This window comes from Macrotis lagotis, chromosome 1 (genome assembly GCF_037893015.1).
Source record: "Macrotis lagotis isolate mMagLag1 chromosome 1, bilby.v1.9.chrom.fasta, whole genome shotgun sequence".
Lineage (NCBI taxonomy): Eukaryota > Metazoa > Chordata > Mammalia > Peramelemorphia > Peramelidae > Macrotis > Macrotis lagotis.
Genome location: NC_133658.1, coordinates 841,843,288 through 841,904,235, shown reverse-complemented (window position 1 = coordinate 841,904,235; position 60,948 = coordinate 841,843,288). Strand labels below are relative to the sequence as shown.

The 60,948-nt window shown below is 37.9% G+C and overlaps 4 protein-coding genes across 15 annotated transcripts; 3 read left to right on the top strand and 1 right to left on the bottom strand.

Annotated features, from left to right (window-relative positions):
- Positions 1-2,439: 2,439 nt before the first annotated feature.
- Positions 2,440-18,731, top strand: UBQLN3 (ubiquilin 3). Of its 11 annotated transcripts, none has more exons than XM_074217422.1 (3): positions 2,542-2,613; positions 16,156-16,270; positions 16,944-18,731. In XM_074217422.1, exon 3 carries the CDS (start codon positions 17,009-17,011, stop codon positions 18,545-18,547), a length of 1,539 nt encoding a protein of 512 aa, XP_074073523.1. In that variant the 5' UTR covers positions 2,542-2,613; positions 16,156-16,270; positions 16,944-17,008; the 3' UTR covers positions 18,548-18,731. The 11 variants fall into 11 exon arrangements, with proteins under 11 accessions (XP_074073518.1, XP_074073520.1, XP_074073519.1 ...); XM_074217426.1 differs by lacking the exon at positions 2,542-2,613 and adding an exon at positions 6,028-6,128 and having other exon boundaries at positions 16,947-18,731; XM_074217421.1 differs by lacking the exon at positions 2,542-2,613 and adding an exon at positions 6,028-6,128.
- Positions 18,732-26,453: 7,722 nt separating this feature from the next.
- On the bottom strand, positions 26,454-27,410 carry LOC141507855 (olfactory receptor 52B2-like). Its single transcript, XM_074215912.1, has one exon. It carries the CDS (start codon positions 27,408-27,410, stop codon positions 26,454-26,456), a length of 957 nt encoding a protein of 318 aa, XP_074072013.1.
- Positions 27,411-41,147: 13,737 nt separating this feature from the next.
- Positions 41,148-42,059, top strand: LOC141490151 (olfactory receptor 52D1-like). Its single transcript, XM_074190405.1, has one exon. The coding sequence runs from the start codon at positions 41,148-41,150 to the stop codon at positions 42,057-42,059; it is 912 nt and encodes a 303-aa protein (XP_074046506.1).
- Positions 42,060-53,973: 11,914 nt separating this feature from the next.
- LOC141490133 (olfactory receptor 51I2-like) lies at positions 53,974-57,854 on the top strand. Of its 2 annotated transcripts, XM_074190391.1 has the most exons (2): positions 53,980-54,903; positions 57,816-57,854. In XM_074190391.1, the coding sequence occupies exons 1-2, from the start codon at positions 53,980-53,982 to the stop codon at positions 57,852-57,854; spliced, it is 963 nt and encodes a 320-aa protein (XP_074046492.1). The 2 variants fall into 2 exon arrangements, with proteins under 2 accessions (XP_074046500.1, XP_074046492.1); XM_074190399.1 differs by lacking the exon at positions 57,816-57,854 and having other exon boundaries at positions 53,974-54,927.
- Positions 57,855-60,948: the final 3,094 nt, after the last annotated feature.

The window sequence follows — 60,948 nt, the reverse complement described above, 5'->3', positions numbered from 1 at the left end:
TACTGTACCACCTAGCCGTCCTAGCTAACTTAGTACTTACTAATTGATATAAGGAAAAAAATATAGCCCATTCCAACAAGGAATTTATACTCAAAGGAAAGTGCTATTTGTCCTTTTGAAGCAAGACCAATAGCATCACAAAATGTCTTGATTTAGGAATAAATTGGATGTAAGTGAGGCAGAATTGCACAAGATATTCAGTCTCTCTTCCCAAGTCATTGAAGTCCATGACAAAACAAAAGTCAGGATTATTGGTGATGATCCAGTAATCTTCACTGTTTGCCTAAGCTCCAAGCCTCCACAATGCCTGCTTCAGTTGCCTTCAAGACCATAGGAACAAATTGTTCTCATCTGCCCATTCCACAGGGGGAAGATAACACATGAAAGGAGATAAAAAGGGATTGGGAGAAGCAGAGAAAGATCCAGACCATAAAGAGCAGGTGATGGAAAATGAAAAGTTGGTTAAGGTGGGAGCTCTCTTTAGGGAGGAGTATTCTACTCAGCTTTCAAGCCCTTTTAAAAACTGTTCCCTATTGGACATGTGGACCTGGTTGTTCCACTGAAATTTGAAACTCATTATGTCCCCAAGTTTTACTATGGATATGGGTGTTTTTTACATTTACTGATCATTCCAATTTATACATGTGTATTTTCTGTTTAATCTTCTTTCTCTCTGGACTTCACAGTTTCTGTCCATAGCCTCAAGTTGTCACTTCCTTGCATGATCATAGGCAAATCACTTCTCTTGGTTTCATGTTCTTTCATCTGTACAATGAGTAAGTTGGCTTAGATGACCTTTAAGGTCCATATCTAGCCCCAAATAATATCCTAGTCAGTAAGCATCTAAAAGAATTGTACATATATAAAGAAGGGCAAAAAAAAAAGTTCTGACCCTCAAGAAACATACATTCTAATGGAGGAGGGTGACACCATATAAATATATAAATAAATGCAGTTTATTATTCACTGGTTTTCTGTTTCTCCCCCAATATATTGAATAGTTTGAGTGAACAAATATATTGTAAAATAAAATGTGTAAAATAAAATCTTATGTGGATCCTCATTCTAACAAAAATTTATATTTATTAGCCTAGAATTAAAGGCTACCACCATCAGGCCCAAACCTGACCTTTGCACTTTTCTCATATTATTCTAATCCCCTGAGCCAAACTCTGGTTATAAATATATCCTCTGTATCCCCAACCACCTACCATTCTTTGATTATTTTCCTCTACAAACTCTTAACAATCCTTAAAGGCCCAATTCAGATATTACTTCCCTTGGAAATTCTTGATTCCCCTAATCAGTAACCTTCCTGCTACTATTATGTCTGCCAACAGCTTAATTTACCAATCATATATTATTGTGTATAATAATTTGTGTGTCTTGTACACTTACTGGACTCAATGCTCCATGAGTCCAAGGTTTTTCACTACCACGGATAAGATTCTAGACATATGGTAAGACAGGTATTTGCTGAGTTGAAAAGACTTGAATACTGGACTAAATAATTACATTTTGTGTTTGGGCCTATGGGAAACTATTTAAAGATTTGAGTGGAGACAGGAAATCCAATGTTCTTAGGAGCATAGATTTTAAAAGCAGGAAAGGATTTTAGAGAAAATACTTCGGCCCAGAGAAGTGACTTCAAGGTCACCCAGTCAGTGATTCTCTGAGTCAAAATTCAGACCTAGGTCTTCAAGACTCTTAGTTCAGTACCTCATCCATTTTACCACACTTCTTCGACATGATATACTGATATTAATTTGCTATAAATTATCGGTTATACTGAAAAGTCTCGAGGAAGAAAGAATAGTTGAGAACCTTTCTTTTGCTCAATATTTTATCTCCCTTTTACTTAACAGTACTTTCTTCTCCTTCCTCTTTGCATTTTCAAATCCAGTTCATATTGGCCCAAAAATACAGAATGGAAGTTCAAGAAATATTGAATGGCAGATTTCCAAAATCTCATGGTTAAACACTATGTCAGTTGTCTTCTACTCATACCCATTACTTAATTGGAAATCATTTAGCATCTTTGACATAGAAATAATTGTGACTTTTTTCTTTGTATCTGGAAATGTTTACTAAAGGAGTATGGGCAAAAAAACAGAAGTTGACCAACCTTCTTTCCTCTCCCCACTGCAGGGTAGACTATCTAAGTCTCCTTTCTTCCCTGGGATCTTATTTCTTCATAAGACTTACCCTCCCCCCCTTCCCCATGTGATACTAATCTCAACCCTTAGGAACTAGACTATAGGTGAAGTGAAAGATGGGAGTAAGATGCTCTCTTCTCTAGCTCTGATCATGTCATAGTTCACTGGGGCCCTGGACATCTGGGAGGCTCAGAGGGTTGTAAAGAGTACTGGTACAGGGAAGAGGAACAGTTTGTGGTCTGTTGTGAGGGAAAATAGCCCTGGAAACAGAAGGGTTGAGGGGAACTCCTGGAGTTCTAAGATTTCCTCAAGAAGTCATGTGGCTGTGATGTCAGCACTGAGGTCACAAACAGAGTAAGAGGATGGGTTCCAGCCCAGAAGGCGACTATCCCAGGCTGGGGGAGGATGGGGGTCACCTGGAGGCTTGCCTGAAAGGAGGGACCGCCGTGGCTGACTGGTAAGTATACCAAGGCTGGGGGCTCTGTTTCTTTGTAAGCAGGGTTCTAGGTCTTTCTCATGATAACTCCTTTTCCCATTTTAAGGCAAATCCCATCCCTATACTCTTCTAGCTGTCCCACAACCACCTTAGTCCTTGTTCCAGTCTCCAACCCCCCCCCCTTCTCCCTTATGGCCCCCTCCATGGTCCTATAAAGAATCAACTCCAGGCAGTAAACCTATTAGAAAGGAAAGGAGACTTTCCCAAGGGAAGGCATTCTGTCATTTAGTTGTAAATTCTAGATCCCCTTCCCACTCAGGACAATTCTTGATAAATTTCTCCCACCCCTAGCCCAGACCCTAAGGCCTCATCCCACCCCACCCCCCAGCTGCATCCCCACCGACCCAGCCCCTCTACCCACCATGGCCAAGAGTGGAGAGGTCCCATCCCAGGCCAGCTCTGCTTCCACCATGGACCCTCACATCATCAAGGTAACGGTGAAGACACCCAAGGCCAAGGAGGAGTTTGCAGTACAGGACACTTGTACCATCCAGCAGCTGAAGAAGGAGATCTCTCAGCATTTCAAGGCCCACCCTGACCAGCTGGTCCTTATCTTTGCTGGAAAAATCCTCAAAGACCCAGATTCCCTGGTAGAGTGTGGCATTCGTGATGGGCTCACTGTCCACCTAGTCATCAAGATGCAGAGGAGGGGTATTGGGCCAGAGTGTCTGGCCCCCTGCCAGCCAGCCCCATCCCCTCCACCTCCTCCACCCCAATCACCCCAATCACCAGTCCCAGTCCACCCTGATGGAGTATACCCTTTTAGCCTGGGTGTCCTCACAGAGCAAAATGGACTGGGTCAAACATCTGGCAGCTTTCCTAACCTGCAGAGCCAGCTCTTGTGGCAACACATATCCATACCTGAGCTGGTGGCCCAGGTCATCGATGACCCCTTCATCCAGGGCCTTCTCTCCAATACGGGCCTGGTCCGTCACCTGGTCCTTGATAATTCCTACATGCAGCAACTGATCCAACATAACCCAGAAATTGGTCACATCCTCAACAACCCAGAGATCATGCACCAAACCCTAGAATTCCTACGTAACCCAGCTATGATGCAAGAAATGATGCGGAGCCAGGACAGAGCACTCAGTAACCTAGAGAGCATTCCTGGTGGTTACAATGCCTTACGGACTATGTACACGGATGTCTTGGACCCCATGCTAAATGCAGTGCAGGAGCACTTTGGTGGGAACCCCTTTGCAGCTGCCACCTCCAGTACTACAAGTTCGGGATGTAGTCAGCCCTCTAGGATTGAGAACTGTGATCCCCTCCCCAATCCCTGGGCCAGTCAGTATGGGATCACAGTTGGAAGATGGGAGAGGCGGCATGGGGGCCACAACTCCAGGCATGTCCCACTTAGTTTAAACTCCCAAGAAGGGTCTCCAGGCTTCCCAAGAATAGGGTTAGCAGGCTACCTACAGCAGGTCCCTGATCCCCCACAAGGCCTGGGTGCTTACTTGCAGGGGCCAGCATCCCCTCTGGGTCTATGTCAACAGCCTGGTCCAATGCCTCTGTCAGGGAGCCATGTACCCCCCACAGTACCCCCAGCCCAGCAGCCTGGGATCAGACAGTCCTTACCCAAAGAGCCTCTTGCAGTCAAAGCCAAGACCACCTGCCCTGCATTTCTGAGACCCCATACAACTAACAGCTCTAGTAGGGGTAGTGAGAAGGCAGAAGATGACAGTGTAGGCCCCAAGAGCCATACCACCAACATGCCCAATCTGGTGTCAGGTCTGACAGCCACCAGAGGAGATAACTTTATGACCTCATCCCCATCCCCAATAACTGGAGCTCCCCAGGCACCAGAGTCTGCATGGTTCACCACTCCAGCCTCTGTGAGGTCCCCAAGACCGGTCACCCTGAGCATCTCCTCTCAGGGTGGCCCACAATTTCAGGAGGAGATGCAAGGGCAGTTGCCATTGCTCATCCACCTACAAACAGCCATGGCAAATCCTCGTGCCTTACAGGCCCTGTTGCAAATTGAGCATGGTCTACAAACCCTGGCCACTGAGGCACCCCGTCTCCTCCTCTGGTTCACACCTTCCCTGGGGACCCAAGGAAACCCTTCAGTCACTGCTGAGGTTGAGACAGGCACCTATCCCCTAAACAATCGAACATCAGTGGCAATACCAGAGGAGCCCTCAGCCCCAGTTGCCCAAACTGGTCAAGGCTTGACTGGGGTAGGACCTCGGTCCTTTTCCTTCCTCCAGATATTGCAGATCCTGAATGACACCAGTCCCCAGCTGCTGTCATCACCATTGGAACAGCCTCAGATTCAGTTCCAGCCCCAGCTGGAACAGCTGCGAGCCATGGGTTTCCTCAACCCAGAGGCAAACCTCCAGGCACTCATTGCCACAGAGGGTGATGTGGGCAGGGCTGTGGAGAAGCTGAGGGGGTCAAAGACATCCTAACAGGATTGACCTCCCCTTTCCCCTGCCCCTGCCCCCCCAGACCTGCCCCACTCCCTGCTACAACCCCCTGGAATGCAGCCACACTATGAACTAAATTTACCGAGATACCCTTTATGTGGAAAAAAAAATGTTCCAGATGATTGAGGAAGAGAGGGAGAGAGAAAAAGAGGGTGGGTTAGTGTACAACCAGATGATTCCCAGATCTTGGGGGTCTGCTCTACTCAGTGCCCCCTGTGCCTGCCTCGAGGATGAAATTACATCCACCTTCCAGTGTCAAAGTCTCTGTCTTAATGTTTGGTGTGACTGGGGAGGTGGGCAGAGGGAAGTCGGTTGGGAAGGGGAAGTCTTCAGAAAGGAGGATGGAAGGAATTGGAAGGGAGGCAACTGGGTGGAATAGAAAAGGAAATGTGGGAATCATATGGCAGGAGTGGGTTTAAGAAAAACAGAAACATAGGGTAATAGCTATGGAACTGTAATCACAGAAAATGGGTCCAAATCCTGACGCATTTATTAGGTATTTGACCTAAAGCAAGTCAATTCCCCTTTCTGGGATTCAAATTTGTCACCTGACAAGACCTGAGATCTAAGTTCTTATATCCCTCTAAATTCTCTGGGAAGAGAAATGGGGGAGGTTGTTTTAGGGTGAGGGGGAACTGATTGAGGCATGGGAAATAAGAGTAAGGTTTACATTAAAACAGTCACCTGTCCTGGGTGTCTTAATTTTTTTTCTTAAGTCTAATATCTCTATTTGAATTAAGGTTAATCTCCCTTCAGATCCATTCTTAATGTGCTCTGTTTGTCATTGGATAGGAGTAGGGATTGGATTTGTGATTAATTGGCATAATGAACTCTTGATTTTGGACACTCCCTATTTAAATTAGAGATGAGATCATCAATGCAGTTCAGAGTCTTGGGGATGCCTATAATGGTGGTCTATGACTTGTCTTGGGTCATAATCAATATGAGTCAGAGGCAGGACTTAGGTTCCGGTCTTGCTAGTTGCAAGGCCAGCTCTTGAATTACAACTGTAACAGGGCACACTGTCAATGACCTTCTTAAAAGGTAATGTATTCCAGATGGGTTCTGACTAGGGCAGAGTAAGGTAAGACTAATATCTCTCCTCTTCAGGATTGGGGATGAATATTAGGAAGGGAACAACAAGGACTAAGCACCTAGGGTTATGAGCCAGGTCTTTAGCTAAATGCTTTAAAAATATCTCATTTGATACTTAATCAAATTATAGGCACAATATTTCTATTAATACCCAAATTAAAATCCTGTAGATAGGGGCGGCTAGGTGGCATAGTGGATAAAGCACCCGCCTTGGAGTCGGGAGTACCTGGGTTCAAATCCAGTCTCAGACAATAATTACCTAGCTGTGTGGCCTTGGGTAAGCCACTTAACACCATTTGCCTTGCAAAAACCTAAAAAAAAAATCCTGTGGATGCCTCTTCTCATGGTTTTGTTTCTATCAAAATCATCCAAGATAAAATTAGCTTTTCTGGCTACCACTTCACATACAGTTGACTACTGCTATTTTGCAGACCTTAAAATCTCTGGGCCATTTCTAATATTTCTAATGGCCCATCTAGTCATGTCTCTATCTTTCTATACTTTTACAGTTAATTATTTGAATCTCAGTGGAAAGCTTTTAAACATAATACATTTCAAACAATCTTTATATCCCATCTTTTCCTACTAGATTGTGTCCTTGGTTCTAGTATTTTCAGGTCTTTTGCCATCTTGCTTCTATCATTAACATGTTACCTATTTCTCCTGATTTTTTACCATGTGCAATTTTGACAAGCATCTGATGCTTTAACTAGGACCATTGATAAAAATGTTAAGCAGTCAATATGTGGAGTGATCTTCACAGTAATGGCACACAGAAGATGCTGAATAAATGTTATTGACCTATTTTTTTTCCAAAATAGCAATCCCAAGTTAATATTAACTAATCTTTGGATCCAGTAATTTATCTGGCTTCACTGACATTTATCAAATAATTTGCTGAAATCTGATATGCCTCTCACATCCCCGACTTACTAACTAGGAAAGAAAATAAGGTTTTTTGGTAGGACCCATTCTTAAGGAAGTCATATAAGTTTTTTTTTAATTTAGTATTTGATTTTTCCTAATTACATGTAAAAACTATTTTTAACATTTTTAAAGTTTTGAGTTCCAAATTCTCACCCGCCTTCCCCATCTTGTCCCCCATTGAGAAAGCAAGCAATTAGATATAGATAATAAATGTGTGGTCATGTATATTTACATATTAGTCATTGTAAAAGAAAAAACTCAAGAAAAATAAGAGTAAAAAGTACGTTTCAAACAATTATCAGTGGTTTCTCTGCAGATAGCATTTTTAAGTATTTCAGAATTATCTTGCATCATTGTATTGCTGAAAATAATTGTCATTAATAGTTGATCATCTCACAATATTATTACGGTGTACAATGTTATCCTGGTTCTAACTCATTTCCTATAGTATCAGTTCATATATGTCTTTCCAGGTTTTTTTGAGAAAATTCTGCTCATTTCTTAGAGCACAATTCATGATTGTTGATCGAAAAGTGGACCTCTAGTTCTATCTATATTCTTGGAAGATAAACATTCATCCAGACCTGGTGGGATTAGCTCACAAAAATAAACATGATCTATCACTGGTTTACTTAACTACCCTTACCTAGTGATATTTCTTCCTAATTAAATCATTCCACTTGGCAGATAAAAATAAACCATTTGGTTATCTTCAATTCATATATTCTAACAAACCTATTTAAAGTCAAATTCTTCTTTGATCTTTTGTCCTTAAAATGTCATTCAAAATGCCCATTTATTAGCCTGAGATTTCTACATCTTAGACTAATTCTTATCTTTACACTCACTAAAGCTATTTTTTATAGGACATACCATGTTTTTATATCCAACTTGGCATTCTGTAATTTTGTTTTCCTCTTAAAATTGGATAATCTTTTTAAATATCAGAGTTGATGAGATTTTTTTTTCTATCTTCAAAGTTGCATTCTTGAGAGCATCCTCTCTGCCTCTGATAGACTAATATTTCCTAACAGAGAGAGAGATGATAAATATCTGGAAAACTGAAGATCTTCCCCCCCTCTTTATTTCCCCCCATTATATAACATCTTTTTTTCTATTTATCCCTGATATTTTCATTTATTTCCCCTCTGTAAGAGTGTGGTTTTTAGCACATACCCATCTAGTAGTGTAGGTTTAACAGTTCAAAGTACTTAGAACACTTTTACATAGAAGAATTAATATTTTCTCCATGTCTCTTAAATCTAGATGATAAAACATTAAATCAAGTCCCTATTTTAGTTGACTAATTTCCAAGGTCTAAAGTTATTCATACTAAAAATTTAAGAGCCTGTTCAAACTAGTTACAACATATCCCTGCTCCTGCTACATTAGTTTCTTCCCTTTATCATGATTTTTATCTCTGACATATGGAGTATCTTTTTTATACGCAATGCTACCCACTCCTTAAACAGAAAGGAAAAAGACTTGTGTACAAAAATACTATAGCAGCTATTTATAGCAAATTATTTGAAATTGAGGGGATGCCCATTGATTGGGGAAAGACTGAACAAATTGTGATAGATAATTATGATGGAATACTATTCTGCTGAAAGAAATGAATGGAATGCTCTCAGAAAAATTTGGAAAGACATGAGGTGATGCAAAGTGAAATATATTACATACAAAGTAACAGCAAAATTGTAAGATCATAAGCTTGAATGACTTGGATCCAAGACAACTCTGAAAGATTTATAATTAAGGATGATGTCCATTTCCAGAGAAAGAATGGATGGTGTCTGAGTATAGAGTGAAGAATATTTTTTTCTTTAGATTTTTTTTAGAACATGTGGATATGTTGTTTTACAACATGAATAATGGAGATTTTTTAAATGTTATTTTATATTTTCAATTAAATGCAAAGATAGTTTCTAGCATTCATGTTTTTGTAAGCTTTTGAGTTCATTTTTCTATCTCTCTCCCTTTCTCAGTAATCTGACAGGTTATACAAGTACAATCATTTTTAACTTATTTCCATATTTTTGTTGTAAAAGAAGAAATCAGAACTTAAAAGAAAAAAATGAGTAAAAAACAAATTTTTAAAAAAGGAAAATAATGTGTTTTCATCTGCATTCAGAATCCATAGTTTTTCCTCTGGATTATGGAGATGTTTTGCCTGACTACACATGCGTAACCTATATCATATTGCTTGTTTTCTCAATGAGGGAGAAAATTTGCTTTTAAAGACAAAGATTAAAAATTGTTTTCACATGAAACTAGGGAAAATACTATAATTTTTTAAAATTCTACATCCTTTACATATATATTTATACATATATATATATATATATATATATACATATACACATAGTAATCTTGATTTTGATTACTGGCTAAGATGTATAAATTATTAAATTTGATTAGTGAACATCTACAAAAGCTAATGGTCATTCTGAAAAAGCAACTTAAAAAAGTCATCAAGCCATACTAACATTTTTTCCCTCTTGACCATATTAATAAAAATTCTATTTTAGTGAGGAAAAATAGAGATATGGTTTAGGTGATAATATAGTTAACTTTAAAACTGGTTGAATAATGCGATGAAGTCATCAACAGTTCAAATAAGCTTGAAAGAAGACTTTGTAGATAATAGCTCCAGAGATCAGTGCTTCATTCTGTATGATTCTTAGCAGTAATTTGGACAGAAACATAGATACCAAGATTATAACATTGTAAGAAGACACAAAGATGGGAGAGATCACTAACATTTTACTTTTACAAGGTCTTTCCTCTAGTTCTACTTAATGATATTTCCAATTTATCAAATATATAGATTCATAATATATATATATTTATGTATATAATATAATAAATTATAATATAATATATAATATAATAATATAAATAATATAATATATATACATAAGTGCATCTTATTTACCCATAGTTTATATATCAGCTCCCAATTAGTATTTCCTTGAGAATAGAGATTTTTGCTCTTTTGTTGATATTTTCAGTACTCAATGCAGTGCAGGATATCTAGTAGACATTTAATAAATGTTTATTAATGATTGAACATACCAATTGAGTCAGTATTCAAGCACAAGAGTACTGGGCCTAATCTAATTGAGATGCAATCAAAAGGTTTTACACTTAGATCCAAAAATTCAACTTTATTAATCTTAGATTACAGAAGTTTAGGTACAAGTCCATCTAGAGATTTTCTGGAAATAATTTTGGAATGCAAACCCAACACAATTCAACACTGTATAATAGGTATTACAGTACTTAGCACAGTGCCCATCAAAACTTTTTGACTATCAAGGAAAGCAAATAGTCTTAGGCTGCATTGAGAGACTTGGGGTGCAGATCTAGTAGGGGAGGTCATAGTCAAATTAGATTCTCATCTAGAATTAGTTTGGTTATGGCTGTCACTGTTATGACCTCAATTCCTTGGGATCCTTATTGATTACATGACCACAAAGCAACAAAGGTAAGAATGTGTAAAAAAAAGACAGAATTTATGTGAGGATGCCTAGAAGAGATGAGGGGAGGTTATTCTTTTCTAATTCATTTACAGGATAACTAAAGGGATCTTGAGAGACCCAGATTACACCTAAAACATTTCTGAAGGAGTGACTATAGAATGTCAGAAATTAAGGAGTTTCAGGAATTTTCAGTTTCTGAATTAGAAGCTTGGGATAGAAATCTTGCCCCTCATTTAGAAGAGGGGTAAGGATGGAGATAAGTTTTGCATCTACCCTTTAGCTGGAACACTAGGAATGTTCTGTGTCTTAAAAGATAGTCAGATATAATGTAGAAGCTATAGTTGCTCAATAAAGGGCTGAACCACATGGTCTCTGAGGGTTCTGTCCAACTAAGAAATTTGTAATTTAATGTCCAAGTAGAGGCTACCTATGCACTCTACCTTTTCCTGCCTCAGCATAATTTCCCATGCTTTTCCTTGTCACTGGAATAGCAACCCTTCCCCACCAATCTATCCCCTCATGTTGAATCTTGCTCATTCTAACAATGAAAGTGTGTACATACTTACTCTAGAAACTTCTCTATGATAATTGAGGTAGCACTCATCTTCCAATCAGGAAATATATTTCCTTCAATCTCAAATAACACCTTAAAGGTGTTATGTAGCAGACCAGAGATGGGATCCTACCTAACTATTTAGCCCCTCAGAATCACAGAATATATATAGGAATTGGGATCCCTGCAGCTGTCTAGTTTAACCTGGACATGAAGGGAATGTCCCATTATAATCTACATGACAGGTGATCATCTAGCCTCTGAGGAAGGGAAACCCACAACCTCTAGGGGCATGTCCTTTGAACAGTTCTATTAGGCAGCGGATAGAAAGCTAGTCCTGAAGTCAGAAGGAACTAAGTTCAAATCTGATTTCAGATATTCACTAGTTATCTGACCATGGGCAAACCATTCAACTCTTGCTTCAGTTACCTCATTTGTAAAATAAGCTGGAAGGCAAAATGGCAAAACACTCCAATATCTTTGCCAAGAAAAACCCAAATGGAATCACAAAGAGGTAGGCATGACTAAAATAAATGAACATTATTAAACAGTTGTTCCTGACATCAAGTTTGAATTTAGTCTTCCTGTAGAAATGGGGAAATGATGGTACCAACTTGATAGAAGTCTGTCAAGAAGATCAACTCTGATGAAAGATATTCAGATCTTTAAGACACCACACAAATACCAATCAATGAAATGTGGTAGACTAGGTAGGCATCAGAGTCAGGATTGTACTATATGAACCTAATCTGAGGTAGCACAGATGTATACATAGTGTACACAAATTTAACCCAGTTTGTGAGGGATTATGCAATCTGAGCTGAGGCACAATTCTACCTTCTCTGCCTCCCTTGACTACAGGTCCTTGGTATCAATTATTGTTCTTTCTTCTTTTAGTATATGCCTATTCTTTCCTATATTGTATTCCAGTTATCTGTGTGGTGTCCCTTCCAACCATGAGATTGTGTGATGATTTAAGAGTAATCTATTTCACTGTTTAGATAGTGTCAATTTTTAAGAGTTCTATCAAAGGATAGGCTAAATCTGCATCTCTGCAACTTCCACCCTATTTGCAGTTCTATTCCTAACTGGGGGCAAAGCAGAATAAGTCTAAGCCCCTCTTCTAATATGATAATCCTTTAAAAGCTTGGAAAATTGGGTGCGGAGGCAAGATGGCAACAAGAGAGGATCCTGTCTTAGGTGCTCTCTCATAAAACTTATAAACTAAGGACTCTAATTTTTGAGAGACAGAACCCACAGAGGGACCCAGGGAGGCAATTCTCCTACTCAAGGTAACCTGGAAAAGAGCAGAAAGACACTGCTCCCCCGGGGTTGGAGGGGTGGCCGCCAGAGCGAAAGAACTTCAGCCTCCCAGAGGAAGTCCCAGGGTGCTGGGAGCCACAGCTCACAGCAGCAGGGGAGTTTCCTGACTTGCGCCCCAGGGAGCATCAGGCACAATTTGGGGGAACAGTGGGGGGGGACCTCTGCGAGAGTGAGCACATTGAAGCCCAGCCCTCAGGGCACACAGCAAGCATCATGGCCAAGGAAGTCCAGATCCAGGAAACAGAAGCAGGCGGAGCTGGTAAACAGGAGCCCCCAGGGCATGAGCCCATTGAACCTAGGGAGGGGAGTGAAGAGAGAGACTGCCAAGCTCTGCCTGTGGAACAGGACTCTGGAGTTCTGACCACATTCAGATCCTGATCGCAGTCTAGGCCCCCCCGCCACACAGAACAGTAGGACTCCCCTCCACCTCAGCCCTGTGGCAGAGGGTGATGCTTATGGTCATTCACAGACCAGGAGGAAGGACAGAGCCTCACACACTGAGACCTTTGTGGGAGTGTCCCAAAAGCTCAGGAAGCACCCCCAAAACAGGCTAAGACTGGGAAAATGAGCAGAGAAACAAAAGGAACACCATTGAGAAATATTTTGCCTGTGACCCCAAGAAGGATCAAAACACTCAGTCTGAAGATGAGGAAGCACAAGCTCCTGTGTCTAAAGACTCCAAGAAAAACACAAATTGGACTCAGGCCATGACAGAGCTCAAAAAATACTTTGAAAATCAAATGAGGGAGTTAGAAGAAAAACTGGGAAAAGAAAGGAGAGAGATGCAGGAAAAATATGAAAATGAAGCCAGCAGCTTAGTCAAGGAAATCCAAAAAAATGCTGAAGAAAATAACATGCTAAAAAACAGCTTAGGTCAAATGGATAAAACAGTTCAAAAAGTTATTGAGAAGAATGCTTTAAAAAGCAGAATTGGCCAGATGGAAAAAGAGATAAGAAAGCTCTCTGAGGAAAACAAATCCTTCAGATAAAGAACAGAACTCAGGGAGATTGCTGAATTTATGAGAAATCAGAACTCAATACTTCAAAACCAAAAGAATGAAAAATTAGAAGAAAATGTGAAACATCTCATTGAAAAAACAACTGATATGGAAAACAGATTTAGGAAAGATAATTTAAAAATTATTGGAATACCTGAAAGTCATGATCAGGAAAAGAGACTTGACATCATTTTCAAAGAATTACTACAGGAAAATTGCCCTGATATCCTAGAAGCAGAGGGAAAAATAGAAATGGAGTGAATCCACAGATTCCCCCCGAGAAAGAGATCCCAAAAAAACAACGCTCAGGAAGATTATAGCCAAGTTCCAGAACTCCCAAGTCAAAGAGAAAATATTACAAGCAGCTATAAGGACACAATTCAAATACCATGTAGCTGCAATCAGGATCTCACAGGATTTAGCAGCAACCATTAAAAGCTCATAGGACTTGGAATATAACATACCGGAAGGCAAAAGAGATTAGAATGCAACCGAGAATTAACTACCCAGCAAAACTGAATGTCCTTTTCTAGGGAAAAAGATGGACTTTCAATGAACCAGGGGAATTTCAAATGTTCCTGTTGGAATGGCCAGAGCTGAACAGAAGGTTTGATCTACAAATACAGGACTCAGGTGAAGCATAAAGATGGGAGGAGAAGGGGAAAATATGAGGGACTTAATGATGATGAACTGCATGTATTCCTGTACAGAAAGATGACACTGATAATACTCATATGAACATTCTCAATTAACAGAGCAGGTAGAAGGAGCTTTTATAGATGAAGCACAGGAGAAAGCTGAATTTGAAGATAAAATATGGTATAGAAATGGAGTCAATAGAAAAAAGGGAAATGGAATGGGAGAAAGAAAAAGGAGAGGGGGAATAGGCCAAGATATTTCATAGAATAAGATTTTTCTTTATTAGAATGAGCTATTGCAATGATATGGAAGGGGGGAAGGCAAGGGGGAATGAGGGAATCTTTGCTCTCGTAAGAGGTGGCTAGGAGAGGAAACAGCATATATACTCAATGGGGTATAGACATCTGGAGTAAGAAGTTGGGGCAGGGGTAAGGGGGGTGATGTGAGTGATGGAGGAGAGGATGGACCATGGGGGAGAGTGGTCAGATATGACACATTTTCTTTTTTACTTCTTGCAAGGGGCTGGGATTGGAAGGCCGCTCCAGGACCATAGGGCCAGGTGGATGCTGGGCCTAAGGGGTGGTATGGGCACTCAGGGCCTCTTGGTCCCACGACCAGGGATCTGTCTGCTGTGCCACGCAGCTACCCTACATCAGAGTCAGTGAAAGGAGAGAGAAAATATAGTACATGGTAGTGGAGAAATACGAAAGGAAGGAGTTGCGATCAACAATGGCAATGGTGGAAAAATATGGAAGTAACTTTTGTGATGGACTTACCATAAAAATGTGATCCACCCGCAACAGAGTTGGTGGTGTTGGAACACAGACTGAAGCACATTTTTATTATTAATATTTGGGGGGGGCAGGGCAAATGGGGCTGGGTTGCCTGCCTGGGGCTGCATAGTGTGGTGATCATTGGGTGTCTGAGACCGGATTTAGACTTGGGTGCTCCTGGCTCAATGGCCAGTGCTCTGTCTGCCACCCAGCCACCCCTATTATTATTACTATTTTATTTTATTTTATTTTAGGTCTTTTTTTCTCTTTTTTTTTTTTTTTGGTTTATGCAGGGCAGTGGGGTTGGGGTGGCTTGCATGTCACACAGCTGGGTGATTGTTGGGTGTATGGGGCTGGATATGGGCTTGGGTGCTCCTGGTTCCAGGGCTGTTGCTCCGTACACTGCACCACTTGGCCATACCTACAATTATTACTATTTTTTTTAATTTAAATTTAAATTTTTTTCTTTCCCCTTTACTTTATCGCTCAAGTGAGTCTATTTTTTGGGAGAAGGGGGTATTTTGTTTACTCTTAAACAAGAATATTTTATTAATGTATAAAAATTTTGTACAAAATGAGAATAAATAAATATTAAATAAATTTTAAAAAGCTTGGAACATTGAGAATGCAGTATGGAAGAGGCAAGTTCAAAAGTAGCCTCAGATACTTATTGGACACATGACCATAGGCAAATCACAACTTTGACTTGCCTCAGTGTCCTCAAATGTCAAATGGAGATAATCATTGCCCCCTACTTCCCAGGATTATTGTGAGGATGAAATGAGATATTTGTAAAGTACTTATTTAGCATGGTATCTGGTACATCATAAGCACTCAACAAATCCTCTAAAGTTTTTATTTTCCCTTAGACTAAATATGGTCTGTTTGCTAAACTAATTGTCAATCTGTCAAGGTCTCCAGGTCCCACATTATTTTGGTTGTCCTCAAAATGTAGTCCAGTTTGTCAAGGTACTCATTAAAATGTAGTACTACAAACTGAAAATGATTTAAATGGGGGCTGACCAAAATCAATAGAAAAGTTACTCTTATTTTAGCTATGGTAACAATCTTCATACATTCTGTGCTTGCATTATTAGCTTTTATGATTTTATTTGCAAATTAAGTTAATTTGCAAAATTAAGCTTGGTTCCACTAACATTCCTATATATATCAAGAGCTATTTCATTTAGTTATATCTTCCCTAAACTATGCAGAAGCACCTGATTTTTAAACCCAAGTATGGGGTTTTTATATTTATTTATCCCATATTATTTTCAGCCTATGCCAAGATCTTTTTGGATCAATTCAGAAAACAACAGTCAATTCTTTTTGGAGCATGAATGGGATGGTATTGGTCTAATGTGTTCTTCCTTCCATAAGGGATTTAGAAAAGGTAATGCATAATAGGAAGATTATTCTAATGATAGAATTTCAGGAAATGTGATAGGTGGGTGGTCATGAAGAGTCCATCATAATCATCAGAATAGGTCCCTTACTCTACCTATGGTTAATTGTGGTCCTACTTCCCCCTCCATATCTTTTTTAGAACAGGGACAGGGAAACATCTGGCTGAGGTCTACAAAATCAGTTGGTCTGGCACTGCCATTGCAACAGCAGGCAAGACTTGAAATTCAATAAATCTAGCACCTTTTTTTAGGGATGAATTGACCAAATATAGCAAACTAATTTTTAAGTTGATGATTCTGTATGACCTATGAGTAACGATATAAATATCCAAATGAACTTTGGTGGAAAAAAGATTCCCCATTCCTGTTCTAGAAGCTTGTGCCTAACCCTAATCTTCATGGCTACAGCTCCTCATTGTGACCTCATTCCTGAGGTCACATTCCCTGAGACTTTCCTAAGGGTGTGCGGGAAGGTCCAGGGCAAAGGTTCCACCTCTGCCTTGGTCCAGATGCTAATGGGGAGCAGCCCTGGGTGCAGGGGGAGTGAGGAAACTGAAGAGTTATACAGCCACAGGGGTGAGCTCCAAACTGGGTGGTGGGATATACATAGAGCAGAGTGCAGGGGTAGCTCTCCAAGGTCAACCTTGCTCCCCACTCCAGCAGGCACAGCGCCCCTCATCCCAAGGACTTGGGCAGACAGACTAGCCCTGGCACATCACTGAAGCATGGCAGGCTCCCGGGAAGAAGCGGGGGACAGTAGGCTGGTGGCAGGCAGGGAGCCACCACCACATCTCATCACAGTAACAGCAAAGACACCACAAGAGCACCAGGAGTTCACCCTGGCAGAAAACTGCAGTGTTAGGGAGTTCAAAGAGCAGATCTCAAAGCGTCTTCATTGTGATGTGAACTGTCTGGTGCTCATCTTCACAGGGAAGATCCTGCATGACCAGGACACACTGAACCAGAGGGGAGTCCTGGATGGCACCACTGTCCATCTGGTGGTGCGCAATCGCTTCCCTGGATTCACCCGCTCATGCAACCCAACTACCATACCTACCACCTCACACCAACCCCTCCCAGCCACCAATAGCCATGGGTCTTCATCCAGCGCAGGAGCTTCTGGGCTCTTGGCCAGGCTGGGCCGCATAGATCTGACAGACTTCCTTGGCCATCTGGTTCAGCTCCTCATGGCAGTCCCTGAAGCTGTGGTGCAATTTCTGGATGATCCCTCCATACAAGGTTTGCTGGGTGAAGCTGCATCTAGCACCAACCCTTCTCCTGGTACTGGGCGGCTAATGGCTCATCCACAGACCACTTCACCACCACCAGCTGCTGAGGCAGTTCCTGAGACCCTAAGGAGCTCTGCTCTGCTGAGAGAATTGTTGATGCTAAGAGCAGATGAGAGAGGCCTGGGAGCTTTGAAGGCTGTTCCTGGGGGTGACAATGCCCTGAGACAGGTCTATGCTGATATCCAACAGCTGATACTCACAGTCCCAGCCTCAGTACCCCGTTCCAAGGGTCCAGCTCCCTTGTCTGGGCCTACTAGCTCTTCCCCTTCAGCTGGGCCTCTTCGTCTGGGCAATGTGTGGCCTGGGGCCCAGGGCCGGGTTCTGGGAGCTGCAACACAGTCTACCTCACCCTATAACTCTGCCATGCCCAATCTGTGCATGGGTTTGGGACCTGGCTCACAGGATGTGTCCCCAACTATAGGCAAAGGTTCCCTGCCAGGCCCTTCCATACCCTCTGCCTCTGCCCTGCGGGATGCCCTGCATGCTCTACATCAGAACCCAGCCCTACTGCACCAGCTCACTACAGGCAGCCCTCTGAGGCCCCGTCTACCCCTGCTACCTATTCTTACTAATCCTCGGGCTCTACAGGCTTGGCTACAGATTGAACAGGGCTTGCAGACACTGTCCATGGAGATTCCAGGGCTGGGAACCTGCCTACGGGCTTCTGGAAGGCACCGTGGAAGTCATGTGGGAGGAGTGAGTGGGGGGACAAACACCCGAATGTCCTCCCATCAGTCTACACTAGCTGTACTGCAACTCCTCCAGGCCTTGGTCCATGCGAGCCCCAATACCCTTCAGACCCCACCACCACCACCACTGCCCCCACCTCCAGCAGAGGGTCGCTTCCAGCAGGAGCTGGACCAACTGAAAGCAATGGGCTTCTCCAACCGTGATGCCAACCTGCAAGCACTGATTGCCACTGGCGGAGACATCTATGCTGCTATTGAGAGGCTACTGGGGGCTCCCCAGGTCTAGCACCCTGATCATAACCTTGGGGAGCCTAGGCAGGGAGAGGGGGAGAGAGAGGGAGAGGAAGAAGAAATATCTCATTTTCGGATAATCTCCTATGCAAATCGGAGATCACTGTGGACAGTACCACTGTGGTAGCTGTCTCATTCTCCACTAAATAGCCACTGCTTGGCCAGATGTGTCTTGTGTCACTTTGTTTGAAGGGCTGAATTACTGGGGAAGGTCTGGGGTTTATAATTCCCTTCATCACAGGCCCACAAACTCCCCTTGTCTCTCATTCTGTTTCATAGGAAGAGATATTTATCTTTAGTAGAGTGAACAAATAACCTAATGAAAGTGATTTTATTCCCATTTTGTGAGGCAGAGATGATGGTGCCTTTAGATAGAACAATCCATCCTAAGTAACAAAGTACAGATTTAGAGTATGATCTAAAGTAAGGACCTCCTGGTTCTCTCCATCTCCTCTTCCTCTGATTTTCAGGTCTAGTCATCTTCCCTAAGTCTATGCCCAGGAATTCTCAACAAAATATATAACTCCCTTTTGATCCCTAATCTCCCTTTTAAGTGAGACACATGAAGAACCTCTACCCAAGCTTCGATACTCTTAAGTCTGTATCTAAACAATAGTATGTGAAGCTCCTAATATAACATGATACACATAGGTGTGTATTTTTCCTCTAATTCTGAGCAAAAGATGCAACTGCAAAGACATTGAATGAAATAACATTCTAAGAGTTATATTTTCTCATAAAGACATATGTCAACAGAGGGAATAAGCTCATGTATGCAGAGCAATAGATGTTTTCAGGGACACCTCCCACCTCTTATCATTACAGGAACCCCATTGAGTGGCTTATGATGATGGCATGGAGTTGATTTCACTGGACCTGCCCCTCTCTAGTTCCAGTGTTCTTGAATTACTTCCCGAGTGTCTGCTGGCTTCACCATCTATTATCCAGAGTCTCATGGTGACTCTTGTACCTGGTCTCTGATACTCTCGGTCCAATGGTCCTTAAAGATAATGCTAGTCTCAAATTCTCTGCTATGGATGCTACCTAGATACATCTTTTCAGGGTCTCAGCTTTGGTGCAGGATTTTTTTTTGGGGGGGGGAATTCATTTTGCCTACATAAAGTCTCTACTTGTATAATCTCTTTTGTCATTTTCTCTAGCTTCAAGCAATTAATTTTTTCTTTCTCCTAGCATGCTGGGCTAAACTTCTCCTCTGGATTCCTATAATTTGATCTTCAAAGTGAAGCAGCAGATTATTACAACCCAAAGTGGTGCATTGTGTATCAGAAGTGCAAAGATAGATTACATTTCACCCTTTCCTATTGCACACTTGTCTCAACACAATCACACCATACCACCCTTCCCTACAACTTTGCAAACTCCTTATTTGCCTTTCAGCCTCTCATGGCATTTTCACCTAACCCAACTGTGATCCCTGCACTAACAATTTCACCAGAACCATACAAAAAATATAGCCCACTCCCAAGTATATCCACATGCTGCATCATATTAACTCCAGACATCCCTCAGCTGGAATATTTGTCGGGGCAATGAACAGTAAGAGCTGCACCATACACTTTTTCAATTGAAATGTAAGAGTGAGTCTCAAGGGAAATGCAGTTATTCTTGTATTAAGGCAATAGATCTCCCCATTCTACTTCAAGAAATATGTCCTGGAAATACTGTAGGGATGCTTTCAGAATGCCATCCTGCTCTCCCCTCCCTATCCCAAACCTCAAGTCTCTTGGAAAAATAAATTCAAATACTGGAGTCATTGCCACTTTGAAAGTCAGAATGATTTCTTAAAATTCAGTTTCATTAGAAAACACTCAACCTCAAGTAAATAACCTGTCTTATCTACTTTGTTCAGGAAGGATTAGGCAGTACATCCAGTTTTATATCAAATGATCAAAGTTCAGGGACCCTGAATCTTGAAAGGATCACAGAATTCCAGACTTTATAGGAATGTTTTAGAAAGCATATCCTTTACTTCTCTTCTTTGATTCTGACTCTTGTGTGTATATCTCTGTCTCTGTCTTTAACTCTGTCTCCATCTTTATCTCTGTCCCTGGTCCCTGTCTTTTTGTCTCAGTCTCTCTGTGTCTGTGCTCCTCTCTCCTATCATCTATTTGTCCATCCAAAATTTAACATAATACTACTGCTGTGATATGATCAGACCAGATGTTAGGAAAAATTACTTAGAGGCCTAATTATATCACTTATCATAAGTGCCTCTCTTTTCTGCTCTGTTCTCCTTCTGCATGGCATCTCCTTCCCTGGGTCTTCTGCTGACCCATCCCCTTATCTTTTATGTCCTCTTTGTAAAACCACTTGCAACATGTTAGTAAATTTTCTCATCTACAAAATGAAGGGGCTGGACTAGCAATTATCTAAAGGTCCATACAGCTCTTAAGTCCTAGTATTCTAAACTCACACTAATTCTTTATTACTTCAGTACAGTGGTTCTAAAAGTGTGACTCAAGGATGACTGGGGGTCCCTGACCCCCCCTTTAAGGTCATCTACAAAGTCAAAAGTATGTGAGTATGTTATTTGTGTATTAAAATACTCTGAACTACATATCTGAATGAGACCAGATTTTCAACATTTTATCTAAAACAATAGTTAACAATAGATTGAATGGAGAAGTAGATATGAAAAATTGATTGTATTCTATTAAGCCAGACTTCAAAGAAATTTGCAGAAACATTTTTACAATGCCATTCTTTCAAATATTTTGAAAAATAAAATTGTCATCAAAATTTTTTGTTAATAGATAATGGGTTTATTATAATAATTTTATTGAATATTTTAAAATGTTTTCAAATTGTCTTTGTGTGGTGAAATGTCCATCAGTTGGAGAATTATTAAGTTGTGGCATATGCTTATAAGAAAATACTACTGTGCTATAAGAAACGATGAGCAGGATGATTTGAAAAAAATTTAGAGTATACAAACTTATACAAAGTGAACTGAGTAGAACCAGGGAGAACATTGTACACAGAAATGGCAATATTGTATGATAATTGTGAAAAACAACTTCTTAGCAATACAATGATCCAAGATTTCAGAAGTCATGATAAGAGAACTGATGGAGTCTAATTGAAGATCAAAGCTTACTATTTTTTTTGTTTTTTTTAAAGCTTACTATTTTTCACTTCTTGTTTTAATGTTTCTTTTTTCTTTTGGTCTGTGCTTTTTTAAAAAAAAACTAAGAAAAAAAATAATATATATATGCATATATATTTATATTCTTTTCTAATATGGTAAATATAGACAACTGAGTATGCTGGAGTCAGCTACAACTTAGTAAAGTCCAAATATTTAGTGTGTACACTTACATATTAGGGTTTGATTCATTGCTTTGATAATTGTCTATACTGAAAAAATGAAGAAAATATTAATACAGATTGAACTTAAAATATGCCAAGTAGTTTTTTGAGTGAGTTGTGAAACATTTAGCAACAGACCTCTGGTTATAACCCACATAAACAAGAGCTTTTTGGAGTTCTGATTCACTTTTCAGCATAAAGAATCCTAAGACCATAAAGTTTGAGAAACTTTGTTCCAGGTTTGGGAAATCTACTAGGTATGAGACACCCCTCCATCTATGCCTTCTCATATAATGAGACTTCTCCATGCCCTGGCATAAATTCTTCAGAGTTGACAAACCATTCTGATGTATTTTCTCTAGTTCTTCTAATAATAAAATCATTTAATTATAATATCTTGAGTTTACTTACTTTAAACTTAACAAAGCCCTTTGATCACAATAACTTTGGGATGGTGATACCAAAAGTATAGACCTACAAAGAAGATGAGCTGAGTGTGATGGCATGTTAAAGGGCTGGTTTCCACTGGCCCTTCCCCTGGACTCTGACTTTACTATGAACACAAACATGTCTTTAAAATCTCTGGGCAAAAAGCAATTCATTTGAGAAAAATCTGGGTGTTTTAGGGAACTGTGAGCTCTACATGAGTCAACAACATGATAGAGGAAATTTCAAATATCAGAACTATCTGAAAATGGAAAAGACATCTTGGTAGGTATTGAGTTCCAAACCATCAGTTTAGAGACTTTTAATCAGACTTTGAATGATTCCTTGAAGACAAGAGAATGTGTGTTTGGGGGGGTGGGGTTGTGCCCTACTAGAAGGAAAATTAGAATTAATAAATCTTGAAGTCCCTTCTGATTGATTTTCTAAGTGTTTATGATTGAACCTTTGTGTATTTGTGTATGTTGCTGATTTGTACCAGTAAATATTTAGGAGACTAGATGATAAAATAGAGTACAAAGTCTGGAATCAGGAAGACTCATCTGGTCTAAGTCACTTACTAGCTGTCACTTGGCCTCCATTTCTTCATCTGTCAAATGAACTGGTGAAGGAAATGTAAAACCATTCTAGCATCTTTATCAAGAAAACCCCAAATGGGGTCACAGAAAGACATGATTTTAATGACTGAACAGCAATAACAACATGTTCGGGGGAAGGGAAGAGGGTGAAAGTAACAGTTAAGGAATGAAAGAGTAGGAGCAGCCCAGTGGAAGTTGCAGAGAAACACATTTTGATTTGGTGCAAAAAAGAAGTTTATAATTGTAGCAATCTAAGCATAGAATAGTTTACCTTGCTAGCCAGTGGAGTCTCCTTCACTGGAGGTCCTTAAGCAATAACCAAATAGTTACTTATTAGGAGCACTGAAGAACATAGAATAAGTTTAAGATTCTGTCATTGTGTGATTTTTGTGTATAACTGCATATGAAACTGAAAGTCATTTTATGGGAGTACATGTATTGTTTTGTTGTTTTTCAGTCATGCTCTTCTCTTCATTGTTCCATTAAGAGTTTTCTTGGCAAAGATATGAGGGGTTGCCATTTCCTTCTCCATTTCCTCTTACAGGTGAGGAAACTGAGGCAAAAAGGGTTAAATGACTTGCCCAGGGTCACACAGCTAATCAGTGTCCCAGGCCAACTCAGGACTGTGAGTCTTCCTGACTCCAGGTCAGACACTCTATCCACAGCACCATCTAACTGCCCAAGTACTGGTACATAGGTAACTGAATGCAGATGAACTTTATAATGGATGAATGTAGATGAGCCATTATAATAGCCACCTCATTGCTCTCCCTGCTTTGTTTCTCAAAATCTTTCTAATTATCAGTCCCAACCATGTTGATTTCTTGCTCAGAAACCTTCTGTGGCTCCTCGTTACTGATAAAATCATAAATTCTGAAACTTTGTTTGTAGAACACCTTTGGTTTTCCTCAAGTGTATGGGGCCTGCCAGACATCAGGTAGGCTGCCACTAGGCAGTCCCCACGGTTTGGTAGTTGGTAATTCCAGTGTCTTCTGCATAGACAAAACTCACTACTTCATTGTTCATTGATTGACACAGAGGAGATATAAACATTTCTATTCAATCTTATGATCATAAGTAAAAATTTTTTCTTCAAAGCTGAGAACGTAACAAATCAATCTGATTTCAAGTCTTATTTTCATCCTTGCAAGATCTCTTACACATTTGTCCTTTCTCTCCACTCACTCAGCCACCACCCAAACCTTAGTACCTCAAGCCTTGGACTGTTGCAAGAACCTGGGTTTCCCTGCCTCAAGTCTCTCCTCTCCAGTCCATCTTCCCCTCAGCTATCAAAAGTGGTCTTTCTAAAGATCTATCTCCATCAGCTCCTTCAAGAAACTCCAATTCCTTACTATATTATCTAAGATAAAATACAGACTCCTCGGCCTTTTAAAGTCCTTTGCAATCTAGTACTCCTTAACTTTCCAGAATTTTTCATTCCTCTCCTGGTACTTTATCAGTTGACCAGCTTGTAGATTCTCAGATAGAATACTCTGTGTCCAACCAACAGAAAACTTTTCATTGTCTGTCTTCCTTGCCTACAAATTTCTCCTCATTTCCTTCTTCTCCCTTTCTTTAAATCTCAGTTCAATTCCTACCTACTATCTCTCTCATCTCCACTGATATCCCTTTTCTCTGAAATTATTTCAACTTTACCCTGTATATCTGTATATACATTCTGTATACTTGTCTCCCTTGTCTCCCTTATTAAAATATGAGCTCTTTAAATAAGAGATAAATGTTTATGTTTTTATGTCTCCAACAATTAGCAGGGTGCCTGGTATTGTTGACCAACTATAAAAATTATTTACTTCTAATTATTATATTTGAATCCAGAATACAATTTGAATAAAATCTAAGGAAATACAAATATAACATAGCATCTTTCTCTCTGAATTTAAACTTTTCTCAATACCTTTGTGGTCTTCTCTATGTTGTGGAGTATGTGTGTGTGTGTGTGTGTATGTGTGTGTTAAATAAGTTTTATGGGGTATATGTATGTGTGTTTTAAATAAGTTTAATATTATTCAGTCATGTCTAACTCTTTGTTTTCCATTGAAAAGATATTAGAGTGATTTACTATCTTCATCTCCAGCTCATTTTACAGATGAAGAAACTGAGGCAAACAGAATGAAGTGACTTTCCCAAGGTCCTACAACTCTGAATTCCCAAAGATGAGTGTTTCTAATTCCAAGTTAGCACAATATCTCATTGTGTCACCTAGTTACCCTTTAAATCAATTTGAATATTTCAACTCACTGTGAGTCCTTAGTGGTTCATGAACATATTTTTGCCTACCATTTCTGTCTGAATCTTTCCCTCTGGTTCTTTGGAGTGTCGGATTAATTTGATAAAACCATCACTGAAGGTTACTTTTCTTCTTTTCTGTCCAATAAGAAATCTCCCTTCTAAGGAACCCCAAGTGTTCAACTCTCTCCAGCTCTAATATATTCAACAACCACTTTAACACTTATTTATCATTGACAATGGGCTGGGTACTGCCTGTACACAGAGACAAGAATCTTAGACAAGATTATTATTCTGCTCTTATAGTCAAATAAATTAGCTAATACATATATAAGATAAAAACATGTAATGTGCAATATTAAGAACCCTCAGGAAGTCCCCCAGCACATTTGGAAAAGGAGATACTAAAGCCAGAAAGGATGAAAAATTCTGTACTGGTAAAAGACATACAATAAGATCACTGATACATTTAAATATCAAGGAAACATCCATATACAATAAAAATACATTAATACATCTAACTCCCACAAGGCAAAGTGGAGAAAAAGAAACATATTTGCCATTATTTCTGTACATTCAAAGTAGGAACACTAGGGAGTGAATTGATTTTTCCACCCAAAAAGGAGTTTCCCTGAGGGTTTGCTAGCTTGGTTAAGTGGTATTTACCTTAGATTTAAAATAAAAAGATAAAATGGCCTTCATAATCATAACCCTATGAGGCTTACACCTTGCTGTAAAAATCACCTGATTTTTTAAAAGTAAAAATTTTTTAACATTTTATGTGTCATCGAACCTTTTTGGAAGTCTGATGATGCCTATAGACCCCTTCTTAGAATATTTTTGAATGCACAAAATGAAATAACCTAAAATTATGCAAGAAACAACATTGAAATAAAGTTATAAAAAACAAGTTCACAAACACAGGATTAAGAATTCCTGTTAAAGAAATTCTATTTCTGAAGATTTATTTAGACAGAATATATGTTCTACAAGAAGAAATTTGAACCACAAAAAGTTTAAATGATAAAACCTTGGCTTGAATCCAGGCTTTGTTGTCTTCCACCTTTGAGATATTGGGAAAAAATAATTTCTCTTCTCTGGGATTTCCCCATATTTAGGGGAGAGGGCTGGGTTTCCATGCCTGTTGTCTTAGAAATGCATGAACTCTTTAGAGGAAAATTAGAAGATCTCTAGTTTTCAATTGTTGGATTCCAGAATCCAGTGATTGAAAGATGAAGAGACTTTATCTGTTCTTTGTTCATATGATAGGAGGATTTCCTTTCTGCTACTTACCCCTCCCTCTCAGTGACCTCCTTTCCCCATCCAAGTAAAACTCTGAATAACCTTATCCCGAATTTGCTTCATTCTGACTGCATAGACAATGGGGTTGAGCATGGGTGGTATCACCACATACAAGTTGGCTAAAAGGATGTGAACATGGCGGGGGATTGTACCCCTCCCAAAGCGGTGAGTGAGGAAGGAGAAAAAGGCAGGAGTATAAAACATGAGGATCACACAAACATGGGCACCACAGGTGCCTAAAGCTTTATGTCGTGCACCTTGGGATGGTAGGCGAAAGACAGCACGGAGGATGAGAACATATGAGATGACAATGAGAATTGCATCAATGCCCAAGGTTGAAAGGGCTGCACAGAGACCATAGATGATGTTAACACGGATGTCCCCACATGCTAACCGGGCCACACCCATGTGTTCACAATATGTGTGGGGTACAGTACGATGACCACAGTAGGGAAGTCGGTGGAGGAGAAAGACAAGGGTCGCCACAGTAGAGAAAGCTCTAGCAAAACCAGCCAGTCCCATCTTGCCAAGGACCTTATAGGTGAGGATCGATGTATAGTGCAGAGGATCACAGATGGCCACGTAACGATCAAATGCCATAGAAAGCAATGTGGCTGACTCCAGTGCTGAGACAAAATGAATGAAAAAGACCTGGGTGAGGCAGGCAGGGAAGGGGATATCATGAGCTTGGAACCAGAATATGGCCAGGGCCTTAGGCACAGTTGTGGTGGAGAGGATGAGGTCTGTGACAGCAAGGAGAGAGAGGAGAATATACATGGGTTCATGGAGACTCCGCTCTGAGATGATGACCCAGAGAAGAAGGAAATTGCCACCCATGGCTGTGGTGTACATCATAATGAAGGGAAATGAAAGCCAGAGGTGATTAGCCTCAAGACCAGGAATTCCTAGTAGAATGAAGGAGGCTGGGTGGAATTTGGTGTGGTTGGCTGGCAACATGTTAGGAATCAGATCCTACTCTGCAACTTTTAGACTTTCGTTTTGGTCACCACCTGAACACAGAGTAATAGTGAAGAATTCTAATTAGATTCAATTGAACATGCGCCTACCAAGAATTATGTCTTGGGCATTGTGCTGAGTGGTGGGGAATACAATGATAAAAATGAAACAAATCCTCTAGAAATAAATATGGGTGATGTTGTCACATGAACCTCTAAGAGGGCAGTTAAGTAGTTCACTGGAGAGATAAGAGGGCAGAGAGCACTGGGTTTGGAATCAGGAAGATTTCTTCATGAATTTAAATATAGACTCTGACACAGATTAGCTGTGTGATTCTGAGCAAGTCACTTAACCTTGTTTACAGCCTCAGTTTCTTATGTTTTAAATAAACTGGAGAAGGAAGTGATCAACAATTACAGTAATATTTGCCAAGAAAACTCCCAATATGGGGTCACAAGGTTGAAATAACTAATCAGTAACATAGAGATAAGAATATACAAAAGAAACACAGTAAGTGTAAAGGATTTTTTTTTTGTTTCTTTGTAAAATAAGGAGGGAGAAGGGACCATTGACAACTATAGAGATTGGGGAAAATCTCCCATAGCAAATCTGTACTTTGAAAAAAATCTAAGAATTTGAAACAGAGGTAAGAAGGAGATGCAAGTGAAAAGATCTGATGATAGGACTAGAAAACATACCACATGACCAAAAAACTGAAGGGACTGGAGAGATAAGAGATAAATTTTCAAGAAGACAAAGCTAATTTCTAGTATTTAAGGCTCTGACATATGGAAAAGGATTAGACTTGGTTTTGTTTGATCCTAAGTTTTTTCACTTCTCAGGTCTTTTTTTGCTCATCTGTAAAATAGGTACTATGGGTTAGACCCAAGGGTCCCAAAATGTAGTTGATGCTCCAGAGTCTTTCACAGGGTTCTTAAGGCTAAAACTATTTGCATAGTAATACTAAAATGTTATTTGCCTATTGAATTGCTCTTCCCTTTTCCAGTTGCATATCTATGTGAAGCTGGATTTTTTCTATCTACTTTAACCAAAACAACATATTGCAATAGATTGAATCTTGAAGTAGATATTAAAGCAAATTTATTAAAGTGATTTGCAAAAATAGGTAAGACAATGCCACTCATGTTATTTTGTTTTAGAAAATATACATTTTCATTGAAATGTCTTTATATTAATATGTAATGGTTTTGTTGTTTTAAAATGGATTAATAAAAACTTGAAAATATTATTTTAATTTTGGAAACTAAATATTTATAGATATAATCCACATCCACTGAAGCTCTTTGGAGTCCTCAATAATTTTTAAGAATGGTATCTGCACAAATCTTGGAATAGCATTATTGGGCATAATTGGTATTCTTTATTTTTTTTCTCATTGTTAAGTCAATTTTCTTTTCAGAAGTAAAGACTACTTCTGGAAGCTTCTGGTATTGTCAACGTTAATGTTTATTGCCTAGTCAGAATGAACTTTCAAGTCATAATTTTTGTCAGTTTATTAAATCTGTTGTAAACTTACTTCCTTAGTCATAATTTTGACCCATTGAGTTACATCTGTTAAAAGTCTCCTAACCTTTTCAGGAACCAGTACCCACAATCCTCCTAACTTTTTGGAGAAAAGAGAAAGAGAAAATTTTAAAAGTCACTTAGGATATTTATGAATGTAGACTTTCTCTGTGACGTTAGAAACAGCCTTCTTTAGCATAGTCCTCTGGTGTCCCATGGTGGCATGAAAGCAACTTGGAGCTCTTAAAAGCTGTTTATCCAACTGAAAGTTCCAAAATTCTTTCAATATAGAGCAAGATTGTGAAACTAATGACCCAGAATGAGCCTAGCTAAATTGGAAGACATTCTAATAATTGGTTGTCCACCATTACCAGAAAGCTGGCCACCAGGAATTCTTTGTTAGGGTCAAAACAGCTCAGGACATCATCCAATAAGCAGAGGGCAGGCCCACACTTACAAAATCAAAGATCTTTTGACGTGTTAGAACTGCAGACTGGTAGAACTGGAAGGAACTTTGTAGATCTGCCAGTCTAATGAATCATATCTGTAACTTATCTGAGAAATGGTTATCCAGTCTCCACTAGATCCCCACAGTGATAAGAAACCTATCTTTTCATGAGACACTTCTAATCACTCCTCTAGAAACAGACTGGGAGACTCTAGAGTCAATATTTTGGTGACCAACTCTCCTAGTGTGAACTATGAGCCCAGTACCTTTCCTATAACAGGAGACAAGGAGAGAGAGAGAGTTGAGACTTCAGGTCTCAGGAATCCCTTTTCTCCCCACTACAATTTTTCTTCCTTTCCAGTAGATTAAGAGCAAAGATCTGCCTCAGAAGGAATAAGTTTGATGGAAGAAGGGAAAAAAGACTATCTTTCTTTCTCTGGAAATCTTTAGGTCAATGGACACAATTGTCTAGTCTCTTAACAGGGTAACATCAAACATGCTTAGACCTTGAAACATTCCTTCTCTTCTTAGTCATCCCTTAAGTGCCTGGGCCTTGTATCTCTCCCTGGAAATTTTTCTAGAGGTCTAACCTAAATCACTTCTTTTCCTAAGCCTATCTAAACAATATCTGTCTGGAGTTCTGATTCCTGAATGAGGATATGGATTAATGAAAATAATAGTATAGATACAATGAAGGTCTTTATTTTCAAAAACTTGATCTAGGAAAGGTATGAACTCACCTAATCTTGTCCTTAGTGTGAAGTTAGAACTAATATGGAGACCCCAAGACCCAGCCACAAATAGACAAATGTATTTTTAAACATACACAGGTGCATGATTAGAGACATCCCTGAGAAGGGAGCAGTATTTATCTTGCTCCTTCCCAGGAGGACTGGGACTGTGTGGCAGAGAATTAGACCTTGCTGTTGTTCAGGTCAAATAGACCTCAATTTTCCTGGTCTTTTCAATTCTACTCCTGAGAATTAGTAATGGGAAACAGGAAAGACTCAAACCCTTACCCGCTCACCCATTTCTTCCTCCACATAAACAGACTAGTTTCACTCATATACACATTCCCACACAAACTCATATACACTCAAACTTGTGCCTGATTTCACACATACATATCACCTGAGTCTCTCATTTGTATATGCAGTCAATTATATACCCATCTGTTGTTATACAGGCATACTTCAAGTTTCCTATATACACTTGTGTCAAGTTCTTTCTCATACACAAATATCCTGAGTTTTTCTTACATTCAGTATAACATCACACACACACACACACACACACACACCCTGCACCCTTAGTGATTTAAGCCATCTGTGAAAGAGAATCTCTTTACTGAACAACTAACAACTGGTCATTCAGTCTTTCTTTGAAGGAAGAACTGCTCTAGAGAGCTAACTAGACTTCAGAAAGTAATAGAGAAAATGTTAATGGTGCTTAAATTTATTGGTGGGAACTTTTGTTTGTGGTTTTTTGTTTGTCTTTTTTTTTTAACTGGAGAATTAAACATTTATTAACATACCAGTATTTTAAAATGTCCAATTAAGGAAGAGCCCACTGTCACCAAAGGAAACATTAGACTTGTAGAGACTGAATTATTAGGAATTACTTTTTTCCATGACATCAAAACCAAGGGATCTTTTTTCCCTATATCTCATGACTCATGATTCTATTTTCTAAGGCCAAAGAAAATCAAATCCCTTTTTCATATGATTGCTTTTCAAGCACTCTAAGATAGTAATCATTTCCCGGCCTGTCCCTTCCTAAGTCTCTTCATTTCTGGACTTTTTACATATCCATAATTTTAAAAGACCTTCATATGGCATGATCTCTAGATGCTTCTTTATTCCATTTACTCTCCTCCGCAAGTTCTCCAGTTCATCAGTTTTTAGTTAAAAACAGTGTCCAGAACTACACATAATTCCCAGTAGTTAATTGGGGAAAAAAAGATAGTGTATTGACCCTAGGATATGAAAAACCTGACTTCAAATTCAGCCTCAGACTATTTCTTGCTGTTTGACCTTGGACAAGACACTGAACAATCTCTGTCTGCTTCAGTTTTCTTATCTGTCAAATTGTAATAATAACTTCTACTTCCCATGGTGGTTATGAGGATTAAATGAGGCATTATATGTAAAGTACTTTGTAAGCATTAAAATACTATATAAATACAAATTATTATTGCTATTTCAGATATCTTCTCATGGGGACAAAGAATATCATTTCCTTATTCCTAGTATTCCCATCTGTTGTTATACAGGCACACTTCGAGTTTCCTATATATTATTCCTTATTCCTCTCAATGCATCCCAAGATCGCATTATCTACTTTTTTTTGTTGCCATAGCACAATGGACCTATATTGTACTTGCTGTCCATGGAAATCCACTAAAGCTAATCTTTTTCATACCAACTACTTTCTGACCATATCTTCTCCATTTTATTGTTGTTCAGTCATTTTTCAGATATTTCCCATTAGAAATTTTTTAGTATAGATTCTTCTTCATTTCACTTTATAAATGAGAAACTGAGGCAGAGTGAAGTGACTTGTCCAGGGTCATATAGTGCATGTGTCTGAGGTCAGATTTGCACTTAGAAAGATGAATTTTCCAGACCCCAGGCCAAGCATTCTATCCATTTAGACACCTATCTGCCTAGTCCATCTTGTACTACAGATACAAAATTGTGTTGTCAGTCTTATATATGTATAAGCTCAAAAAATTGACTAGACTCAGGTTGGATGAGGCTGGGAAATGTTTTCCTGGCTGCATAGGTTAGAGGGGAAAGATGAAGAAGTTGTTTGTTCCTGATCATAATGTCATTTAACTGAAGGAATAGCATAAACTTTTGAATAATAGGGGCAGCTAGGTGGCATAGTGGCCCTGAAGTCAAGAGGACCTGAGTTCAAATTTGACCTCAGACACTTAATAATTACCTAGTTGTATGACCTTTGGCAAGTCGCTTAACCCCATTGCCTTGACAAAGAAAGGAAGGAAGGAAGGAAGGAAGGAAGGAAGGAAGGAAGGAAGGAAGGAAGGAAGGAAGGAAGGAAGAGAGAGAGAGGGAGAGAGAAAGAAAGAAAGAAAGAAAGAAAGAAAGAAAGGAAGGAAGAAAGGAAGAAAGAAAGAAAGAAAGAAAGAAAGAGAATGCTGAACAAAGGTCAACAGTTCCCTATTCCATATTGTATAGCATTTATGAATATCTGACTCCAACCACATTGGTACAGTCTAAAGTCTCTTACATATACCTGTTGTATATCAGACTGAAGTTAAAGTGATTTCAGATCAACCAACAAAGAGATCTAGCAAGGGCAGAAACTAAAAGTGGTATTTGTTCAGGTGAAAAATTTGTGCCACAAGCAGTCAGATTTCAAAGCCTATGGTTCTTCAAGAGACAGAATTAGAAAAAAATAGAAGTAACCTGAGTTCTTAGAGTCACTCCACCAACTTGTCACTGATTTTCCAAGAGGTATTCTTAAGATTAAGAAAGATCCAGAGTTCATGTCTTGTTAACTTCTTTGAGATCAACTGGAAGAAGGAAAAAACTTCTAAGTCTGGGATCTTATCTATTACAAATGGAGAAGTTGCCTTATGTCAAGAGAATCATGACAGGGTTAAAGAGAGATGCCTGCCCTGGATGCATTAAGGTTGTCTTTTGAATTAATTTAGAATACTCTGATTAAAATTTTACATCATATAATGAATCATAAGCAAATAAATTCAGTACATAGTGACTCAATGAAGGAAATAAGCAAGCGAGTAGGAACATAATGAACCAGAATACAAGTGGAAAAATCCATGGTAGGCTAAAGAAAGGCAAGTGTTCCATCACACAGTGGGGAGATAAGTATATAGTTTTCTCAAAGTCTGCAAGTAACCTCAAGGTTCTCTTTGAAATTGAATGGAACGACTCCCTTTTTGGCCTATCCAGCCATAATGGTTGAACGGAATCTTGGCTATCATCTCATCATCATGTCCTCCCATAAGACTTTTAGAATAAAGAATTTTTTTGACAAGAAGCAGAAGAAAAATTATTCCATTCCTCAAATAAAGACTACCAATGATATCATATACAACTCAAAGAGTAGGCATCAGAAAAGAACTAAGTTGAAAACCCCTTCCCATGCCATTTGTCCATTCATACATTCATACATCTATCAATTCTGATAAGAAGTAAATGGTACTGCCCTCCCATTTTGGAAGTTCTTTAGTAAGGTACAGGTATCGTTTTAATTACTGTTTTAGAGTTCTCTTTCCCTTATGTTTTCATGGATTGGATTGCTATATAAAAAATAAGTTAGAAAGAGCACCTACTTAATAAAATTATTGTGATAATCAAATGAGACAGTGTTTTTTTTTTTCCCCCAGCCTTCAGGGCTACATCATCAGGAGCTATTCCAAAGTAGGTAACAAATGCTGAATATGGATTTGAAGATTTATTAAAAGGAGCTAGAAGTAATTCCAAAATTGAATCTCTAAAAGTTCAACTTTGTAATTGCTGGGGTAATAGAGGGAACAGGAAGAAATTTCTTCAGGGTTAGTAATGAGAGATGGGAATTTCTTGACTCACCACAGGTAATAATTCTCCCTTTTGGGACTCTAGTGGCCCTAATCCTGAGTGGGCTTAGAGAAAAAAAATAATAACTGGGTTTCCTTTTCTCTCAGGGAACTCAGTCCTGATATTTCAGGATCCTCCTGACTTCCCTATCTATTGAACTTTCTGATTCAGAATTTATTAAAAATGGCAGAAAGAGTGTGCTAGCTGTGTATGAAAAAGGCTAAAAGTGTTCCTTTTCTAGAAAGACAGAATTATTCTTCTTGCCCTGTGGCAGGAATCTAGGTTTAGGATAATTAAGGAAATCAGTAGAACTGAAGAATTCCTGGCCCATATAAAGAAATCCACATATATGCAATCACACAAACATACATACAATTTCACATAGACAAGTATAAAACATAAGTATATAGGTACAAACAGACCCATTCAGATATACATACATATTCACATATGTACACAGGCTCTAACAACTACCTGATCATAGTCCCAAGTAATTAGCTTACAGGTAAGCAACAAAGGTGACTGGAAAAAAAAAGAAGCTATCAACCTTAGAAAAAAACAAGAACACAGCCTAAACTAAGCAAGAAGATATACAGACCGGAGGAAATCCAGGCAGTTCACATGTAAGTATTAGATGAGGTAGATGCAACTAAACAATATTCCATGTGTAAAAGACTGAGGATTCTAAGAGATTATAGGCTAATATAAAACAATGCAGGATACCATAACAACTTTCTCTGTCTTTAGTTGCACTTACAGTCACAGGGTTAAGAACAGTGAGAGCAAAAGTTCCATTGTCTCCTCAGATGCAAATTTGATTTGGATAATGGTGTTGGGGTCTAAGAACTTAGCTAAAGAATGACCAGAGATAAGTGTCTAGGATTAGTAGGCATTGTAGACCTTGTAAAGATTGGCTAAATGAACTGGGAATTATATACTGCAAAATCAAGGTGTTTGAGGACATGGTTCCCAAAGTCACTTCCAGTTCTAGGACTATGATCTCATGATCAGGCTTACTGAACATATATATGTCATCAAATTTTTAAAGAAAGAATTATTACATATGAAAGAAATATTAGATTTATTGTCCTTTATCAAGAGTGGAAAAATTGGTACTGTATAAAGGAAATCAGTCCTCAGGCTTCTCAGGGAGTCTGATTTCAGCTCAACAAAATGAAACACATTCTGATTATATTCAATTTAAAAGATTATTACTAAGTTTGTACTATGTAGATGATAAGATAACTCATAGTGTTAAAAGAGCCACCTTAGGCAGAAGTTGTTTCAGTTGTTTCAGGTGAATCTGACTCCCCGTGACCTCATTTGAGGTTTTCTTGGGAAAAAAAATATTGCAGTGATTTGCTATTTTCTACTCTAGTTCATTTGACAGATGGGGAAATTGAGGTAAAGATTGAATGGCTTGCCCAGGGTCATAGAGCTAGTATCTGTAGACAGATCTGAACTCAGGTAAAGGAGTCTTCATGACTCCAGGCCTGACATTCCACCCACTGTGTCACCTAGTTGAAACCAGGAAGACTTGCATTCAAAGACACAGATTCTTACACACCCCAACATAACTGAGAAAGATGTAAGGAAGAAATAGGCACAGAATAATAAATCTATTTTTCCAATTTGGAAAAAAACTTTTTTAAAGTAATATTTGCTAATGAACTCTCTTTAGAGGATACATGTTTAAATGCAAAAAAAAAAATGTTGCTTAAATGCAGTGGAAAACTCCATAGTAATTAAAACTGTCAGAAACTGAATGAGCTGACTATGGAAGCCAACTGTTCTCCATCGCAAGACATTTTCAAGCACTCTTGTTAACAGAGATGACAATTTGTGGAAGAAAGAATGACTTTACAGAGATTGGAATGATGACTTCTGAAATACCTTCCAACCCTGAAATTTGGTGAAATCTATGAAATCTATGATTACATTTATATAGCTATTTAAGACATGATCTAATCAAAGCATTGATTGAATTTGTACTAAAGATCAAGCACTGACATAGGCACCAAGGAATAGAAAGACATAAAAAGAAACAACCTCTGCCCTAGAACTTATATTCTTATAGAAGTGAATACCATCAAAAGGTAACATATATATATATATATATATATATATATATATATATATATATATACACACACACACACACACACACACACACACACACACACACACACAAACAAAATAAATGGCAAGGTGATGAGAGAGAAATGCTATTGGGGAGGGTCAAAAAAGGAATCACAGAGAAGATAGCACTTTAAATGAGTTTAGCAAAATGAGGGGTTTTAAAAAGTGGAGGTAAAAGGGAAGTGCATTCCAGGCATGGGGAAGATGTATATATGTACAATAGATAGGAGATGGAATGCCATCTGTTGGGAATGATGAGGTCAGTTTGGATAGACCAAAGAGTATTTGAATGGCAAAATATCAAGCTATCCCAAGAATCATATTTAAGCTTTAATAATTTATCAGTGCTACAACCTTACAAAAACTTTTAAAGTTTAATTATTTAAATTTTTACATTGATCTAATTTTGACTAATAAATCTTTTATTTTAATATTAATAAGATGAGGAATCATGCATTATGATATGTGCATACAACAGTTTCTGGATGAAACTTTTTCAGTCTTCTCTTGCTGATGAATTGTTAGATAAGGTCTTTTGATACTGTCACCTCAGTCATCATTAGATATTTTTTGTAGGGTTTTATCAAAACTGTAACATATGTATCATCCCTCATTGTTAGGATGATATTAAGACTAGGATAACAAATGCAATTCTTTTTTTCACTGAGCAGCAGCAGATGATGAATTTTTTTTTAAATTATTATTTTGTCAAGGCAATGAGGTTAAGTGCCTTGTCCAAGGTCACTCAGCTAAGTAAGTATTAAGTGTTTGAGGTCGTATTTAAGCTCAGAATCTCCTGACTCCAGAGCCAGTGCTCTATCTACTGTACCATCTAGATGTCCCATTGATGAAAAATGCTTTTACAAAATTTCAAAATCAAAAAGCAATGTTTAACACAAGATGATAGCTATATCAAATTTTAATATCTTAACATTTTTAAATAGGAAATATTTAACTTTTTAAAATTTTATGTAATTTCCCAGCATTTATATATGCTTTAAACCTATATGAAGCTTAAAATTGTGCTAAGACTTTTGGGATACCCTGTATAATAAGCTGAAAAAGGGGAGATAATGTCAGGTTATGAAGGACTTTATATTCTGTGTCTGATTGCAGAGCTAGTAGGGTAAGGATGGACCAGGTCACATTTATATCTTACTTCAGCAGATATGTGGAGAACTGAATTGGAGAGGAGATTCTAGAGACAGGGAGATAAAATTTAAAAAATAAGGTTCTTTCAGTTGACTGGAAAAGTGGTGAAGACCTATATTAGGGATGTGGCTATGAGTGAATGGAGAGAAGGGAAAAGGTGACAGGTGCTGTGAAGATCCTTGTCACAAGCCTTTGAAACTACTGGAACATTTGGAATGAGAGAGAGTGAGTAGCTGAGAACAAGGCTTTAAACCTGGTTGACTAGAAAAATGCTGGTATCCTCAACTGAGATAAGGAAATTCAGTAGAAGAGGTTGATTGGAAAGAAAAATAATGCTACACTTTGAACTTACTGGGTGAAAAAGTACTTTGCTTACATCATCCCTAAGTGGTTAATGAATCAATCAACTATTATTTATAGAATACTCAATTAATTTAATATTTATTAAGCACTTTAGATACTGCTAAACATTAGAACTACAAAGCAAAGCAAAAGATTGTCTCTTCTCAAAGACAGTGTAGTGGGGAGACAATGTGCAAACAACCTATGCAAAAAAATCATAGACAGGATAAATTGGAAATAGCAGAGAAGAGGCACTATTATAGGTATCTATATAGAAACTTATGCTATTATATATATATACAATATATACATTGAAAGCATTAATATTTATATGTCATAATTTAAAGTTTGCGAAGTACTTTATGAATATTATCTAACATGATCTTCATAACCACCCTGCAAAGATATGTGCTTTAATTATCACCATTTTACAGTCAAGGAAATGAGGTGGGTAGAGATTGAGTGCCTTGCCCATAGTAACATAGCTAGTAAGTGTCTGAGACCAAATTTGAACTCAGTTCCTACCTAATTGCCTCTAGGAAAGACTTTCTGTAGAAGTTAGGTTTCTGGATAAGTAGTACCAATGCAATCATGATCCTCATTTTATAGACAAGGAAACTGTGGTTCAGAGATAATTAAGTGACTGCCTCCAGCCTAGGCTTTCAGTTTTACACATTATTTCTGAAGCAAATATAGCACTAACCATACTTGGAGTGGAGAAGATCTGCATTTGAATTCTGCCTCAGTCACTAATCAGGTGTGTGATCCTAGGTAAATCATTTAACCTGTATTTGTCTCAATTTCCTCATCGACCAAATTAAGGTCTTTGAGTAGGTGGTCCCTAAAGTCACTTTCAGTTCTAGGTCTGAAATCTCATGATTGACTTATTGATGGAGTTAACCCATCTGCAAAATTTAAAATCTGAATTCAAACTCTATAGTATCTAAGACCTTTCAATCTAAGACCAGCATTTTTCCCTCTATATTTAATCATTTTACATAGAGAAAGATACTGGATATTTTTGACCATTTGACAAGCTGTATAAAAAGCAGATATGATTCTTCTGGAACTTGTGGAGGTATCCTTTGGAATCTATATTCACTTTGTCATTCAAAGTCAGTCATTCATAAGCTAGTCCCCTTTTGCCTTTTCAGTCTTCTTATACCTTACTCCCTTACCTGTAGTCTTCAATCCAATAACATTGGCCTCCTAGCTGTTCAACAACAACAACAACAAAAAAAAAAATACTGCATCTTTTGTCAGGGACTTAGAAAACTGCCCTCCCTCTGTTCTGACTACTGATCACCCTGGCTTCAAGACCTAAACCTTCACCTTTTACAAGAAATCTTATCCAATCTCTTTTAATGCCAGTGTCTTTCTTCTTCATTATCTCCTTTTTATTCTGTATAAAGCTTTTATATATTTGTGTGTGTGTTTGTTTATTATTCTTCTCCAATTGTAGAGCTCCTTGAAGGCAGAGACATTTTTGCTTCTTTTCATATCTCCAAGTACTTAGCACATGATAGACATTTAATAAATGCTGATTGGTTACTCAATTGATAGCAACATAAAACTAAAAAAACCTAATCTTCTTTCAGCTTATGTAACCCCTTCTTCATAAAAGTTTCTCTGATCCCTTTAGTGGAAAATAATCTTTCCTGCCTTTTAGTAGAATTCTTTGGGCAGAGAAGTTCATTGCCCTTTTCATTCTCTGCCTGAAAGGATTTCATTCCTATAGGGAAGGAGTGATGTTGTTTTTCTACCTTGGTGTGCAAGTCTGGAATATAGCAGATAAATTATAAATTTAATAATTGTTAGTAATAAAACACAAGAGGAAAGATGAGGAAAATATGCTTTGTCTTTTTTCTTTCTCTGGGAGCTGTATAGAGCCTCTATTCTTAGAAAATTGGACACTTAATAATAACATCTGAAAGAAGAGCTAGATTGGTCCCATACTTAGACTGGGTGGGAAAGAGGAAGATAAGAGTTGCTTCCTGAGCAAGTCAAGAGCATTCATGAAGATAACTTTTGAAACATGGTGATTTCCCCTAGTGAAAAAAAAATTGTGTTTTTTTCTTGATTTAAAATTCATTTAAAACATTTTTTCTTTTAAAATTTTGAATTTCATATTCTCTCCCCCACTCCCTCCCTGTTGTCTACACAGAAGATGAGGATGGAAATAATATATAAATTGTACATGTCTAATCATAAAACACATTTCTATATTACTTATTTTTAATGCAAGAAAATTAGACTTCAATCTAAGTTATAAGGACAGTTTTTCTTGATAACTTCTTAGACTATCATATATAGGCTTTTTTTCTTTGATAATTACTTTCTGGTGCTCCAACAACTGTTAAATTAACTCTCCTTTATTTTCCAGGTCAATTATTTTTTCAATGAGCTATTTCACATTTTCTTCTTTTTTCATTATTTTGACATTATTTATTGTTTAAAGTCTCATGGAGACTTTAACTTCCACTTGCCCAAATCTAATTTTTTGAAATAATTTTCTTCATTGAGATTTTGTATCTTTTTTTCTGTTTTTAAGAAATTCATTACTTCAGTGAAATTTTAACTTCTTTTCTATTTGACCTAGTCTACTTTTTAAGTTCTTTTCTTCTGTGAATTTTTTATACCTCTCTAACCACTAGACCAATTCTATTTCTAAGCAATTATTTTCTTCAATATTTTTATGCCTCTTTTTACCAAGATGTAACTTTTCTTTTCATATTTTTCTCTCTATTATTTTCATTTCTTTTTTCCTGTGTTTACTCTACCACTCATCAATTTCTTTAGCTCTTTCAGGAATTCTTCTTTTGCTTAGGTCCAGTTAATATTTTTCTTTATAGCTTTGTAGCTATATCTACACTGTTTTCTTTTGAGTTTGTCTTGGTCTTTTTTGCCAACCTGGTAGCTTTATGTGGCCAGATTCTTTTGTTAATCTTGTTTATTCCTTTTTCCAACCTAGGAAGAAATGACTTTGAATTTTATGTTAAAGTTGGGTTCTGCTTGCTTAGGGAGGTACTAACACCAAGTTATAGGCTTTTTCATGCTGCTGTTTTCAGAGAAAGTCCTCGTGACTGACCTCTAGTGTTCCTCTCTTCCCTAGAACTATGACCTAGAACTGAATATGGGCAATAGGGTTGTCAATCAGTGCCAACTGTATGCAGTGCCAGCAAAGGGTCCTTTGTAATCTTCTTCTGACTCTGTTACTTTCTCTTTGCTGAGAGCTTTCAAAACTACTGCTGCTATAGCTACTGCTGCTACTCTGCTATGTGGGCTCTGGATAGGATTTTATACCAAGTTCATAAATTTCTCCTGCTGAGGTCTTCAGTTTTATGAGGGGAAAAATGTCTTACCCTGACCTTTGGTTGGTTCTGCTACTCCAAATTTTATATGGGGCATTATTTTAAAGTTCTTGGAGGTAAATGTTCTGAGAGAGTTAGCTGAGTTGCTTCTAATCCACAATTTTGGCTCTACTTAAATATTTCTTTCTTTCTTTTTTCTTCCTTAGGGACAGTAACACAAGCAACAATCTCTATTGAGTAAGAGCTAATGACTATGTCTGTTTCCAACAGCAGCAACTTCCTCCCAACTATCATATTCTTGACAGGTATTCCAGGGCTAGAGTCTGCCTACATGTGGATATCCATTCCCTTCTGTGCCATGTATATGGTGGCTCTGACTGGAAATTTGATTCTTATATTGGTTATATCAACTGATCATAGTCTTCACACACCAATGTACCTTTTCCTCTGTCTACTTTCATTTACAGACTTAGCCCTCAGCTCCACTACAGTGCCCAAAATGTTGGCAATTTTGTGGCTTCATGCTGGTCAGATCACTTTTGGAGGCTGTCTGGCCCAAATGTTCTTTGTTCACTCAATATTTGCTCTAGAGTCCTCTGTCCTCCTAGCTATGGCATTTGACCGCTATGTGGCAATCTGCAACCCACTGAGATACACAACCATCCTCAATCATGGTGTCATTGTCAAAATTGGTCTTGCTGGATTAATTAGGAGTGTGGCTATTGTCTCTCCATTCATCTTTCTGCTGCGGAGACTCCCATATTGTGGACACCACATCATGGCACACACATACTGTGAACACATGGGCATTGCTCGATTAGCCTGTGCTGATATCACAGTAAATATTGTCTATGGTCTCACTGTGGCCCTGTTAGCCATGGGTCTGGATTCTATGCTAATAGCCATATCTTATACTATCATTCTCCATGCTGTATTCCGTCTCCCATCCCGCGATGCACGACGTAAGGCTCTAGGAACATGTGGATCCCACATTGGGGTCATCCTTGTTTTCTATATACCTGCTTTTTTCTCTTTTCTCACTCATCGCTTTGGCCGCCGTCATGTTCCCAAGCATGTTCATATCTTTCTGGCCAACCTATATGTGCTGGTGCCACCTGTGCTCAACCCCATTATCTATGGGGCCAAGACCAAAGAGATCCAGTGAAGGATTTTGAGGCTAATGTCTCCAGGTCAAGAATTTGTTTGAGTTTCTGACCTATAATGGAAATGGTTATTAGATAGATGAATAAATAAATGAATATCCTTCAGGACTATAGAAAGGTAAGAGAGAGCAAATGTATGGAATTAGAAGAACTGGATTAATTCCTAACTTTGACACTTATGAGGTATGTTATCCCAAATAAACCATTTAACCTTTTTCCTCTTTTGTGATGGGGGTATCAATATATGCCTTGATTACCTCATAAGAAATACTGAAAAGAATCATTTTGTAAACCTTAAAATGGTTATAGAAATATGAATTATCACTGATTTTGTAAAGTATAAGGGAGGCAAGTATAAATAGATGAGATTTTATCTGAAAAAGATCTAGAAGTTTTAGTGCTACAAAATTAATATGAGACAATGGTGTGATAATGGCAACCAAAATATAAACAAAAAAAAGTTAAATAATCTTGACCTACTTAGCATACTTTCCAGAAATAAGAAGATGATAAGCATGCCATTCTCTTACCAGTTTATATTTAGATTGCCTGAGTCAGGGAAAAACATATTGATAAACCAGAGAACATTCATAGGAATTTGATGTAGATGTGAAGAATCTCAAGTGCATGTCATCTAAGCATCACTGGAAGAAGTGATGTATAGCTTACACAAGATGTATAGCCTATACAAGAAAAGACTTGGGGGAAACTGGATAGCTGTGTTCAAGAATTTGAAGGCTTTTATATGGAAGATGGATAAGATTTGTTTTTTGTCCTGCTTCAGAAGGGAAAAAAAAACAGAAAAATAAATGGAAGTTACAAAGAATCCAAGTTAATTATGATGTCACAGGAAAAATAAATCAAAATAATTTGGAGTCATTCCAAAGTGCACAGCACAACACATGACAGAGGGTAGGCACTTAATGAATATTTAATTAATTGAATTACATTATTGAAGTGGATCAGGCTACCTATCTCCAGCAGGAGTGGGATCCTACCCATTGGAAGGCTTCAGGCAAAGACTGAATGGTTATTCATTGGGTGTGGTAAGATACAGACACTGGTTTACAGATCAGGTTGTTTACTTGCACCAGGCCCTTGTTTATGTTCTCATCTCTGCTCTGGATGAGAGGTGTCAAAAAGAGGTGCCACATACAGCTCCCAACACTCCAAGTGAGGCTCAAACCAGATGAGAATATATTTGGCAAACATACAATAAAATAAATCAAAATACAATCAAATGTAAATAACATTGCATTTTAAAACTAAGCAGGGATCCTTATGTACAGATTAATGTTCCCTATTTCTATTTGAGTTAGAAGTACCCATATAAATTATTTCAATAACCTCCTAAATGGTTTCCATAGATCCAGTCTATCTTCTCTAATTCATCTTCCAAACACCTGCCTAACTGACATTTTCAAAGTAAAGGTCTGACCTCTGCTCAGGAGCTTACAATGATTATCTATTGACTTCAAGAAAAAATAAAAATTACAATGTCAATTAAATCCCTTCAGAATCAAGTTTTCTTTAGACTGATCACCCATGTACACCACACACCTCCTTTCCTTTCCTTTCCCTATATTCTAAATTCTAGGCAAATACTGACCAATGAAGTGTTTCCCATACTCAGCATTTCTGAATGTTCTTTTTCTCCTCCTTTCCAGTAATTTGAAAACTAACTCTCTTCAAAACTCAGCTCAAGTACCAGACCTTACAAGAAGCCTTCCTCCTACCTTTACTCAGAAAATTTGCTTTGTATTTATTTTGCCTTCATATATCTGTTGTGTTTTTCAAGTCTTTTCCAGCAGAATATAAACTCTTTGAGGATAGAGTCTATTTTTTGTATCTTCAGCACCTAGTATAGTTCTTGACTCATAGAAATGCTAAATAAATGGATGTTTTGTTGAATTAAATCTAATATGTAATAGCAAACCAAACCAAAGGGAGGCATGGAGAACCTCTTTCTGGAAATGTACAATGATGTGTCATGGAAAAGATGGGTCATAGAGAAGACCCATTGCCTACTTTAGAACATGTTCAAGTACCCCATGACTATTTTCTGTTGGTTTATTGTATGGTAATAGATAACCTTTTAGTTGACTATAGAGCTGAGACTGAAGATGCATACATTTGGCATAGACAGATGAGAACTCTCTCTTCCCTGGTGCTAATCAAAGCAGGAACTGCTTTAAGTCTAGGTAGAGAGAGGGTAGAGGGAGTATCAGTTGCCTACTCTCTCCATTCTTACTGACATGGGGTCATAAATATATGGTTCTACAGTCCCTATTATGCTAATTATTTCCTGGTTTTAGAACAAAGAATGACCCTGTAAGCTTCAAAAGGTCAGAGAAGTTACTAGTGGTTCAAGAACTAGAGTCAAAAACAGACTCTACCTAAAGAATTAGCACTTGGTATTGTTCAGTTTAATCTAACTCTTCATGATCCCATTTAGTGTTTTCTTGGCAAAGCTACTAGAATAGTTTTGCCATTTCCTTTTCTAGCTTATTTACATATGAGGATATTAAGGCAAATAGGCTTAAGTGACTCACCCAAGGTCTGAATTCAGTTATTCCTTATTTAAGGGCCAGCACTTTCTATCCATTGTACCATTAGCTTCCCCTAGCAGGCAGTCACCTACATGAAGCAGCCAAGTAGTGATTAAGTCTGACAATGTAAATAATATATTCTTCAAGTGTGTTTGTGGCTAAATCACACCTAGAAGAAAATCTGATGATAGGAATATTTTAAACTTGAACCCATTCTTCCTAGGGAATGAGGTGGTATAGGAGAATATGCACCTGATTTTAGATATTTTTGTACATCGGCTGATTTTTGTACCAGTTTTTTTTTCTGACTGTGTCTTCTCAGTAAATGTCATTTTAAAAAACTAATTGGGGGGTGGCTAGGTGGCACAGTGGATAGAGCACCGGCCTTGGAGTCAGGAGTACCTGGATTCAAATCTGACCTCAGACACTTAATAATTACCTAGCCATGTGGCTTGGGCAAGCCACTTAACCCAATTGCCTTGAAAAATCTAAAAAAAAAAACAAAAGCTAATTGGTGTTTATGGTTATCAGGGATAAGAAAAAAGTAATTGGTCAAATTTATGTGGGGAGGTATCAAGTGGCAATTGTTATTAGGGAGATGGCAACTGATGAAAATATTGGTGGAATGTATTAAGTAGAAAGTCTGTGAGGGATGGCAATAGAAGAATCATGCCAATACCACAAGGTTACCCCTAGAACTCTAAAGGGGACCACTAGTCTTGATTTGGGGATCTGATTTGCAAGGCAAGGTGTGGGATTAAGCCCACATCCTATGCATGTGATTCAAAAATAATCCCTTCATTTCAAATATGAAGAAATGAGGTTGCAAAGATCAAGTTACTTTTTCAGGGTTACTCAGTCTATAAGGATTAGAAGACAGGTTCCAAGTCTCATGCTCTGTCTTTTACCACATGATGATTCTCTGAGGATTCAAATTTATTTTGGATATAGGATCAAGTCCAAAATATTTTTAAATCATATTTTTTCAGTTCTGAGAAACACATAGACAAATGCATATATACACATACAAACACATATAGATACAAAATCAAAATCAGATGATATATTTTTGAGGGATATTATTTCCAACTGGAGACACAGATGACATTAAAAGGAATTTGAAGACTCCACTGGAATTGTTCAAAACAGAAGCCACATGAGCAAAGGACAAAGAGTGCTGTTTGAGGGAAATCAGAATCACATTACTTCTTACATTGGCATAAAAGACCTCTATTTCTATGGATATATCTCACAGAAGTCAAGGATCAGAAGGGAGGAATGAGGACAGTACTCATGGTTAACCCCTAATATTTAAACTACTTTAGTGGATGATTGGAGTAGAGATCAGAAGACCTACAAAGTGGTGTTATATCAGCCTTGGCAAAAGACTGAGGATGAGAACAAACGTATCTAACCAGCATCAGCTTCCACTCCTCACTGAGTGAAAATATGAACTTTTTCTTTGGGGGAGGTGGGTCTTTGAAGACCTAAAGGAAGAGATAAGTTTCCCAGGTCCATGAGGCCTATAAAGATGTGTTCCATATTGTAAATGTTCCCTCCTTCACACACACACACACACACACACACACACACACACATACATGCACACGCACACACACACACACACACACACACAAAACAAAAGGGAAGACCACTTGAACATGAATCTGTTCAGCCTTGGTTTAGTTGTCAAGATAAGCTACTATTCCCATTGGATGACCTGGTCCTTTGACACTTTTTGCCTTAGGTGGAGCCCCATCATCAGCACAAAGAGGAAGGGAGTAATGCCTTCAGGTATTCCTTTATGTAGACAAGTATGATGGTGGGGGTTAAAGATTTCAAATCTCTACTTCTTCCATAACTGTCATCCTGGACCAGCCACACAAGTCCCAAGTATCACCTAGTTAGCAAGAAATTATTTGTTATAATCTTTTCTTTTAATTATCAAACTTTTTGAAAAAGTTCTCTATACTTTTTGCTTTTGTTTCCTCTCAATCAACTCATTTCTTGGTCCCTTACAATCTAGTCTGTGATTTTTACCATTTAGTTGAATCTCTAACATTACCAAGGATGTCTTAGTTTCAAACTTGAATCATCTTAATCTTCATCCTTCTTGACCTTTCAAGCAGTTCATTAATTTGACACTATTGACTATCACCTTCTTTGGATACTTTCTTCTTCCTTAATTTTCATTACACTGTTTTCTTCCATCTGTCTTCTACCTCTCTGGCCATTTAATCTTCTTTACTGAACAACATCCATGCTCTTCCTCTGTTCAGTGTTCCCCATGTCCTTATTTTATTCAAGGCCTTCTTTTCTTTCTCTAGTCTTTCAGTAATCCCATTCATCCAATTGCTGTCTTTTTATTGATGACTTCAAGATCTATTTGTCTAGGTCTTACCTTTTTCTTGGGTTCTAATTTAAATAACCAATATACTTATCAAAAAATCTGCAAGTGGATAATTGTCATCACAAATTCAACATGTTCAAAATGGAATTCATTTTTATTCCCATTAAACCCACATTTTCTCCAAATTTCCCTTCATCTCTTGAATCTATGACTATTCTTCCATTGTCTCCTGACTTCATTCTCAACTCTTTACCATTGTTCTTCCTCATATCAAATCAGTTGCCAAGTCTCTTCAATTCCACTTCTGTGAAATCTCAACCATTTAAGACAATGTCCTTCAATGAGGTTTTGAACCCTTTTTCTGTTACGTCTTCCCTATGAGACCTTGAATTAGGTGCTTAACTTCAGTTTCATAATCTGTAAAAATAAAGAGGTAGGAGGATTACATTGTCTCTGAAGTTTTTTTCTAACTACAAATCTATGTTCCTCTGATGTCTTTTTCAATTTACATATTTACCACCCTAGTTTAGGGCCTTATCTTCTTTTACCAGTGCTATTGCCATAACCTCCATATTAGACTGATGGCTTCTATTCTCTCCTCTCTAATCCATCCTCCTCATGATTGCCAAAATATAAATAAACAAAGACAGCTTTTCAATCCCGATTCTCACAATTCTTCGAGGCTCAGTTCATGCAGTTCCCTCTAGTTATTAATTCTTTCATCTTTCAAATTATCAAGCATATACTTGTATATAAGTTGTGCCCATTTTAAATAGAATTTTAGTTCCTTGAAGTCAGAAACCCCCTTTGCTTTTGTTTTTGTTTGTTCTTCCCTACATAGAACCTAGCAAAAACCTTGCATGTTTTAAGCATGGGCTTGGAAGTTATGAGATGATCCACAAGTATATTTCTAACCTCAAACCATCTTGCATAAAGTGTCTGGATTGACTCCTTGTCTTCCTCTAAAGGTACCATTTCTGCTTCTTGCTTCATGTACAAAAATTCCTAGTTATATCTCTGTCCATTGGATCAGTTGAGTTGCTTCAGAGTTCAAAGTACAGGTACAAAACTAGCAGAAGATATTCATTGAGCATCTCCACTGTGCTAAATGATAATAGAAAAATAGGAACCCAAATGCTTGCTTTTAGAGTTTGGACATTATTCTAAGTAGTACAAAAAATTGATGGAAAAATCCTCTCCATTTTTTCTGTTTTTCTTTTATTAATTTTTTCCAACTAGAAGCAAAAATAGTTTTCAATACTCATTTTCATAAGATTGAGTTCTACATTTCATTCCTCCCTCCCCTTGACAGCAAGTAATTTGATATATATTATATATGTATAACTATATTATCCCCATTTCCATATTAGTCATGTTGTGAAAGAAGAAACAAAAGCCATGAGAGGGGAAAAAAATACAGAAAACAGAAAACAAATAAAATAGTATGGTTTGGTCTGCATTCAAACTCCATATTGTCTTTGATCATAGTTCTGCTGAGAAGAGTTAAATCTATCATAGTTGTCCATCACAGAATATTGATGTTATGTGTACCATCTCTGCTTTCTGTTCCCTTCACTTATTATCAATTCATATAAGTCTCTCTAAGCTTTTATGATGTACAGTCACTCATGAATTCTTATAAAACAATAATAGTACTCCATCACGTTAATATACCACAGTTTGTTCATCCATTCCCCAATTTATAGGCATATTCTCAAATTCCAATTCTTTGCCACTACAAAAAGGACTACTTTAAATATTTTTGTACATGTAGATCTTTTTTCCCCTTTTTATGATCACTTGAGGATACAGACCTCACAGTGAAAACCCCTCCATTTTCAGGAAAATACTCAGACCAGCTTCTTCTTCACTATTCTTCCACACTTTATTCCTGATCCTCTAGACTTTCTCTAGATGTCACAGAAGCCAAAAAGTTTAATGAATTTCTTACACTTAGAGTATATATACTCTGTGTAGGGATGTGTTGGAATTTAATGAGCGTACATTCTTTTGTCCCTAGGTCAATGCTTAGGAAAGATACTGAGTCCTAACCTATCTCACAGTGGGAAGAAGAGGGCTTCTGTTGCCTAATAATACCAGGCTATGTATTTGACACAAATAATGAATGCAATTTATAGAGTAATCATCATAGGTAACGTTCATAGGATTTAGATCTGAAGTTAGTAGGGACCTTAGAAATTATCTAATCTAAAATTCAGTTTTACCAAGAACCGCAGATGTCAAATGTCTTAACCCATAGGATACATCTATCGAATAGCAGAAACAATATTTCAATCCAGAATCTTTAAGGGGGAGTGTGCTTTAGCAGAAAGAGCACTGTTTATGAAGTCAAAGGAGCCATTCAAATACTCCATATGATACCTATAAACTTTGATCAAGTTGTTTAATTTTTCTGTGACTCTATTTATTCAATTATAAAATGAGAGCATTTGAGTAGATGATTACTGAAGTCCCTTCCATCTGAAGCTCTATGATTGCATGCCTCAAAAAAAAATAATAGCTAACATTTATCTAGACCTTTGATGTTGTCAAACTATTTTACTATATTGATAGAAATGATTATTAAATAACTAATTTGGGAGAGCCAGAGTATTTTTACTTCCTTTTCCTTATTCTCTGCTAGGTCAACACAGTATCTGAAAGACATTTGCTGATATTAGAGTTGAAGTAATATTCTCCTCAATCTCTTCAAAAGAAACCCATGTGGGGCAAGACCATTATGTTTTACTCAGGCTTGGGTGGGATGAGAGAGTTTGTCTATCTTACCATGCTGGAGGTGGTCTGGGAGCAAGAATCATCAGTCATGTCCCCCATACATTCATTACGATAGACCCATCTTTCATTATAACATTCATTCTTCTCATTAATTGTTAATCAATCTTATCTTATTGTCCATTCTTCCAAAGGCATCTAAGCAATGAGAAGGGTCTAAGAATGGTTTTTGGCATATGAGACTGCACTGACCCGTTTAATTAAGTATCTGCTACTATCATTAATAAAATAATTATCCAGGAACTGTCTCTTCAATTTTTTATATGTCAAAATATTTTGCTTCATTATGATCCTTACAATAATTCTGAAAAATAAGTACTATTATCATTCCACTTTTACAGTTGAAGAAATGGAAGGAGAGGTAAAGTGATTTTTCCTAGGACCATGCAGTAATTAAGTGTGAGACCAGAAACCATGTTTTTTTCTGACTCTGATTCTGATACTAAATCTACCACTAATAGCTAACATTTACATAATGTTTATTATGGTTCATGCACTGTATGCTTTACAAATATTATCTCATGCTATCCTTATAATGACTCTAGGTACCTGGTAGGTTAGACTTCATTATTACCCTAATTTTTTATAGGTGAGGAGACAGAAAAAATAGAGCTTTAATTACTAGAACAGGAACACATACCTAAGTAAGTATCCGAGGCCAGATTTGGACTTAGGTTATTCTGCTCCAGGATCTCTATATACTGCGCCACCTAAATGTCCTAGAATGGCTAAGAAGCCCTAGGATGTTACCTTATTAGATAAGAATATCTATGTATGCATATATACATATACAAATGTATATGTATATAGGTTCATTGGTACTCAAATGTATCTACACACATATGTATATATATATATATAAACCCATTTTATTCATATATATCCAAATATAATACATACATATATAATTAAATAATTTTAGATTCTTGTTGGATAACGTAATCATCAACCTCCTAAGACCACTGTAAGAAAAGTGATTTATAAATCATACAGCACCTTATAAATATAAGTTCATTCAATATTTCTCTTTTGCATAATCTCAGATAATTTGCATAATCTCAGATATTAGAACTTTTACTCTAATCTTTTGACTTTTACAGTAACACCATGTCCATTGCATCCTCTCCCAATTCAGGGAGGCCTAACAGAATCTCTGGGGTTAAACATCAGGCTTGATCAGGTCTCAGCCTTGCTAAGTGCTACTGGGATCTCAAAGTGATTAGACTATCCCCAGAGGTTCATCCTTTGAGGAAGGAGCTTCTAAGCCTTCCTTTTTGAGCAAAGAGCTGAAGATTCAGCTTCCAAACAGTGCATCATCCCCCCCTCCTGCCACCCTGACACTGAGAGTGCAATGTCTGGGGTCCATTGTGAGTTCTTCAGCCCCAAACCTGTGGGGTCAGTTCCCATTCCCTCTCAACCCTGCTCAAGTTGTTTTGTGTCACCTTTTTATTTTGTTTTTGTTTTTCTCTCTTTCCACTTCCTTTTTGCATTCTCTTTTCTACTCCATTTTTCTTCCATCTCTTTCTTTTTTCCCCCTTCTTCATCTCCTCTCCTCTTCTGCCTTCTCACTGTAATGAACTTACTCACTTTTAACATATCTCTCCTCTCCTGTTTCCTTGTCTCTCTCTTTGACAGGGGCCCTCCTCTCTTGGTATTCTCCCTCTTTCTCTCTCTCTCTCCCTTCCTGCCTATAATTATGGATTCAGTTCTCCTTTCCTCTAGATCAGAACACAAAGTGGCTTCAGAGCTGAAAGAACTCTACACAGCTGCTTTTCTGGTTTAGCTTTGATAAAGACAGGAGGGTAGTCAGCTATGACCTAGAACCAGAAATACTAGGATTAAATTCCAGTTGCAACTTCATGATGGTGTGAGGTATTAGACCCCAGAACAATTCAGAAAATTATGAAGAATGGGTGAATTAATTTGGGGGTATCTTAAAAACAATGAAAAATTATCAACCTGTTAAGATAGGGTCTCCTCTGGAAGAGAGTGGGGTTAGATGAGATTATTCTAGATTCCTGATTATGTCTAGAAACAAAAATAATCAGGGAGAAAAGATATCTCACTTGATTTTAGATTGGGGGATGAGCATAAAAACCCTTTATATTGGCCCAGGAGGAAAGGTAGGAAGAAAAAAGCCCAGGAAGTTTGTAAGGGTAAGTGTGGGGAAGTTTGAGGCTCAGTTACCCTAAGATTGTTGAAACACAGCACATAGAGAAGTGTGCTTTAGCCCTTTAAGAATCAAATTATGATCCTTTTCTGTACCCCCAAAATACTTTTCTCTTGACCATATAATGAGCCCCCCTCCTCTCCTATCACTCCCTTTAAACCTTGGACTTGCTCTTGGACTTGAGCTGTTTAGTATTTAAAGGCAGCTGTAATTGCAGAAGAAAACATTGACTTTGAAATCCCAACAGTAAGTTCACATTCCAACTGTGTTACTTTATTTTTGTGACTTCAGACAAATAACTTAAGCCTTTTCTGGAATTTATGTATAAATTGAGGAAGTTGAGCTAGATGACCTCAAAAGGCTCTTCCAGTTTTAAATCCTTAATGATGGTCTGGATAATAATAATAATAATAATGGTGATTTGTTTATTCTTATTTATCAAATTTATAGATGACCCAGAGCTAAGAAGGATGATTAATTCATTAGGCAAGAAAGGAAGTTTATTGTCTTTAGTCTTCACTGATTAAAAACTAACAGAGCTGTCTTGCTAAAAGTATGGGTATAGCATTTTAGGATAAAGACTGTAAGCTAGAAATTATCCTGAAGATAGTAAAGATGGTAAAGAACCTCAAGATCATTCCATGTGCCTTTATTTACTTTTATTTCTAGCTTATCTTCTAGGATCCAAAAACTCTTTCACATGTTTGAATGATAGTCTCATTCTAACTTGATTAAATCTAATGGGGATAAACATAAAGTTTTATGTTTGATTTCAAGACATCAAATGCACAAATACGTAAAGATAGTAAAAATTAAATAATCGCTTGATAGCTTATGTTTGGGTTAAGTGACCAGCAGGGTGCCTCCCAATTCTAAAAGTATAAGTATTATCTTCTCTAGATTTAATATCACCAGTTCCTCATAGAAAATCTTCTCAAGGCTCTTCATCTTGGTTATTTTCCTCAAGATGATCTCCAGTTTATCAGTAATCTTCCTAATATATTGTTGCCATTCTTTAAGTATAATGACCTAGGGAGATGGAATTTCTTAGTCAAGGAACAGCCAGGAAGTCTTTATCATTGAATCTCAGAGCATAGAGAAGCAGGTAGTGTAAGGAGTAAAAAGACTAGAAAGATGAGAGAAATAGGTTATGAAGACTGTGAATGTTTGAATGATAAATACAGAATTTTATATATGATCCCATGGGACTTATGGAAATGCAAACACTTGTGTAGATATGGAAGTGAGAGGTCTTGGTTCTAGTCCTGGCTTTGCCATGTGAGACTACCAGAATAAATCGATACATCTTTCCAGTCTTTATCAAATTGATATAATAAGAAGGTTCTTGTAAGAAGAGAAATAAGGATTTATGATAGAGGATTTAGGAAGTGTATATAACTTTGATGCAAGCAGAAAACCATAACAGACAGTGAACTCTGGGGATATGGATGCCTAAGAAATAATGTGTTTCTCAACTTGTCTTTCTTAAGGGATCTTCTGTCTTACATTCAGTCCAACTCCTTCATTTTATAGATGAAGAAACTGAAGACATAGAGTACAGATAGCACTTGTTCAAAATCACATACATATTATGGGCACAACCAGGACTTGAGCTCAGATTCACTTATCCCAAATTTAGTGTTTGTTCTACTCTCTCTCTCTCTCTCTCTCTCTCTCTCTCTCTCTCTCTCTCTCTCTCTCTCTCTGTCTCTATCTATCTATCTATCTATCTATCTATCTATCTATCTATCTATCTATCTATCTCTATCTCTCTCTCTCCCTTCCTCATTAGAGGTTCTCACACTCATCCACCCTAGTCATGAGCCTTGGGAATAGAATACTAAATAAAAATTAAGAGAACTTTAATGACTATCTTGTGCTTCTTGAGTCCATATGCTGCCTCACATTCCTTTCCCCCAACATGGTATCTACACATTCTGTTTTATCTTCAATGATAACCTATTTCTCTTGAACTACTAGTTTTCTGATATTCTTTTCTTCTCATTCTGTGTCTCTAGAAAGTTATTTTGGTTGCTGACAAAGGCTCCATATTTTCTCTCATGGGCAATCTCAGAACCAACATCACTGGCTCCCCTAGCTTCATCCTAACAGGATTCCCAGGACTGGAAACAATGGAACACTGGCTGGCCATGCCATTGCTCCTGCTCTATGCTGTCTCCATTGTGGGAAATGCCCTGATACTAGTCATTGTCAAGGAAGAACAGAGCCTGCACCAACCTATGTACTATTTTCTGTCTTTGCTGTCTGTTAATGACCTGGGTGTTTCACTGTCCACATTACCCACTGTCCTTGCTGCCCTCTGCTTCCATGCTCATGAGGTTACATTTGAGGGATGCCTGGCCCAGATGTTTTTTATCCACCTTTTCTCCTGGACAGAATCTGGAATCCTGCTGGCCATGAGCCTAGATCGTTATGTAGCCATCTGCAACCCACTTCGCTATGCCACAATCCTCACCAATGCCCGCATTGTAGCCATGGGACTGGCCACACTGATCCGTAGTTTCCTGCTCATCCTGGTCTTTCCCCTGCTCCTTCAAAGGCTGCCTTTTTGCCATACACAAAATGTCCTCTCTCATGCCTACTGCCTTCATGTGGACATGATCAAGTTGGCATGTGCTGATGTCACCCTGAATAGCCACTATGGGTTATCCATTGTACTCCTCACCTTTGGCTTGGACTCTGCACTCATCTTCCTCTCCTATGTCATGATCCTCCGCTCTGTGCTGGCCATTGCCTCCCATGAGGAGCGACTCAAGACACTCAACACCTGTGTGTCACACATCTGTGCGGTGCTCATCTTCTATGTGCCCATGGTGAGTGTGTCCATTGTGCACCGCTTTGGTGGCAACCTACCCCATGTAGTACATATCCTCATGTCTATCCTCTACCTCTTTGTGCCACCAGTGCTCAATCCCATTATCTACTCCGTCAAGACAAAGGAAATACGCCACAGATTACTAAAGATGCTTTTCAGGGTCAAGTTCTGATAGGAATAAACTTGAACTTGCTTTGTCCTCAGGAGGGTCATCCAAGAAAATGAGAGGATGAGGGACCATGCCAAATGAAGATTGGCTGAAGAAGTTAGAAGTTCTCTTGCAAAGAGAAATTAGAAGAGATATGAAAACTCTTCAATGATTTGAAAGGAAGTTGGAAATTAGCTAGTCCAACTAAGAGGAAAGATCTAAGACTAATTTTGGTGGGTCAGTGTGATTTTCAGAGATGTGAATTTCAGTTCAATATAAGAAAGAACTTTTTTAAGAATTTAGAGCTGTTGCAAAATGGAATAGATTTTTCCAAGACGTAATGAAATATCCATTCCCCTCCCGAAGATCCTCAAGGATTTGAGCTCAAATCCCACCTCTGATATTTTCTAAATGTCACTTATCACTTAACATATCACTTAACACTTTGAATCTCAGTTTCCTTATTGATTAAAATGGGTATGATAATTGTCAAGATACCTGCTTCAAAAAATTGAATGATATTCAATAGAAATAATATATGTAAAGCACTTTGTAAATTTTAAACACTATCTAAATGTCAATAATTATAAATGCATGAGTTGAACTCTCATTTCTCTCAAAATGCTAAAATTCTCTGATCCCAAGAAAGTATGTATTAAGTTTGTGCTGTCTTGGTGGACTTGAGGTAAAGGTGTATCATATCAAAAGGGTATCATAATGGTAAGGCAATGTGCAAGACAAATTGACCTATTGAGTGGATATGGTAAGATGGACACCAGGGCAAGTATTTCTACAACTTCTTCTTCTATTTCTGTTAGTCCTAAAATCTACTAATCATTGAACAAGTATTTATTGGGTTCATATTCCCTTAACTTCATGCAATCGTTATTCTTTAGTGGGATGTGAGAAATAAAACTTCAGGATATTGTCACATGGGCAAAGATTTTAAGCCTGACTATGCTTAAAAGACTTATTCTTCATTGTTTCAGGGTAAATTAAATCCAAAAGATTAAAGATGAATACTTGGAGGAAGGCAATATTTCAGTAGAATTAAATATTTTCTAATAAAGATGTCAAAAAAGGAAACAGGCTGACTTGGATGAACCAAGGCTTTCCTAGATAACATTGGATCTGTGGTAAAAAAAAAAAAAAAAAAAAAAAAAAAACCCTACTCCTTTCACCACTTATGAATCACTCTGTCCTGGACCCAGAAAAATAATTTAGACTAGATCTAGTTTTAGGGAGTCTGACCTCTAACCAGAGGGGGACTAGGCTTCTTTTAGTCATGCTTTTAAGCTCTTTAAACAATCACAGAGGTACCCTGAGGACTTACATACTTAGCTTAGATCCTGGCTCTATCTAGAGTTTCCTCAGGAAGGAAAGGGAGTTAAAATGCTATTTAGTATACCATATGACACAAGTATGGGTCACTATTTTATTCCTGTTCTCAAAAAAAAATGCTATTGATAAAAGATGTATTAACAAAACAATTTAAAATAGAATTCTGTAACTTAAGATATGATTCATTACAATCTTTTAGAAGGCTGATGTTTAAATCTCACCAGAATTTAAAGCAATTTTTTTTGCAGGACTACTAAGTACTCATTTCACATTTCACCTTGGCACTAAATTAGAGGCTCTTGGTTGACAACTTCTATCATACACTGTCTAAACTATGCCAGGTGAATGTCTGCTACTACAATAGCCAGTCTTGGTCCATTTCTCTTCTTTTTGGTGCCTATCCTCTTCATTATCTCTGGAATGGTTGTGGAACTTTATTGTGGAACCACTATTCAACTTTTATTCAGTAACTCAAAACCTGCAGATCTCTTAAACTTAAGAGGTCAGATCTAATCCAGAATGTGTTGATCTTGAACAAACATGAAAGAGGGAGATGAAATCTAATCTTAGGTTTGCTGAAGTAGGACATATACTTTAGAAGTCACGTGCTCATAAACCAATTGGAAGCAAGAAGAGAGATAGAACAAGCTACTCTTTCCCACCCTCTCCCCCACTTTCCAGTAAGTTGCAGCTTAAAAAGAAGATAAAAATGAAGATATCATGGGTTCATTTTAAACATTTCTTGTGCAATCACTTCTCTGGTACCATTATTAATGGCTGGGAGAGGACTCAAAATGCAAGCACTTTAGGACTAAATTTCCCATGGCTCCAAAGTTCCCATGATACAGGGAAAAGTAATGCTAATTCTCACTTATGAAACAAAATTGTTCATTATAGACACAATCATTTCCTTCCTTTGCTCAGATCTTTTTCAGAACAAGAACTATCTTACTGAAACTTGCCTCTCCCAAACAAATTTTTGCTCCTAATTATAAAACTTTTTGTTTAATCATTTTAAATTAAATTTTCATTTAATCAGGTCCATTGACCTCCAAATTAGAAGTCATAGCTTTGTACCCAAGGAGGTATGTGATCATCCAGCTGTTGAATGGGAAGATGGGTCACTTCCCCTCTTCCCTATGACAGCCAATTTTGGAATTCATCTTCAACACAACCATAGCTATCTTTACCCCTCAATCTTTCTCCATTTCCTTCTGTTTGCTCCTAACCTCCTCATTTCTGAAGCAAGAGTTAACCATTTAGTGGGACAACCAAACCACTACCTGAGCAGTGACAGCAGTAGCTGAATAAATACCACTGGCCACATTTTTCTCAAACTCCTTCATACCAGTCTTTTGACCCTCAGATCACTATATGAAGGCAGCTATTTTAGAACTGGTTGTAAATTTTCGTACTGTAATCTTGGAGAATTCTTATCTTCCCACTTTTAATTTTTTGGGAGGATAGAATGGGTTTTACTAAATGATAAGCAGCCATAAATAAGTTGCAGTTCCCTAGCTCATTAAGACTTTTTTTCCTTCCACATATCCTCCCATCTTCCAAATTTCCCTAAAATTAATTTATTAATTAGACTGACCAATAATCAATAAATTGACCAAAGTAGTCTTTCTTGATAACCAAAGGCAGTCTCCAATTGTCTGAAATGCCTATTTGCTTTCCTTTATTATTACTGCCTTTACTGAATACAAATGCACATTACTGGGATAATCCCTGATAAGAAAATCACTCAACACTAATTGGTGAATACTTAATTAGGTGTGATTTAAAAATCCTTAGCCCCTCTCATTTACTTTATCATTGAAGAGGAGAGGTCAACTGAAAAGCAACCCTGTCATGGCTCTAGCCCCCACTAGCCCCATTAGGATCTCTTTGGCTTGGTTTTTTAATCATGATCCAGGCCCCAAACTCTAATAAAGTGACCAAAGACATAAGACTCTTTCTGAGAAGCTTTGACCAGTTCAGTTTATCTTTTGTCTGATGATGTTTGTCCTTTGTTCTCAGAGAAGACCAAGACATAAACGAGATAATGCCATGGCAAGCAAGTGAATTGGATTTGAGTAAAAGGATGCTATACTATGTCACCAGTCTCATTTTCTCCTCCAAGCCATCTGCGGCCAGACATGAATCAGGCCAACTGCAAATGGCCCTCGATGTGATGCATTCAGAGTTAAATGACTTGCTCAAGATGACATAGCTAGTAAGTGTCAAGTGTCTGGGGTTGGATATAAATACAGGGTCTCCTGATTCCAGAGATGGTGCACAATCTGATGCTCTATCCCCTGTACCACTTAGCTATCTACAGAGCCAGAGCCTTGTTAGGGTGGAGTCCAAATCAAACTAGTTAATGAGCACATGCATTGAAGGATAGGAGTGATTACATATTACTGAATTGATCATGATCTTCCCAGATTAACTGCCTTTTCAGGAATGGGGTCTTTACAAAATAAGAGGGGGAAAAAAAGAATCAAAATTAATACTTGATTCTAAGTATAACAGTATACTATTAATTACTCTTCCATCTAATCAGATGTCAAATCTTCTGGTTTCTACTTCCCCTCCTTTTGCACCTGTCTTCTCTCTATTCACAGTCTTCCCCACAATTTAGGCCCTCATCACCTATCACCTGGACTATAGCAATACTTTTCAAATTATTCTCCTGGTGTCATTTCCCTCTCCAATTCATATCTCACACAATTATTAAAATTATTTTCCTAAAGTACATATCTGACCATGTCCCTCCCCACTCAATAAACTCCAGTGGTTCCCTATTACTACAAGATCAAATATTATTTTTAAATCTTTATCTAAACCTTTAAATTTTTTTTATTTTTGTGTATAAAATGTTTAATGTAAATAATCATCAGTATAATTGAACATATATATATATAGTTTATAAATAAATATATTTGCTTTGAGAACCTTGATTGGATTAAATATGTATTAACCTTTAGAGTTTGTCCTAATAAGGAATAAACATTAACCTCTAGGGTTTGACCTCAAGAAAGAGTAAAACAGAATCAGATTAACATACACAGTTATTAATAATTCTCTAAGCTCAGTGATTATGCAAGCATGTGGGGGGCATCTAGAGAGCCAGATGAAAAGGCTTTTTAAATAAAATTTCATTATTAGAAGGGGAGATCTGAAAAACTATTTTTGCAACAAGGGAGTGACCCTAAACTTAGGGTGAGGCTGGATATCAGTCACATCTCTTAGGAGGACATGCCAGGAGTGATGACTTCTCCCCACTTCAGGTTCTTATCAATTATGCCAAGACCTCTACAAAGTAAATGTGAATTACATTAAGAGCTACATAAAGCATTGTGAATTTCTCCCTCCAGAAACCATTCAGTAACATTAATGGAGATAAGTTGTCAACATATATGAGGGTACATGCTCAAATATTTCTTTTACTGGCAGATAGGTGTAATCAAAAAGTTTGAATACTACTGCACTAAGCACATGGATGGAGCTCAGACATCATATAGAAGTTAAACCCTGACCCCTATCATAAACTACCTTTTAAATCCTATTATACTTTCAGTCCTAACCTAGGCTCAAAGCCTTGAGCCCTCTTTGCTAAAGAGAGCTTGCTGCTGACCAAAACTGACCCTTAAACTTTTCCACAGAATGACCTCTGGTAAGGGCTACAAAATGAGCCTTGTTTCTGGTCACTTACTAAACTCTAATCCCAAATTCTGTCTTAATCTCTAATCCCTGAGTAAAATTATCCCAAATGATGCTAAAATTCCTAAACCTAGGACACAAACCAACTGGTGGATTATACCTGGAAATGAGTCTTAACTTTAGCCCTAGACCCCAACCTGAACTTCTAACCCTGGTCACAGTCATCCTTAATGTGAAGTCTCATTGGTTTGTTTCAATCAGGACAGAATTTGGTGTGGTGCTGTACATATCTTCAAAAAGAGAAAGAGCTCTGGGGGAGGCTAGGTGGCGCAGTGGACAGAGCACTGGCCCTGGAGTCAGAAGTACCTGAGTTCAAATCCTACCTCAGACACTTAATAATTACCTACCTACCATGTGGCTTTGGGCAAGCCACTCAACCCCATTTGTCTGGCAAAAACCTTAAAAAAAGACAGAGAGAGACAGAGACAGAGAAAGAAAGAGCTCAAAGACAAATACCAACTGTACTAAATGATTAGCATTATACATAGTCAGAGATAGTTGGTAATTGAACTGTACTAACAATTTTGGTCAAATTGACCTTCACAAAATTAGTCTCCAAAAAACTAAAAGATCCTTCTCTACCTTTCTTCCTCCTTTCGGCTTTCTACTTATTCCTGGTAGAGGGAGTAGACCTCAGGGTCCCTGAGTCCCTAAATCATTACAGACCCTGGAGACTTCCCTGTGATTCCTTTATAAAGCTCTTAGTACTGGGCACCTGCATTATCTGCATAGAGGGTTGTCAGTGATTGGCCATATGCTACTTCTATCCAAGACCTTTGCCCTCTTGGTATCAGCAAGGAAGGTAAGTACTATTTGCTCCCCTTCCCAATAATACCGGCCCATGTCTATGGATGGTCTTAAAGGAGTCTGGGTCTGAATGAGCATTGAACACTTCCTTCCTTGGAGGAATGATTTCATCCTAAGAAGAAACCCTTCTCTAAAATAAGGATTCAGAACTTTTACTGAAATATTTGAGACTGTTAACAAAAGACCCCC

Coding starts and splice junctions, on each gene's coding strand:
- UBQLN3 (XM_074217417.1), top strand. CDS start 2,519: ATGGGTTCCAGCCCAGAAGGCGACTATCCCAGGCTGGGGGAGGATGGG. Junction 2,614..2,980: donor GGGACCGCCGTGGCTGACTG/GTAAGTATACCA, acceptor CCCACCCCCCAG/CTGCATCCCCACCGACCCAG.
- LOC141507855 (XM_074215912.1), bottom strand. CDS start 27,410: ATGTTGCCAGCCAACCACACCAAATTCCACCCAGCCTCCTTCATTCTA.
- LOC141490151 (XM_074190405.1), top strand. CDS start 41,148: ATGTCTGTTTCCAACAGCAGCAACTTCCTCCCAACTATCATATTCTTG.
- LOC141490133 (XM_074190391.1), top strand. CDS start 53,980: ATGGGCAATCTCAGAACCAACATCACTGGCTCCCCTAGCTTCATCCTA. Junction 54,904..57,815: donor TACGCCACAGATTACTAAAG/ATGCTTTTCAGG, acceptor CCAAATTTCCCT/AAAATTAATTTATTAATTAG.